The sequence below is a fragment of the Vigna umbellata genome, chromosome 11 (genome assembly GCF_029865625.1).
Source record: "Vigna umbellata cultivar VRB3 chromosome 11, Vumbellata_1.0, whole genome shotgun sequence".
Taxonomy (NCBI): domain Eukaryota; kingdom Viridiplantae; phylum Streptophyta; class Magnoliopsida; order Fabales; family Fabaceae; genus Vigna; species Vigna umbellata.
In genome coordinates this window covers 12377239-12449327 of record NC_142175.1, presented here as the reverse complement: position 1 = coordinate 12449327, position 72089 = coordinate 12377239, and the positions used below count along the sequence as shown (strand labels likewise).

The 72089-nt window shown below is 37.7% G+C and overlaps 2 protein-coding genes across 2 annotated transcripts in view; one reads left to right on the top strand and one right to left on the bottom strand.

The window, feature by feature from the left end:
* The window catches only part of LOC148190994 (cytochrome P450 83B1-like), a 1938-nt gene extending 1842 nt beyond the window's left edge, over window positions 1-96 (bottom strand). The window contains exon 1 of the mRNA XM_088102528.1: window positions 1-96. This exon is cut by the window's left edge and continues 881 nt beyond it. Within this exon, the coding sequence (XP_087958654.1) occupies window positions 1-13 (13 nt within the window). The 5' untranslated portion in view covers window positions 14-96.
* A 14637-nt stretch (window positions 97-14733) lies between these two features.
* On the top strand, window positions 14734-54605 carry LOC148190993 (uncharacterized). Its single transcript, XM_088101242.1, has 7 exons — window positions 14734-16032; window positions 16204-16349; window positions 16479-17303; window positions 52200-52666; window positions 52775-52881; window positions 53859-53936; window positions 54042-54605. The coding sequence occupies exons 1-7, from the start codon at window positions 14734-14736 to the stop codon at window positions 54603-54605; spliced, it is 3486 nt and encodes a 1161-aa protein (XP_087957368.1).
* The last annotated feature ends 17484 nt before the right edge of the window (window positions 54606-72089 follow it).

Genomic DNA, 72089 nt, shown 5'->3' with positions numbered 1-72089 from the left:
GTGGTGCAACCATTCTGCCAGAGACCAAAGAGGTGCAAGACAGACCAAAGTGCTGCAAGACCAAGAGTTGCAAGAAAACTGTGGCCTGGAACCAAACACTCCTTCCTCACCCTTATATCATACTACACCCCCCCTTGCCCACTACAAAATGACAAAGCAGCATTAAATGCTTTCGTAATATTTAAATTTGTTCTATAAAAATAATTTGCCATGCACAATCATGCATGCATGGACCAACCCTGTTGTATTATTTCCAACTACTAAAACTCAACATGAGGCATTCAATTTAAATTAATTTTTATTATCTTTCCCCTCTGTGGGCCCACCTCATCACACCAACAAAACATCTCTTCCATGTGAGGATCACCCTTCATAGGGTTACGTTAAATTCTATTTTTATCTTTTCTATAATATATGTTTTTATAATATTTATTCATCACTTTCTCACGTGTCAATAAAATTGGGGACCACTCTAACTACCAGAACAGAGCTTCACCTCGATGAGTTGCATTTCGAATGCAATAATGCATTAACCACAGAGGTGAAAAATAAAAATAAAAATGAGTGGTTCTCATTCTTGTAATACTCTATATCTGTCGTTTAGTTTATTATGATTCTTCATTTTGAACGTGTTTAACTAAATGAAATATAGAGGGCCACCTAAATGGAAAATCACAAAAAGAATGTAATTTTTTTTCAAAATTATATAACTTATTTTCTTTGATTGATTGGAGATGGTTTTCTTCTGTTCAAGTAATTCAATATATCATATATAAATTGAATTTAGAAGAATTTTCATTTTTAATATTAATTAAAAAGTTATTATTTTCTACAAAGTATCACCACCTTGCAGTGGAGTCTGGACGGGACCATAATTAATTAATGTTAACATATGAAAGTTTGAGCTTTTAATATCCCTTCTTAAATTTAATATCCCTAGCAAGGAAAAAAAGTTCTAAAAACAGTTGAAACTTGAGGTTTGAACCATGGCTGAAATTGTAATTAGCAACATGATATTAGTTACTAGTTCACAGTTGTACTTGTCTAACCAGCTCCAATTGAAGTTCCTCATTGGTTGTCAGATAATTATATCTTTTATCATTACTAAACACACTGAGTTTATCAACCGAATATTTCCGAGTGATCACGATCTTTTGATAATACGTAATTACCGAAAAATATTAACAATGCATTTTGATATTTGATTAGTGACGAAAATTTCTTTCCATAAAATGAATGGCTCTCCTTTTTATAATATTCAAATTCTGTCGTTAAGTTTATTATGATTTTTTATTTTGGGCATGTTTAACTATATGAAATATAGGGGAGCAGCTAAATGAAAAAAAAAAGTGTCAAAATAAATATACTTTCAAAATTATGTAATTTATTTTCTTCGATGGAGTACTTTTGCATTGGATAAATGAGATGAATGGACTTGAACAAGGTAGTTTATGTAAAAAAAAAATATCACACACAAATAATTAAACTCTTCAATTCTTCGTGGTTATTTTCATTAAACTTTGAGATCCTTTAAATATGTACAAATAGACCAAATACAAATAAAAACTAGAAACAAAATATAACTGACTCAAAATAAAAACAATTACTTAATTTATCTCTATCTTATATCATGAAAATAAAATAATACTTCACTTAAATAAATGAAAAATCAATACTACCTATCGCTATTTTATTTCTATTAAAGTCAAACTAAATATTACTATACCCAAACTAATAAAATAAGATTCAAACAAAATGTAAATCTCCTCTCTAACTCACAAATCTAACATAGCAAACACACCCGGCAGAAGAACAAGCCTCTTCACTACAGTAACCCTTTAAAACCCTTCTCAAAGTTCCAAGAACCACACGTTCTTCTTCCTCACGCACAGGGAAACAAAAATCCTTTGATTGCAAAACAAAGTATGATCAGCAAAGAATAGACCTTAATTGTGCAGTAAAAGATAAGCCAACAAACGTTCAAATTTGTCCTTCAAGAATATCAACTTCTTAGTATTTTGATTCTTGGAGCAATTCAGCACACATGCAAATACTTTCTAAACTCTCTAATATCAGCTATGAAAATTCTCAAATGATCAAAAGTTATAAAATCTTGCGCAATGTGTCATTATATAAATTTTCTCATATCAGACGCACTTTAATCGATTACGAAAATAATGTAATCGGTTACGCTTATAACAGAGTTGTATCAGAATTACATAAAAGACAATTTTAATTGATTAAGCAATTGATGTAATCGATTGCATGTTATCAGTACGTCAAAACATTTAAAAATATGACCGTAGAGACACTTTGAACTAATCATGAAAATAGTTTTCAATTAATAACAGATTTAACCGATTAAGTAAACAGTGTAATCGATTGAGTATTACACTTAGTCAATTTTGAAAACATTTTCACCTCAAGGCTCATCACAGCATATTTCAAAAAGGTGTATGCAAAGACACGAGTTTTAATTGATTATATTTTTAATGTAATCAGTTAAAACTTTGTTGTTTGCTACTGTTTTAAGCATAAGTATATGCAAACCAATCAGTGTAGCAACATATGTTCAAAAACATTTAAGAAACACTTTTGTTGTTTTGTCATGAAAACATATGTTGAGATTGTTGATAAGGGAAGCACTGGTTTAGCTAAACCTAAAATCTCAGAGCTTTTGGTTTTTGATGATGACAATATTATTAATAACCACACATGTTGTTATGTGTTGTTAATATGTTACATGTCCATAGCTTTCATGTTTATGATTATTTGAGAACATGTTTGTGTTGATTCTGTCATTGCTGCAATTCACTGAGTTTTACATGAGATCTTATCTCTGAATGCATGACATATATTTTAGAAAAGGAAAACGACATGCACTTTTGTGGAATTTATAATATGTGGCAAAATGATGACAAATTTATGAACACCGAAAAACGGCGCCACAAACTTGTTTAACAATCGGCAAGTGTGACCGAATCGTATCAAGTAATAAAACAAGGTAAGACCAAGTATCGTTTTCCCAAAGGACTCACGGCCTAATTTAGCTATGTGATTTGTTGATTATTTAAGACTTGTAAACAATTGATTGTAGGTTTCAATGCAAGAGACAATAATTAAATATGTATGCATGAATTTGATCAATGGAGAAAAACAGAATACAAACACTTCAATGAATTAGATGGATGAGTATGTTGTTGGGGTTATCAATTTCATCTTATCCACTCTCATATACTTTTAGGAATTCATCATTCTTATCATCAATGCTAATGCCACTCTCTAAATCACCTTGCAAGAAGGCCTATTCTTAATTATGAGTTCATACAATTCCTAGCATTCCTAGTAATTAGTTCTTAAAGCGCAGGAGCTTAAAGGCAACCAATATGCTATTGGGAGAAATTCCCCGGATCTAGACTTCCCCGTACGTTCCTGTATCGACAAAATGAATAATCATGGCAATGAATGAGTTAAACAAAGCAAGCAATAAGCAAAGAGGAAAAACCCTAGCTAAAGATGAAAGAAAGCATATATCTTAATATAAGACTTTAAAACACAAATTCCATATATGAGAGTTTCACAAGACTACATTGATTCCCCAACAACAATACAAGGTTTAGTTCACCATATTCATGGTGAAACTAGATAAACAATAATGAAAGAATGAAAGATAGAACCCTAGAAAGAGGAGGAGGTAGCTTGAGCATCCAAGATCTTCCTTCAAGGGGTGGAAAAGAGAGTGTTTGCTTCGTCTCTGCCAAAGATACAAACCCTAGGTCGTCCTAAAGCTTATATACTATTCTAAAATTACAGAAAATTAGGCCCAAGCCCAAAATAGTGCCGCTCAGCGGTAAGTGCGTGAGTTGTTTTTCTCCCTTCAGCGGCCTTTTCACCCGTTAGCGGAGCCAACGTGTTTGCCTGAGTGCCGCTCAGCGGTAAACTGCCGCTGAGCGACAGTTGTGGCTTCTCCTTTTGCACTTTTTGATGTCTTTTCTGATTCCATCTCTATCCTTCTTCACTTCTTTCACTAAATTCACCTTAAAAGCTGCACAAAACACTGAAATCAAGCATAAACCTGTCCAGCTCTCTTATTTCTTAAAATATAACCAAAAGCATGATTTCAAGCTAGTTTCTAAGTGTTAAAGGTTGCTTTTAGTATGAATTTTAAGCATGAAAATAACAGTTTTTCAACTGTTATCACAACCCCAAACTTAGAACTTTGCTTGTCCTCAAGCAAACAAGATGTAACTCAATCTTCTACCAATCCTTATAATGGTTCACTCATTCAAAAATCTTCTTTTCAAGATAAGTAAAGACTTCAATTAAACTCATGACAAAGATTTCGATCAAGACGTGCACATGCTTTGGTGTTCACAAAGTTACTTAATATCCAACAAATGCTATTTTTCATGAATGATCAATCAACTAAACATGGATGTTCATGTGCTCAATGAATATTTCCTCACTAGGTAAAGTGTTTCACTCAAACACAAGTGTATAAGAGGTAATAACTCATTCACTCTACTATCACAATATCACATGAATTGTCTTTGCCTTTCATTTAACCACAATCAAATAAATTCACAAGAATGCATCATCACAAGGACTTTTTCAATGGCTTATAATGTGGTTGGGCTAACAAGAAAATTGGTTTTTCTGGATCACAAAACCCTTGAGTTAAGAGAATCATATCAACACAATCATTCTTATTTATTCCCAACTTTCTTTTGCATTGAGCTTTGTTTTTTTCTTTTCTTTCTCTTTTTCTTTTTCTTTTCAATTTCCCTTTCTATTTTCCAACAACCCCAAACTTTAACATTTGTCAATACCACAAAATATTTTCTACTTAACTCAAGGTAAAGCTTTTCAACAAGGGTTTTCAAATCATGTTCAAGGCTAAGGGTTCAAAGGATAGAACACATAGTGTTATCTTTTAGTGGCTAATCATGAAATTGGCTAATATAAGGGTTACCAACAAATGACCTTGATCATATGATGCAAACAAGCAAGTAATTCAATCATAGAAAACCTGAGCAAAGTCATTCATGCTTCCACAGTAATAGTATTCAACAATAACAACTCTGGAGCTCAAAACCTCACATATAAGCTCATTCACATTCCACATATAACATCCTGCTTAGAATCATAATCAAAATCACAATATCTTGCATTTGTTCACAATGCTTGTGAACCACCTGTATAAGCATATAATGTGCACATCTCAACATCAATCAATATTAAAGCATCATCAAGCATTACTTATCAAACAACAATCATAAGTAAACCATCACAACAGACAAAATTTCCAATTGAGTACATCAAACCCTATTCTAAAAACAAAAGTGAATGATAAAACAGATCCTGCTCTAGTGCTTTGAAAAACTCATCCCCATCAATGATGCTCTCTCCCAACCCCAAACTTAGATGGAAAACTAGTGAGAAAGTGAGTAGAAGGGAGATTTTCTAAAGAGGAACGAAGGGAAAAAAGTAGAGAACCTTTGGAAACGTGTTTAGGAGTGTGTGTGCAGAGAATAATCTTAAAATAGAGGCCAAAACGTGACTTAGGGTATAAAAATACCCTGATGGGCTCGGGTTCCGCTCTCAGCGGCACTTTCGTGAAGTGCTCTTCTTCTTCCTAGCTTAACCTAGGTGCCTCCTACTCATGCCCCTCGCTTGCTCCCTGTAATTAAGTTCTCAGATCACTTAAACATTCAATCCCTATCATGCAACTAAAGCAGAATCAAAACAAACAATACAGATAAAATCAATCAACTGGGTTGCCTCCCAGTAGCGCTTGTTTAACGTCACGAGCCTGACCCAAAATCCTCCAGCACCCTTCAGTAGATGTAAATCTTTCTTACCAACACCCATCAGTAGGTGTATACAAACATAGTATCCTTCAGTAGATACTCTTCTGCCTAACATCCATCAGTAGATGTAAACCCTGAAACAAACTTATAACAAAAACAAAAATACCCAAAAGTTCAAAATTACATCACCAAACCAAAAATTAAAAGTTCTTAAATCACTGGGTTGCCTCCTAGCAAGCGCTCTTTTAACGTCACTAGCTTGACCCAATAAAGCTCAAGTTCCTTCTTCTTTTTCTTCTTCTTTCTACTGAACTTCTTCAGAAATTTGATCAAACCAGGAACCTGTTGCAATGTCTGAATCATAGGAACTTTAATCTCCAATTTCTTGAAGATTTCCATAAAGCGCTCAAATTTCTTCTTCCTATGATACTTCTTTGGATGAGGAAGAGGTTTTTCATATGATTCTTTCTTTATTTCTCTTGTCCTCTTTTTCTTTTCTCTCACTTTCTTTTTGCTCTTTTTCTTTTCTCTTATTCTCTTTTTTTCTTTTCTTTTTCTACTCACTTTCTCAATTTTCACACAAATTTTCTCTTCTTCTTTATCTTCTCTCTCTTTTCTCTCTTCTTTTTCCAACTCAACTTTTTCAACATTTACACTCACTAGCACTTTACACTCTTTCCTGGGGATAACCTCAATATTAGCCCCAAAATTCTTGTCAGGCCTTTCTTCCAACTGCTTAGTAATCTGACCCATTTGAATCTCCGACTTCTTAATAGCAGTTTCAGTGCTCTTTTGAGAAGATTCAATTTTCTATATGAATTGCTGAAGAGTTTCTTCCATCCTTATTGATCTTTCATTAAGTATAGAAATTTGTTGCCATAAGGTTGGTTGTTGCTGTTGCTTGTTAAATTGCCCAATTTGTCCAGCTTGCCCACTTTGTCCTTGACCAATGCTTGGGTGTGGTGTCCACCCTTGATTGAAGTTCCCCTGACAGTATGGAAATTGATTGGCCATGAAGTTAACATCCTCTAAAGCTTCCACTGGAAAGGCGCATTGACCATTTATATGGTCACCACCACATAATTCACACATCTGTGGTTGAACCTGTGCAACAGTCTTTAACTCTTTTGGCAGTTGTGCAAGTATCTTTGTGAGATTCTCCAATTGTTGAGTTAGTATCTTGTTCTGAGCTAGCAAGGCATCATTGGATTGCAACTGTACAACTCCTTTTTGTTGAATAGGAGCTCCTCTTTCACTGTTCAGCTCCTTGTCATTAGTAGCCATGTTTTCAATTATTTCAGTTGCTTCCTCTAGAGTCTTCCATTTAATATTGCCTCCAGCTGAGGCATCTAGCATCAGCTTGGTTTGTGAACCAAGACCTCCAAGGAAGATTAGGACTACATCTACTTCATCAAATCCATGTGTGGGAGTCTTTCTTAATAGGCTTTTGTACCTGTCCCATGCATGACCTAGTGATTCCTCCATGCCTTGCCTGAAAGAAGAGATCTCTTGCTTTCCTTTGTTTACCTTGGATTGTGGGAAGTATTTGTTCAAGAACTTTGTCACCACAGCTTCCCACTCTGTAAAGCTCCCTTCTAGAAAAGAGTTCAACCAAAGCTTAGCGTTGCCTCCTAATGAGAATGGAAACATGATAAGTTTGATTGCTTCGTCAAGCACCCCATTTATCTTCACTGTATTGCAAATTTCATTAAAGGTTGTGAGGTGCTCATATGGGCTTTCATGAGACAACCCATTAAATTGATTACTCTTAACCAGCTAGATCAACGCCGGTTTCACCTCCATGTTGGCTGCATAGACCCTCGGTCTTGCTATGCTGTTAAAATGTTGAGGGCCAACCACATTGGTGTAATCTGCAAGAGTCCGTCTAACATTATTATTCTCCATCTCCTCAATGCTATGGTGAGAACCTCGTGGTGAAGGTTGTAAAAGATCTTTCGGAGGAGGGAAAAGTTCTCTAGATGTACGGATTCCTCTCCTCCATCTTTCTCGTCTAAGCCATCAAGAAGAGGTTCCGAGGTTTTCTTGCTTCTAGTTTGAATTGCTTCCTGCATACACAAGAAAACAAGTCCCTAGAAAAATTTGTTAGCACAAAAAGATAGAGAACATATAAAATAAGAGATAAGAAGATAAAAGATAGAAAGATAGAAGATAAAAATAAAAACAGAAAAAATAAAAACAGAAAACAGAAAAAATAAAAACAGAAAATAAAATAAAATAAAATAAAATAACATAAAATAAAATAAAATAAAAACAGAAAAAATAAGAAACAGAAATTCAAATTTCAAAATTCAAAATTTAAAAACAAGTAAAAGATAATCAATAATCATACAAATAAACTAGTTAAACCATGAGTCCCCCGCAACGGCGCCAAAAACTTGATGACAAATTTATGAACACCGAAAAACGACGCCACAAACTTGTTTAACAATCGGCAAGTGTGACCGAATCGTATCAAGTAATAAAACAAGGTAAGACCAAGTATCGTTTTCCCAAAGGACTCACGGCCTAGTTTAGCTATGTGATTTGTTGATTATTTAAGACTTTTAAACAATTGATTGTAGGTTTCAATGCAAGAGACAATAATTAAATATGTATGCATGAATTTGATCAATGGAGAAAAACAGAATACAAACACTTCAATGAATTAGATGGATGAGTATGTTGCTGGGGTTATCAATTTCATCTTATCCACTCTCATATACTTTTAGGAATTCATCATTCTTATCATCAATGCTAATGCCACTCTCTAAATCACCTTGCAAAAAGGCCTATCCTTAATTACGAGTTCATACAATTCCTAGCATTCCTAGTAATTAGTTTTTAAAGTGCAGGAGCTTAAAGGCAACCAATATGCTATTGGGAGAAATTCCCCGGATCTAGACTTCCCCGTATGTTCCCGTATCGACAAAATCAATAATCATGGCAATGAATGAGTTAAACAAAGCAAGCAATAAGCAAAGAGGAAAAACCCTAGCTAAAGATGAAAGAAAGCATATATCTTAATATAAGACTTTAAAACACAAATTCCATCTATGAGAGTTTCACAAGACTACATTGATTCCCCAACAACAATACAAGGTTTAGTTCACCATATTCATGGTGAAACTAGATGAACAATAATGAAAGAATGAAAGATAGAACCCTAGAAAGAGGAGGAGGTAGCTTGAGCATCCAAGATCTTCCTTCAAGGGGTGGAAAAGAGAGTGTTTGTGATGGAGACCAATTCCCAGCTGGAAACGTGTAGGAAAAGGTTCCAGACCAGAGAAAACCAGTAATGAAAATTGGTGCAGCCGATGGATGAAATGATGCAGTGTTTGATGTGTTTTAATGGAGGAAAGGTGTATGGGTGAAGCCTCACAGCTCAGAGGGCCTTCCTACAGAGGAAGGAAGCTTGAGGAAAGGAGAAGAAGTAGCAATTCAAAGGTGACTTAAGAGCACAAAAGCTGGAAAACAATTTCTGCAGCATATCATTAAGCTCAAAAGTGAATCAATACAAGGAAAAGGCCCTCTTATTTATAGGTGAAGAGGAGCCTAATTTCTAATTCTAATTCCCTCCTAAATTCAAATGGTTCAGATTTATTTTGATCAAGCAAGGTCCATGCCTCTTTCCAGCTCATCAAGCAAGGTGATGGAAGGCCATCTAAGACATACATTGGACCTCTTACTAGAGCCATGGCTAAGAGAGTTCAAGAGGAAGAAGGATCACTTAATATTTTGCTTCTATGGAAGGTGAATTATCTTAAACCTTCTTCTCTTAATTAAGCATGTTTACTTTGTTTTGTAGGATTAAATAAATTGGAGGGAGCAGCTGCCAACATGGCATTTGGCACGTGAAAGGAAGAATGGTTGGATAAGCTTGCTGCCAAAGTCATATGCACCCAGCCAAAACCCCAAAATAGGCCAACGTTGGATGAGGAGATGCTTCAAACACGTGAGGAGCTAACCTGGAGCAAGGCATGGGATTTGCTGGAAGTTTTTAGTGTTGCTGTTAGGCTTCCCATTTGAAATTAGGCGGGAGTTCATTTCAGAAAAGAGACCCATCTTCACTTATAAATAGGATGGTTTCTTCCTTGTATGGTACTTTAGAGCTATGCCCAAATGCTGAGAAATATATTCCAGTCTTGCATTCTGCTCTTGAGTCAAAATTGCTTGCAATTTCTTCATTTTCTCTCAAGCTTCCTTCCATTATATGAAGGCTTTCTGAGCTGAGAGGCTTCACTCATTTTACCTTGCTTCATTCAAACACCTCCATCAACATTTACTCCATCAAGTCCGTTGCACACCAACACACCTACACACCTCTGATCTGGGACCTTCAGGCCACTGGATTCCTCTGGAATTTGGCTCCATCAAGTGGTATCAGAGCTTAGGTTCTCCACGCACCAAGGAGCTAAGCATTTCTTCTCATTCTGCAATTTAATTCTGCTGAATTCCATCTCTGTTTCTGTTTTCTGTTTCTGTTTTCTGTTTCTGTTTCTGTTTTCTATTTCTGTTTCAGTTTTAATTCTGCTTCTGTAATTCTATTCCAGCCTTTAATTCTGTGTTCTTACAGTGTATTATGTCCATTTTTCATTTTAAACGGTGAATCATTTCTTGTTTGAGTCAATTCCAGCTTTGAACTTTAAATTCTGTTTTGTCTAAAGTCTTGTGCAAACTACTGTTGCTGTTTTAACATTGTCACTGTTTTGAAATTGTTTCTATTGAGTTCTGTGCTTACCAGTGATATACAAGTTGTTTGTTACCATTAGAGGCAGTGATGAGTTGATCTAGCCTTGGTAATATAGGCTGAAGCATCCAATAAGCCAAACTGGTTGTAAAATTCTGTTAAAATCTGATGCAGAATTTTGTTTGCTGTTCTAAATCATCAAATCTGTTTTCAGCTGGTTTTGATTGATTCTAAAGCTTGATACAACATTGTTTAGTGTTGTTGAATGATGCTAAGAGTGTAGCCAACCATAACAAGCAATGAAATGCAATTTGCATAGCTTGGTTGTGCATAGACACTAGTCATTTGTTATTTCAGATTTAAATTTGGTTTATCACCGTGCCAATTTTCATTGCATAGTTTAATCTGAGTTTGTCATGCTAAGCATCTTTAATTCCAGCTTAGATCTGTGTATTCACATTTCCTAGAGTCTTTTCCTTGCTGATCCAAACTTTGATTCCATAAAACTGAATTTGGTTGGTTATTTTGGTGCCATTTACTGCATAAGTGGTACAGCAGTAGGGATTTTCGAAAATCTGCTGTTTCTTTGCTGGTTTATAGCTTAAACAAGTCTCAATTGATGGTTCAAAGTTGCTAGTACTGTTCATTTGGTCAAAACATGACTTATATGCAAATTTGCATTTGAAACCATCAATTTTTGAGTGAAAATGGAAGTGAAACAATGATTTCGAATTATAGGCAGTTTCTAAGTTGTTTTAAGGTCTGAACATGTTCAAATTCATCATTAAAAATTGTTGAAACTGTCCAAACAAAGATTGAAACACTTCCATATAGTTTTGGATCTCAAACCACCAAAATTCAGTTAATTTTTCTGGTGCAGTTCTGTTTTTCCAGCTGCTGTTTGGTAATTTTGATGCAAAAAAAATTCATTATTGGATTGTGAAAAAGCTGGTTCCATGATTAAAAATGAAATAGATGACTCAAAGAAGTAATATCAAGTGAGAAAAAGCTGTTGGAACTGTGCAATCCAGATTACAGGCCCTGAAAAATCAAATTTCAAAAATCTGAAAGTCATTGGGGCATTTTATCAAACAATTTTGAAAATTATCAAACAGTTTGCAATTGGAATCATTTCTGAACTGTGTTTGTGTTTTTTTTTTGCTTTCTTAATCTGTTCTAGCACCTTTGGTAGGTTCCTTTTGTGTACTTGCTGTTTTTCCATACCTAGTTCATTTGTTTACCACATTTTTGGCTTCCAAAATTGTCAATCATTGCTGGAAATTGGTGTGGAAAACTGGTGCAGAATGGTAAATCTAGCTTGGTTTGTTTGAGTGGATTTAAGGTACTGTGACAGCTGTTGTGAAGCATCCAGTTGCAGAAACCTTTACTTATAATGGTAGCATACTAGGAAGTGAGGGGAAAGCTGAAATGAAAAGCAATTAGGAGCTCTTGAGTAGATGCAACTCTGTTGTCCAGCAACTGCAGAATACATTACAGCAGCATAATTTGCCACCAGAATTGGAACAACTTGCATACTATTTTTGAGATACACTTGGCAGCAGCTGAAGATTGAAGTCCACACTATTTTTACACATTTAATTGAGCTTGTTTGAGTACTCATATCACGGAATCTTGTAGTTTTTTTTTATATTTCTGTTGTTGTGCCAAGTGACTTGGGAAAATGCTTTTGAAGCAATTCCAAGCTCACAATGCCTTTGAACATCTATTCTCATGTGTGGCCAATAAAATTTACTTTTCAAAATGTTCAGAGTTTTATCAACTCCATGATGGCCCATGAGTCCTCCTCCATGACTCTCTTTGATAAGAAGTTTTCTAATGGATCCTTGGGGTATACAAAGTTTTCCTTTATTAAAAAGATACCCCTCAGAAAGATAGAATCCATCAAAAGGCTTCTTAAGACATGATGAATAAGTGGATGCAAATGTTTCATCATTTTCATATAACTCTTTTATGTCATCAAATCCTAATATTTGAGATCCTAGGGTTACTAATAATGCATGTCTTCTAGATAAAGCATCCGCAACAACATTAGTACTCCCCTTTTTGTGTTTGATGACATAGGGAAATTGCTCCAGATATTCCACCCACTTTGCATGTCTTTTGTTTAGCTTTGCTTGCCCTTTAATGTACTTGAGAGATTCATGGTCAGTGTGTATGATGAATTCTCTAGTTACCAGGTAATGCTCCCAAGTTTTCAAAGCTCTAATGAGGGCATACAACTCTTTGTCATAGGTAGGATAGTTTAAGGTAGGCCTGATGAGTCGTTATTTCTTGAATTATATTTAGTTTATTGCACTTAAATAAACCAGGGAATTGTGTTTAATTGTTTGTTATTTCCCAGTTTTCCGAATTCCGCTTAATTTGGTCGGAAATTTGTAATTGTGCTAATTTGGATTTTTTGAGCTGATTAAGTGCAATTTTGAAATGCAGGAAAATTTCAGAAATACATTTTGGGACATCAGGAAGAATGCCAAATAAATTCAAGACTCTCCAGACAGACATTTTTGAATTGATTAAAATGTAATTCAGTAGTTTAGAATTTTTTGTATCAACTTTTATATTTTGGGTCAATTTTTGGTAAATTAGATTAGACCCAAAAATTAGAAATTAATGACTTGGACCTAGGGTTTTTGTATGTGTGGACCCTACCCTAAAAAGGGACACACGGCCCTTAGAAAAGTAGCCGCCACTTACACTTTGTTTTAGCCACTGTTCTTTTTAGTTTTCTCCTCTCTCGGTCTTGGACGTTGGGAGCGTGAATGAAGAATGGGCACACTGTTACTGTGGATTTTGGATACAATTGATGAACACATTTTCTTTCTTTTCTTTTAGTATGTTAAGGTAATTTCATTCAGCTGTTAGAAAAGCAAGCATTGATTTAATTTAGGAGGTGCACACACGGGCTTTCATTGGCTTTTGAAAAACGCTGGCATCCAATTTATTTCTTGTAAGAAAAGAAGCGTGTGGTGTCACGGCTGGAATGGTATGCACGGAAGTGGAGCAGAGGCAGCTGCCAGCGGTGCACCAGGAGAATGTTTTCTTTTATTTGTGAAATGAGAAGCAGCTCACGGAAGGTGCTGCGTGGAGAGAACGCTGTCACATCTTGGGGAGCAGCTGCACGCATATTTGGAGTTGAGAAGGAAGCACGGAGATTGGAGAAGTGCTGCAAGCGGTGATAGTGTTGATTGATGGTGCACACGTTACGGGAAGTGAGGAGTAGCACGGCTGGAAAAGCTAGGACACACGTTGATGAATTGCTTTTGGAAGATTCCATTTCACTTTGAAGAATGGAGGCACATGGATATTGAAAGAGTGTGGTGTCACGGCTGCACTCAACTTCTTTGCTGGAACGGAGATTGATTTCTCTTTAATTAGGATGCATACATTCCAATATTTTTTTTATTAAAGCTTTAATTTTTTTTTCTTGCTGGAACGGAGAAGAAAAGAGAGGTGTCACGGTCTTGTTGGCTTTTAGGAAGCACAACACGCATGGCTTCACACAGGACCGGCTGCCACCTAAGTGAAATTCATTTTCTTTTTGGCTTGACAAAAGGGTTGCACGGTGAAGAAGGGGATGCACTCGGAAGTGGCGTGTTGTCACAGTTTAATGGAGTAACGGGTTTAGTTTTCTTTACTTCTTCAAACATTTAATGTTAAATTTCTTTAAGCATTCATTTTCAATTCCCGCCATTCTCAGTTTGCATTTAATTGTTTGGCTAAAGGTTGCACTTTTAATTTGGTTAAAGTACTTTTCAATTTAATGTTCTCTATTTTTCTTGGTTGTGATATTTTAGTATTGATGTTAGTTTAACTGTTTTAATCTTGTGTTTACAATCATGTTTTAAAGTTGAGTTGAATTGCATTCAAAAACATTTTCACAAACCCCCCCCACTGAGTGTTTGATCTGAGACTGAGCCCAAATTGGTCCTTGAGAGACGACCTAGGAGTCACTTCCTAGTCTATACTGCATTCTTTTATGCACAAATTTTGTGGGAGGTGCGACCCTCTCATCAAAATGGCGCCGTTGCCGGGGACCAACGGTTCAGTCTTAGGTGTTTTGTTGTGTTAGTGTCTTTTGTGTTGATAATGTGTTGTTGGTGTGTTGTGTTTTGTCTTGAATGTTTGAGTGTGTGTGATTTGTTTGTTTAGGTTGTTTCGTGTGTTCAAAATTTTTGTGATATCGTTTCATGATTTTAGGGTGTTCTGACTTAGTGCATGACTAGGGGAAATCCTGGGCCTATACCACCCTTTGATCCTGAGATTGATAGAACTTTTCATAGGTTAGCTAGGCATTCTAGGAATTTATCTTTAGAGTCTGTTTTTGAGTCTGTTCCATTGGATACTGTGCATCCCACTGCTGAGTATTTTGTGCATACTGCATCTACTGCATCTGTTGCATCTGCACGTGACTCTGATTCTGATTCTGTTGTTTTTCACACTGAGAACAATATGGCACAACCTCCACCTCGCGAGAGGACTTTTAGGGAGATGGCTGCACCTGATTTCGATATCGAAAGCTTGTGCATCCAATATCCTGATGAGGACGTTCCATGTGTTCTCAAGACTGGACTGATCCATTTGTTGCCCAAGTTTCATGGTCTTACAGGTGAGAGTCCTCACAAGCATTTGAAGGAATTCCACATTGTCTGTTCTAGTATGAAACCACATGATGTTCCTGAAGAGCACATCTTCTTAAAGGCATTCCCTCATTCATTGGAAAATGTTGCTAAGGATTGGTTGTATGGTTTGGCGCCTAGATCTGTCACTAGCTGGGATGATCTGAAGAGGCTGTTCTTAGATAAATTTTTTCCAGCAGCCCGGACCACAGCTATCAGAAAAGACATAACTGGGATTAGGCAGCTTGGTGGAGAGAACTTATATGAGTATTGGGAGAGATTCAAGACACTTTGTGCTAGTTGTCCCCACCATCAGATACCTGAGCATCTCCTTGTCCAGTATTTCTATGAGGGTTTGAACAACATGGACCGTGGTATGATTGATGCTGCCAGTGGTGGAGCTCTTGGAGACACCACACCTGCTGAGGCCAGGCAATTGATTGAGAAGATGGCCTCCAACTCCCAGCAGTTTAGCACCAGGAATGATGCCATTGTGGTGAGGGGCGTACATGATGTTGTTGCCCAGTCTTTATCAGCTGTTGAAAGCAAGTTGGAAGGAAAGATTGACTCTCTTACGAAGTTGGTGACACAGTTGACTACCAACCAGAAATCTGCAGCTCCATCTGCATCTGTTGCACGACTATGTGCTATTTGTCCTTCCAGTGACCACTATACAGATGCTTGTCCTTCTTTGCAACACTCTGCTGCCTCTGATGCGCCTCAGGCTTATGCTACAAACATCTACAACAACAGGCAGCAACAACAGCAAAATCATGACTTATCCAGCAACAGGTACAACCCAGGGTGGAGGAATCACCCCAATCTGAGATGGAACAATGTGCCACAGCATCAACAGCAGACACCACCTTTCCAAAATGCTGGAGCACCTAACAGATATGTGCCTCCACCTATGCAACAACACCAGAGGCAACAACAACAGCAGCAACAAGAGGCACCTGCCCAACCACCTGCCCAACCTTCCACTTCGTCTGAACCTTCATTGGAAGAGTTAGTGAGACAGATGACTATGCAAAACCTGCAGTTTCAGCAGGAGACTAGAGCTTCCATACAGAGTCTCACTAACCAGATGGGTCAGATGGCTACTCAGATAAACCAGGCGCAGTCTCAGAATTCGGATAAGTTACCATCCCAGACTGTGCAGAACCCAAGGAATGTGAGTGCCATAACCCTTAGATCAGGGAAGCAGATTTTTGTGCCTTCAGAGCCCGCTTCTACACCTACACCCATGCCTGTTACTTGTCCTAGAAAGAACGACCATGACGGTCCGAGCAAGGCATTTGAGGTGGGTGAATCTTCTTCTCCAGCCGATGGTTCTTCTTCAAGTGGATCTTCTCCCTCTTCCACCACCACCGCTGCCGCACCTTCTCCATTGGTTGACCGACCTATCCCTCTACCATTCCCTTCACGGGCACTTCCTAGCAAAAAGATGGAAGATGTGGATAAGGAAATTCTGGAGACCTTTAGGAAGGTAGAGGTGAACATACCTCTACTTGATGCCATCAAGCAGATACCGAAGTATGCCAAATTCTTGAAGGAGCTGTGCACACACAAGAGGAAGATGAAGGGAAATGAGAGGATAAGCATGGGAAGGAATGTATCTGCGCTCATTGGTAAGTCGGTCCCGCACATCCCTGAAAAGTGCAAGGACCCAGGTATATTTTGCATTCCTTGTGTGATTGGAAACAATAAATTTGAAAATGCCATGCTTGATTTGGGTGCTTCTGTTAATGTCATGCCTTTATCTATATATGCATCTTTGTCTCTGGGTCCTTTGCAAACCACGGGTGTGGTCATTCAGTTGGCCAATAGGAGTGTTACCCACCCAGCAGGTTTCATAGAGGATGTCTTGGTTAGGGTTGGTGAATTGATTTTTCCTGCTGACTTTTATGTTTTGGAAATGGAGGAGGGATTCTCTCATGGATCCGCTCCCATTATCTTAGGCAGGCCATTCTTGAAAACTGCCCGAACTAAGATTGATGTGTATGCTGGAACTTTGTCTATGGAATTTGCTGATATTGTTGTTCATTTTAATATCCTTGATGCAATGAAATTTCCAGCTGAGGACCATTCTCTGTTTAGGATTGATGCATTGGATGACATTATTGATAGATATGTTGTTGATGATTTTGATTCTTTGCATAAGAAAGAGCATTCTTTTCTATCTTCTCTACATACATGCATTGAATCTGAATTTGAGAATGAGGTTGATTTTGAAGAGAATTTTGATATCCATGATGTTGATGATGTTTTTGATATGGATCATGTTGATAATGTAATTGTCATGGATATGGATTTGGAGCATGATGAGATAGGTGTTCCGCCTTTACCTGTGAATTCTTTGGAGTCAGAATGCACTAACCACTTTGTAGGAAGTACAAATGAATCTGACTTGCAGGCACCTACTCTTGAGTTGAAACAGCTCCCAGATAACCTCAAGTACGTGTACTTGGAGGATGATGAGAAGAAACCGGTGATCATTTCCACCTCCCTTGATTCTGTTCAAGAGGAGAAGTTGCTTGGTGTGTTGAGGAAGCACAAGAAGGCCATTGGTTGGAGTTTGGCTGACATACCTGGTATTAGCCCATCCACATGCATGCATAGAATTCTTTTGGAAGATGGGGCAAGGCCAGTGAGACAGCCACAAAGAAGGCAAAACCCCGTGATCATGGACGTCATCAAGAAAGAGGTGACCAAGCTTTTGCAAGCTGGGATCATCTACCCTATTTCAGACAGTCAGTGGGTTAGCCCCATCCATGTTGTGCCCAAGAAAACTGGCCTCACTGTGGTGAAGAATGAGAGGGATGAGCTTATCCCAGCTAGAGTGCAGAACAGTTGGAGAGTCTGCATTGACTATAGGAGGCTCAACCAAGCAACCAAGAAAGATCATTTCCCCCTGCCATTCATTGATCAGATGCTGGAGCGCCTGGCAGGTAAATCTCATTATTGTTTTCTTGATGGTTTTTCTGGTTACTTTCAAATAAATATTGCTCCTGAGGATCAAGAAAAAACCACATTCACTTGTCCCTTTGGCACTTTTGCCTATAGGAGGATGCCCTTTGGTCTATGCAATGCCCCTGGTACCTTCCAGCGGTGCATGCTTAGCATTTTTAGCGACTTTCTTGAGAATTGCATAGAGGTGTTTATGGATGATTTTACTGTGTACGGATCCTCCTTTGATGCCTGTTTAGACAGTCTGGAAAAAGTTTTGAAAAGATGCATAGAAACAAACCTTGTTCTCAATTTTGAGAAATGTCACTTCATGGTTGGACATGGTTTGGTTCTAGGGCATATCATTTCTGAAAAGGGAATAGAGGTAGACCCTGCTAAGATATCTGTGATTTCGCAGTTGCCTTACCCCTCTTGCGTGCGAGAGGTGCGATCTTTTCTTGGACATGCAGGTTTCTACAGGCGTTTCATCAAAGATTTCAGCAAGAAGGCGCTTCCTTTGTCCAGACTGCTGCAGAAAGATATTGACTTCTCTTTTGATGACAGATGCAAGCAGGCGTTTGATTGCCTGAAGGAAGCTTTGACCACCGCCCCTATCATTCAGGCACCAGATTGGACAGCCCCATTTGAGCTCATGTGCGATGCGTCTAATTATGCATTAGGAGCTGTCTTGACACAGAAAATTGACAAGCTGCCGAGAGTGATCTACTATGCTTCACGCACTTTGGATGTTGCCCAGGCAAATTATACCACCACTGAAAAAGAGTTGTTGGCAATTGTTTTTGCCCTTGATAAGTTTAGGTCATATTTGCTTGGATCACCTGTTATTGTGTATACTGACCATGCAGCTCTAAAGTTTCTGTTGAAAAAGGCGGAGTCAAAGCCTAGATTGATCAGGTGGATGCTACTGCTCCAAGAGTTTGACTTGCAAATTGAAGACCGGAGTGGAGCACGAAATTTGGTTGCAGACCACCTAAGCCGGATTGAAAAAGCTGATGAGGAAGCTGATGTGTTGCCCATACAGGATACCTTTCCTGACGAGAGTTTGTTGATGATTTCTTACTCTCACCCCACTCCTTGGTTTGCACACATTGTAAATTATTTGGTTGCTTCTGTTTTTCCTCCCTTAGCATCACGTGCTCAGATTGCTAAAATTAAGAGTGATGCTAAGTATTATGTTTGGGATGACCCATATCTGTGGAAGTTGTGCAGTGACCAGGTTACTAGGAGATGCATTCCGGACCATGAGATTGACTCAGTCCTGCAGTTTTGTCATGCCTCCTCACCTGGTGGTCATCTGGGGATACAGAGAACAGCTCGCAGGGTGCTGGACTGTGGTTTTTATTGGCCATCCATCTTCAAAGATGCAGAGAAGATCTGCAGCACTTGTGAACCTTGTCAGAGAGCAGGAGGATCAATTTCACAGAGACAAGAGATGCCTCAACAACCTATGTTGTTCTGTGAGGTGTTTGATGTATGGGGTATAGATTTCATGGGTCCTTTTCCTGTTTCTTTTGGTTTCTCTTATATTCTCCTTGCTGTGGATTATGTTTCAAAATGGGTGGAAGCTAGAGCCACCAGGACTAATGATGCTCGGGTTGTTGTAGATTTTGTTAGATCTCACCTCTTTTGCAGGTTTGGAGTGCCTAGAGCAATTGTTAGTGATCAGGGAACCCATTTTTGCAACAGATCCATGCAAGCTTTGCTCAAGAAATATGGGGTGACGCACAGAGTTTCTACACCTTACCACCCCCAAACAAATGGGCAGGCTGAGATCTCCAACAGGGAGATTAAGAGGATTTTGGAGAAGATTGTCCAGCCCAACAGGAAAGATTGGAGCAATAGGTTGGACGATGCTCTTTGGGCTCACAGGACAGCTTACAAAGCACCGATAGGGATGTCTCCCTACCGGGTTGTCTTCGGAAAAGCATGTCACCTACCGGTCGAGATTGAGCATCGGGCATATTGGGCTGTGAAGATTTGCAACTTCTCCATGGACCAAGCTGGAGAGGAAAGAAAGTTGCAACTGAATGAATTGGATGAGATCCGATTGGAGGCATATGAAAACTCGAAGTTCTACAAGGAAAGGACAAAGAAGTTTCATGATAGTTCTATTGGTAGAAAGGACTTCGAGGTTGGCCAACAGGTTTTGTTGTATAACTCTAGACTGGGCCTCATGGGTGGTAAGTTGAGATCAAAATGGACTGGACCTTTTGTTGTGACTAATGTTTATCCTTATGGTGCAGTAGAGATCCAAGATCCATCTACAGCTAAAAGCTTCAAGGTGAACGGGCATAGACTGAAGCCTTTCCTCAGCAACCCTTCTTTAGTGGATGTAGTGGTGGAGGAGACGTCTTTTCTCCTTCCCATCTGTCCTCCCATCTGACTCAGGGAGTTTCTTTTCTCCTTCCCTCCTCACTTTTATTGCACTTTGTCGATATCTGATGATTGTTCTGATCGTTTGATCTACTGATTGTGACACACTGAGGACATTGTGTCGTTTAAGTGTGGTCTATTAGGGGAGGTTGTTTCTTTGTTCATGTTTCGGTTTTTATGTAGTTTGTTGTGTCTTGTGTACAGTTTTGCACGTTTTTCGTAAATTCTGGATTGGGGTTAGGTTGACAGTTTTCCTTCACTTCATTGATACTTTGAGATGTTGGATTCCTTGCTTTTCTTTGCTTGGAAGATGATTATGATGTTTGAGAGGTTGAATTGATTGTGATAGAATTACCCTGTGTGAGATTTGAGCCACTTTATGTTCTTTCTTATGTGTGATATATCTCTTGATTGCTTGCGCATATGCCTTGGCTTGACTCTTGTTGATAATTCTTGATTGATATGCATGTTTGGAAGTGATAAAGGCAGTTTTGTTTTTGAGCCTCTCTAGCCAAATAAGCTTACCTTGTTCTAATCCTTTGAAAACCCTTTTTGAGCCTATACTTTCCCCCATTTCTTTGTTTTGAATGCTCATACACTAGCCCTAAGTGAAAAACCATGATTACCTTAACCTTAGGGAATTTTGGAGCTTTGGAAGTGTTTTGGGAACAAGTGTGGTCTCCTTGGGGATTCTGATGAGTTGGCTAGTTAGTTCCTCTTCTTGTTTTGTTTTTGTAAATATGTGGTGTATCTTGTCTCTTGAAATTGTGTGCTGAATAGAGAAAAGAACAGAGACAGGATGAAAAAAAAAAAAAGAGAAGAGCAGAAAAATAGTGAAAAAAAAAAAAAAAAAAAATTGTGAATAATTGTGAATAATGGAGTCAAGAAGAGGATGGAATTAGAGGTTGTGGGTGTGTTTGAATGTGTTTACACTTGTTCCCCATTGCTCCTCTGTTCCTTATGGTTTGTAGCTTTATATCTAGATATATCCTCCCTTGTCCTTGGCCCCATTACAACCATGAAAAGACCTTTTGATTTGAACATGCATATGTGTTTGAGTGTTGATATTAGAGGCTTGCCAAGTCTGTTGTTGTTTGCTTTCTTGAGTGCATTGAGTGACATTGATTTACCTTAAACACTTGAGAGAAACACTGATTGTGTGCATCTGTGAGGCTCTGTTGCTGTTGATTCATCTCTTGAACTGATTGACTGCTTTCCTTGTACTGAATTGTTTGGATGATTCTTTGAGTATCTGCTTTTGTTGACTCTGTGTTCGATTCTGCCTATACCTCTTACCGTCCAGAATTTTGTGAGAATTGTGCAACTGTGTTTCTGTTTTGGAGCCTTTGTTGTCTGTCTTTCGAGTCTGTGTCAGCTCCCTGATGTTTGAGTAGTTCCCTGGTTTTCGTTTTAGTTTTGCCCAAGAGTGCAAAAGACTAAGTGTGGTCTATTTTGATGAGTCGTTATTTCTTGAATTATATTTAGTTTATTGCACTTAAATAAACCAGGGAATTGTGTTTAATTGTTTGTTATTTCCCAGTTTTCCGAATTCCGCTTAATTTGGTCGGAAATTTGTAATTGTGCTAATTTGGATTTTCTGAGCTGATTAAGTGCAATTTTGAAATGCAGGAAAATTTCAGAAATACATTTTGGGACATCAGGAAGAATGCCAAATAAATTCAAGACTCTCCAGACAGACATTTTTGAATTGATTAAAATGTAATTCAGTAGTTTAGAATTTTTTGTATCAACTTTTATATTTTGGGTCAATTTTTGGTAAATTAGATTAGACCCAAAAATTAGAAATTAATGACTTGGACCTAGGGTTTTTGTATGTGTGGACCCTACCCTAAAAAGGGACACACGGCCCTTAGAAAAGTAGCCGCCACTTACACTTTGTTTTAGCCACTGTTCTTTTTAGTTTTCTCCTCTCTCGGTCTTGGACGTTGGGAGCGTGAATGAAGAATGGGCACACTGTTACTGTGGATTTTGGATACAATTGATGAACACATTTTCTTTCTTTTCTTTTAGTATGTTAAGGTAATTTCATTCAGCTGTTAGAAAAGCAAGCATTGATTTAATTTAGGAGGTGCACACACGGGCTTTCATTGGCTTTTGAAAAACGCTGGCATCCAATTTATTTCTTGTAAGAAAAGAAGCGTGTGGTGTCACGGCTGGAATGGTATGCACGGAAGTGGAGCAGAGGCAGCTGCCAGCGGTGCACCAGGAGAATGTTTTCTTTTATTTGTGAAATGAGAAGCAGCTCACGGAAGGTGCTGCGTGGAGAGAACGCTGTCACATCTTGGGGAGCAGCTGCACGCATATTTGGAGTTGAGAAGGAAGCACGGAGATTGGAGAAGTGCTGCAAGCGGTGATAATGTTGATTGATGGTGCACACGTTACGGGAAGTGAGGAGTAGCACGGCTGGAAAAGCTAGGACACACGTTGATGAATTGCTTTTGGAAGATTCCATTTCACTTTGAAGAATGGAGGCACATGGATATTGAAAGAGTGTGGTGTCACGGCTGCACTCAACTTCTTTGCTGGAACGGAGATTGATTTCTCTTTAATTAGGATGCATACATTCCAATATTTTTTTTATTAAAGCTTTAATTTTTTTTTCTTGCTGGAACGGAGAAGAAAAGAGAGGTGTCACGGTCTTGTTGGCTTTTAGGAAGCACAACACGCATGGCTTCACACAGGACCGGCTGCCACCTAAGTGAAATTCATTTTCTTTTTGGCTTGACAAAAGGGTTGCACGGTGAAGAAGGGGATGCACTCGGAAGTGGCGTGTTGTCACAGTTTAATGGAGTAACGGGTTTAGTTTTCTTTACTTCTTCAAACATTTAATGTTAAATTTCTTTAAGCATTCATTTTCAATTCCCGCCATTCTCAGTTTGCATTTAATTGTTTGGCTAAAGGTTGCACTTTTAATTTGGTTAAAGTACTTTTCAATTTAATGTTCTCTATTTTTCTTGGTTGTGATATTTTAGTATTGATGTTAGTTTAACTGTTTTAATCTTGTGTTTACAATCATGTTTTAAAGTTGAGTTGAATTGCATTCAAAAACATTTTCACAAACCCCCCCCCCACTGAGTGTTTGATCTGAGACTGAGCCCAAATTGGTCCTTGAGAGACGACCTAGGAGTCACTTCCTAGTCTATACTGCATTCTTTTATGCACAAATTTTGTGGGAGGTGCGACCCTCTCATCAAGGCCCCCTAAGTTTTTCACTAAAGTAAGCTACGGGATGTCCTCCTTGTATTAAAACAGCTCCTATTCCTACCCCAGATGCATCACATTCTAGTTCAAAGGCTTTGGAAAAATCAGGCAAAACTAGAATAGGTGCATGTGTTAACTTGTGTTTCAAAGTCTCAAAAGACAACTCTTGCTTATCACCCTAAATAAAAGGCATATCTTTCTTGACTAGCTCATTTAAAGGAGCAGCTATGGTGGAGAAGTCTTTCACAAATCTTCTATAAAAACTTGCTAACCCATGAAAACTTCTCACCTCTCCTACATTTTTAGGGGTTGGCCATTCTTGTATAGCCTTGATCTTCTCTGGATCAACATGTACACCTTCTTTTCCCACTTTGAATCCAAGGAAAATCACACTTTCTTGACAAAAAGTACATTTGTCAAAGTTGGCAAAGAGATGATGTTCTCTAAGAAGAAGCAAGACTTTTCTGACATGGTTAAGATGTTCTTGAAGGCCTTGACTATAGACTAGGATATCATCAAAGTAGACCACTACAAATCTGCCTATGCATTCCCTAAGCACATGATTCATTAATCTCATGAATGTACTTGGAGCATTGGTCAAGCCAAAGGGCATGACTAACCATTCATACAAACCAAACTTGGTCTTGAAAGCAGTTTTCCATTCATCTCCTTCATGAATTCTTATCTGATGGTATCCACTTTTAAGATCAATTTTGGTGAAGAGATTTGCTCCATGTAATTCATCCAACATGTCATCTAGCCTAGGAATGGGATGCCTATACTTGACAGTTATGTTGTTGATGGCCCTACAATCTGTACACATTCTCCAAGACCCATCCTTTTTAGGGACCAACAACACAGGCACAGCACAGGGACTTAAACTCTTTTGGATCCACCCTTTGTTCAACAAGTCATTAACTTGTTTCTCTATTTCTTTTGTTTCCATAGGGTTGGTTCTATAGGCTGGCCTATTGGGTAGACTTGCCCCAGGCACCAAATCTATTTGATGTTCTATTCCCCTCAAAGGTGGTAATCCACTTGGTACCTCTTTGGGAAATATATCATCAAATTCCTTTAAAAGTTTTTGCAACCCCTTTGGTCGAGAACCAAGTTCATGAATGATTAAAACAAATGCCTCTTTGCAATAAAGAAGGAAATGAGGTTGTCCAAGAAAAAGATTTTTGGAAATATTCAAGGTTTGAGGTTGGACAACTTCATGGGCTGAGGCATGGGTTACCAAATTCTTTCTTTCTTTCTTATTTTCTTTTTTCTTTTCTCCATCCAACTTCTTCTTAAGAATGATCTGATCCTCTCTTACTTGTGAAGGTGTAAGAGGACACAAAATAATTTTCTTTCCTTTGTGTTGAATGGTGATTTTGTTGGTGACTCCATCATGTAAAGCTTGTTTATCATATTGCCAAGGTCTTCCAAGTAATATGTGCCCAGCTTCCATTGGTACTATATCACAAACAATTTGATCTTCATATTTGCCAATGGAAATAGGTACACTTACTTGTTCTTTAACTACTATTCCATCATCCTCTTTGATCCATTGAAGTTTGTAAGGTTTAGGATGAGGAGTAGTGGTTAAGCCAAGCTTTTCTACCATTCTAGAACTACAACAGTTGCAACAAGAGCCACTATCCACTATCATTGAACATGTCTTTTCTAAAACTTTGCATCTTGTGTGGAATAGGTTCTCTCTTTGTGACTGTTCTAATTCTACATGTTTACTTTCCAGGAGTCTCCTTACCATAAGTAAGTCACCATCACAAGGTAAAGCTTCTTCTTCTTCAGAAATGGATGTTTCAGACTCACTATATGAAGAACCCTCACTTTCACTCTCATGCTCAAGGATGTAAGTTGACTTTCTATTGCGGCACTCAGATGCATAGTGCCCTTTTTCCCCACATCTAAAGCACTTAGTCTCCTTACTCTTATGATCTCTTGAAGGTTCTTTGACTTTTTCTTTTCCTCTCTCTCTCTCTTTGTCTTCATATCTTGGCTTGGTTTGACTACCCTCCTTCTTATACTCTTTCTTATGGTAAGAACTATGAGGGTAATCTTTCTTGGTGGAGCTTTTCCTCTTTAGTTGTTGCTCAACCCTCACACAAAGTTGGACTAACTCATTGAGATCATTGTAGGGTATAAGTTCAACCCTATCTCTTATGTCATAGTTAAGTCCACTTTGAAACCTAGCTATTGTTATCCTAGGTTCTTCTCTTATCCCAGCCCTCAACATGAGTAATTCCATTTTTTGTCTATATTCCTCAACACTCATGTTCCTTTGTTGGAGTTTATGGAGTTTATCCATTATCTCCCTATCATAGTAGGCTGGTACATGCCTCCTCTTCAAGGCAGTTCTTAACTCATTCCAATATCTAATGGGAGGTAAGTGTCTTAGCCTATAATCTTTGACCAAGGCTGTCCACCAAATTAAGGCATAGCCTTGGAAGCTTAGAGAAGCCATGGTGACTCTCTTTTCATCATCTATTTGGTGGCACTCAAACAATTGCTCAACTTTCATTTCCCACTCTAAATATTCTTCCACATCATCCTTTCCATGAAAAGAAGGTAGATCAATTTTGGGCTCTCTTGGATGGTGTTCTCTCACTCTATGATGTCTTCTAGGAGGCATTTGGTAGTGGTCATCATTGTGATGACTACTATTTTGCTCAAGCTCACTAGAAGATGATGATTCTTCTCTTCTCCTATGGGAAGATCTCTCTTTTCTTTTGTCTTGATTATTCAAAAGTTGACTAATCATGTCTTTGAGCTCACTAATCTCTCTATCCCTTTGTTCAAATTTTTGTTGAAATTCTTCCCTTAAAGAACTCTCACTATTGGGTTTGATGCTACCTTGCACACTTGATTGACTCATTCTTGTCAAATGAAAAAGGTTTTTACAAGGTTTTCAAAATATTTGACAAAGAATGAATGAAAAGATTTTCACAATTTTTTTTCTTTGTTTTTGGTGAAAAATTTCTTAAAGAGATTCTAAAGGTGAAAGATGTATCTAAGTAGCTCCCAGGAAGAAGAGGTGAGTCACTAATGGACAAGCTTAAAAACCAAGTTCTTCCTTAGCCAGAGTTTCCTTAGAGTTATCTTTTACCTAAGTTTCTAATTAGAAATTCTTCAAATTCTTTTCAAATGTTATGGACCTATAACCAAAGAAAGGTTGACTAAATGCTATGCAATCCTATATATACCACAGAGACTTAAAAAAACAAAAAGATTAAGCAAGAAATTAAAGAAAGCAATAAAAATGCAAGAATGTAAATGCTAGACGGCCCTAAGTGAAAGTGCAAGTGACACTTGGAGCCCCTTGACACACTTCCACACTAAGAAAACGAAATTGCACTATTACAATGTTTAAATGTGATCTTGGAATTGCTTTAAGAGCATTTTCCCAAGTCACTTAGTCAAGAAATGAAAATCAACTTTAAACAACAAAGGTTTCGTGATATGTGGTGTAAACAAACTTAAAAGAAGGCCTAAAACTAATGTAAGCTTCACTCTCTTGCTGCTGCAGATTGCTACTCCAAAACAGGTTGCACTTCAAGCTTTTCTGGTGTATTTTTAGCTGCTGGAACAGCAGAGTTGCAACTGCTCACAAGCTCCCTTTTTGTTCCCACTTCAGCCCCCTTTTCACTTCCTAATATGGTGCCTCAGTAGGGAAAGGTTTCTGCTTCTGGATGCCTCACAATAGTTACCACAGCACCTCAAGATTCCAGTCAAACACACCAAACAGAATTAGCAAACTGCACCAGAATTTCAAACCAGATTTTGTTTTGAATGTTTGACAATTTGGAAGCCAAGAATGGGAAATCAAATGGAAACAGGGATGGAATAACAGAAAGCACTCAAAAGGAACCTAATAATGGTACTAGAACAGATTAAGAAAGCAACAAAAACAGAAATAGCAGATCACAAACTCATCCAGACCAAACTGTTTGATATTTTACCAAAGTGTTTGTTAAAATGCCCCAATGAAAACCAGATTTGGTGTTTTGGGGTTTTTAACTGCCAAAAACTGGATTGCACGATTCAACAGGCTTTTTAACACTTGCTCTGACTTATTTTGATCATTTAATTTCAATTTAGAGTAATGAACCAGCTTTTACTACAATCCAGAAATGATTTTGAACAAGAATGACCAAAACAGTTGCTGGAAAATGATTTCTGCACCAGAAAAAAATGGCTTGAAATGGTGGTTTTAAACCCAAAATTGATTGGAAGTGATTCAGCAGTTCAATTGATGCATCAAACAACTTTGTATCATCATTTTAAAGATGTTTAAACATTGAAACAGCTAGAAAACAGATTGCAATGTGAATTCACTGGTGCACTTCCATTTTAAAGGCAATTTTAAGGTTTAAAAAGCAAATCTGCATATAGGCTAAAAAATGACCAAATGAACAGTGCAAACAACTTTGGAATGACAATTTAAACTTGCTCAAATGTTGTAAATGCACAGAAATAGCAAGACTCAACAATTCACCCTTCCTATAGCCTATTTATGCAGCAAATTCCCACCAAAACAGCACCAGATTTAAGAACCTTGTGGATATAAGGTTGGACAGCACACACAATGACTCTAGAGAATGTTATTATACTGAACTAAGCTAGGATTAAAGTGCTTAGTATGAATGAACTCAAACTGGACAGCAAAGAATGGTAGCACGGTGAAAAGCTAGAACAGAAAAACAAAACAAACTGGACAGCAAAGGCTACTGGTTTTTAAGGCAACCAAGCTATGCTAGATGCATTTCCTTGCTTTTAATGGTCTGACCCACCTTTAGCCACTTCCAATAACAGCAAACAAATTTTTACCAAGCAACAGAATCAAATAAAATCAGTTGAAACAGATTTCAAATTTTAAAACCAGATTTGAATTTCTTGAGCAGATTTGAAAACCAGAATTAGTTTCTAGTGCTTTTGCTTCCATCACCAAGGCTAGAACATGTTCTCATTGCCTTATTTGGTTGATTTAAAGCTTTTCCAGCACTCTAAACTCAAATAAACCAAAATGAAACCCAGCAGAACAGAAAACCAAAGTGAAACAGAATTAAAACTGCAAATATGGACTGCACAAGACTAAAACATAACTGGAATTGAAAATTAAAGCTGGAAGAGACATAAACAAGAATGATTCACCGTTTAAAATGAGTAACAAACATGTATGACCACTGGAAACACAAATAATGCACAGGAAACACGAAATTAATAACTGGAAAAAGCACAAAACAGAAACAAAAGTACTTAAAACAGAACTGGAAAGCTGGAACAGAGATCACAACAGAATGTAGAAATGGAGTGCAAAGATGGAGGAATAGCTTAGCTCTTGGTGCGTGGATGACCTAAGCTCATGATACCACTTGATGGAGACCAATTCCCAGCTGGAAACGTGTAGGAAAAGGTTCCAGACCAGAGAAAACCAGTAATGAAAATTGGTGCAGCGGATGGATGAAATGATGCAGTGTTTGATGTGTTTTAATGGAGGAAAGGTGTATGGGTGAAGCCTCACAGCTCAGAGGGCCTTCCTACAGAGGAAGGAAGCTTGAGGAAAGGAGAAGAAGTAGCAATTCAAAGGTGACTTAAGAGCACAAAAGCTGGAAAACAATTTCTGCAGCATATCATTAAGCTCAAAAGTGAATCAATACAAGGAAAAGGCCCTCTTATTTATAGGTGAAGAGGAGCCTAATTTCTAATTCTAATTCCCTCCTAAATTCAAATGGTTCAGATTTATTTTGATCAAGCAAGGTCCATGCCTCTTTCCAGCTCATCAAGCAAGGTGTGTGCTTCCTTCCACATCAGCCCATTTCACGTGGAAAATGTTGGTGCATGCCGTAAGCACCTCTTTTTGGCTCTTTTGCTTGATCTATTGATTTATCTTCTTGGATGGCTCAATCATAGTCTCCAAGATTTATTAATTCCTACAAAACAAAGTATAAATGCTTTAGTTAAGAGAAGAAGGATTTTTATAAGTAACCTTCCATAGAAGCAAAATAGTATGTGGTCCTTCTTCCTCTTGAATCCTCTTTGCCATGGCTCTAGTAAGAGGTCCAATGTGCATCTTAGATGGTCTTCCATCAGTTTGTTTCGTCTCTGCCAAAGATACAAACCCTAGGTCGTCTAAAGCTTATATACTATTCTAAAATTACAGAAAAAAGGGGTGGAAAAGTGCGTGAGTTGTTTTTCTCCCCTCAGCGGCCTTTTCACCCCTCAGCGGAGTCAACGTGTTTGCCTGAGTGCCGCTCAACGGTAAACTGCCGCTGAGCGGCAGTTGCGGCTTCTCCTTTTGCACTTTTTGATGTCTTTTCTGATTCCATCTCTCTCCTTCTTCACTTCTTTCACTAAATTCACCTTAAAACCTGCACAAAACACTGAAATCAAGCATAAACCTGTCCAGCTCTCTTATTTCTAAAAATATAACCAAAAGCATGATTTCAAGCTAGTTTCTAAGTGTTAAAGGTTGCTTTTAGTATCAATTTTAAGCATGAAAATAACTGTTTTTCAACTGTTATCACAAAACAACAGTTTTAAGTCAACTTCATCATGAAGTAAGTCGATTAAAACTCGTGGCTTTGCACAAACTTTTTCAAAGTGTGCTGTGAGAATTTTTGAAGAGAAAGTTTTTCAAAACTTTGTTTAACTATGTTGTATAGTCGATTACATGCAACCTGCATTCGACTAAGTCTGTTAGAGTTTTGAAATTTTGTTAATGCTTGAATTAAATGTTACAACGACTATATTTTTAAATATGATGACCAAGAATTTATTGTGATTCGACTGTATTAATTGTCCATTCAATTAACTGCATTTATTGTTGCTAATTGCTTTGACTGAAGTGTTGTATTCGACTGCATTAGTAGCTAAGTCGACTTGAGAGCGTCAGAATTGTGAAAAACTATAAATAGACGCGAATTTGAATTTTGTAAGGGAATTTTGTGAACTCTAACATTTTCATATTCATTACAGATTAGTGCTATCTTACAGAACGTGGAAAAGCTCCAGGAATCAAAGAAGAAGACCGTGATGATCATCTCTTGTGATTTCTTAAAGAGCAAGATTGTTGTGCTTTGAAAGAGCTGATATAATCTGCACAGAGAGGTGTTTACTTAAAGATCAGAGTTGACAATCTACTGAAGATTGGGTTGATTCCCTATTGTGGTTACAGGAAGAAGAGCGTGTTGCATTCTTGACTTTGAGGGTTGAAGACGGTAGGAGAGGGGACATCTTGTTGTTGGTCTTTGTGTGTTTTATACCTATATTTTGATTAGAGGGTTAGAGAAGTGTTTTATATTTTTGACGTGGAGGTTTCTATAACAGCCTTGCTGTAAAAACCTTGATCATTATAGTGCATTTGCTTCCTGTGGTGGAAGGACACTGGATGTAGGCTTGGCCGAACCAGTATAAAAACCCAGTGTTTGATTTTTCTATCCCTACCCTGTTACATTCAATCGACTTTATTTTTCACGCATTCGACTATATTCCGCTCCACTAGAAAGTCTTTTTCCTTGCTTTTCAAGAAAGCTTTTAAAGGCATCTACTTTGCGAAAAAGATTTAAAGAAAACATTGTTTTTGTATTTCACCAATTCACCCCCCTCTTGGTGTTGAAAACTAAGTCATTCTATTTTCAACAATTGGCACCAGAGCTGATTTTCAAAAGATATTTGAAAAATAAGTCGATTACTTTTTCTTTAAGTCGACTTTTCCTGGAAAATGGCTTTTAGTTCACAAACCTTTGGTGAAGGTGCATCAACAAATAGACCAAGATATTGAAAAGTCTGAATAGAAGCTGACAACCCAAGGTTACTGCAATTTCTGAATCAAGAGACTTGACCAGCATGAACATGGCCACATTGTTTTGAAAACTAAGAGAACATGAGTTGGAGCTTGGAACGCTAAAGGAGGAAGAAGAAATTGAAGAGAAGAAAAAAGCCACAAGCAAGAAAGCTACAAAGATTCATGAACCTGAAACTGAATCAGATGCAGATATATGATGGACAAATTTATGAACACCAAAATATGATGTCACAAACTTGTTTTTCAATCGGCAAGTATGACCGAATCGTTCAAGTAATAAACTTGGTAAGACCAAGTATCGTTCTTCCCAAAGGACTCACGGCCCAGTTTAGTTGTGTGGTTTATTGATTAGCTAAGACTTAAAGACGAAATATTTGGATTTTATATTCAAAAGACGAAAATTAAATATGTATGCATGAAGTTTTTTATCAATGGCGAAAGCAAAAGATAAACACTTTCAATGAAATATATGTATGAATATGTTGTTGGGGGTCAATTTCATCTTATCCACTCTCATATATTTTAGGAATTCAACATTCAAATCATCATTGTTAATGCCACCCTCTAAAGTACCTTTCAAGAAGGCTTCTCCCTAATCACGAGTTCATACAATTCCTAGCATTCCTAATGATTAGTTCATAAGTGCAGGAGCTTAACGGCAACCAATATGATATTGGGAGAAATTCCACGGATCTAGACTTCCCCGTACGCGCCCGTATCGACAAAACCAATAATCATGCATCGAATGAGTTAAACAATGCAAGCATTACGCCAAGAGGAAAAACCCTAACTAATGATGAAAGAAAGCATAGATCTTAAATAAAAGATGTAAAAACAAATTCCATATATGAGAGCTTCAAAAGATTACATTGATTCCCCAACAAACATACAGAGTTTAGTTCACCATATTCATGGTGAACCTAGATGAATAACAATGAAAGAATGAAAGATAAAACCCTAAAAAGGTGAAGAGGAAGCCTCAGCATCCAAGATCCTCCTTCAAAGGGGTGGAAGAGAGAGTGTTTCCTTCGTTCCAGCCAAAGATACCTAACCCTAGGAAACCCTAAAGCTTATATATTATTCGTAAATTACAGAAAATTAGGTCCAAGCCCATAAAAGTGCCGCTTAGCAGTAAAGTGCCGCTTAGCAGTAAAGTACCGCTCAGCGGTAAGTGCGTGAGTCGTTTCTTCCCCTCAGCGGCCATTTTGCCCCTCAGCGGACCTCCCGTGACTTCCTGAGTGCCGCTCAGCGGTAAACTGCCGCTGAGCGATGACTTCGGCTTCTTCTTTTGCACTTTTTGATGTCTTTTCTGATTTCATCTCTCTCCTTCTTCACTTCTTTCACCAAATTCACCTTAAAACCTGCACAAAAACACTGAAATCAAGCATAAACCTGTCCAGCTCTCTTATTTCTGAAAATATGAAGAAAAGCATGATTTCAAGCTAGTTTCTAAGTATAAAGGTTGCTTTTAGTATCAGTTTTAAGCATGAAAATAACAGTTTTTCAACTGTTATCACAACCCCAAACTTAGAACTTAGCTTGTCCTCAAGCAAACAAGATGTAACTCCATCTTCAACCAATTCATATGATGGTTCACTTCATTCAAAAATCTTCTTTTCAATGATAAGTAAAAACTTCAATCAAACTTATGACGAAGATTTCAATCAAGATGTGCACATGCTTTAGTGTTCACAAAGTCATTTAAATTCCAACAAATGCTAATTTTCATGAATGATCAATCAATTAAGCATGAATGTTCATGTGCTAATGGAATATTTCCTCACTAGGTAAAGTGTTTCACTCACACACAAGTGTATAAGAGGTAATCACTCATTCACTCTACTATCACAATGTCACATGAATCAATTTTGCCTTTCATTTTACCATAATCAAAAACATTCACAAGCATGCATCATCACAAGGACTTTTCAATGGCTTATAATGTGGCTGGGCTAACAAGAAAATTGGTTTTTCTAGATCACAAAATCCTTGAGTTAAGAGAATCATAACAACACAATCATCTTATTCATTCCCAACTTTCTTTTGCCTTTGCATTGAGCTTTGCTTCTTTTTCTTTTCTTTTCTTTTTCTTTGCACATTCTTACTTTTTAGCTCTTAGCTCAATGCTTTTCCTTTTTCATGTTTTCCCAACAACCCCAAACTTGAACATTTAACAATATCACACAAGATCTTCTACTTAACTCAAGGTAAAGATTTTCAATCAAGGGTTTTCAGTGTATGTTCAAGGCTAAGGGTTCAAAGGATAGAACACAAAGTGTTCTCTTTTAGTGGGCTAACTTTACGAATCTGGCCAATAAAAAGGGTTCCAACAAATGGCCTTGATCATATGATGCAATACAAGCAATTGATTCAATCATGGAAAACCTGGGCAAAATCATTCATGCTTTCAAAGTAATAGCATTCAACCATAACAACTCTGGAGCTCAAAACCTCACATATAAGCTCATTCACATTTGACATACACATCCTGCTTAATTTCACAATCACAATCATAATATCATGCATTTGTTCACAAAGTTTGTGAATCACCTGTATAAGCATTTTAATGTACACATCATCTCAACATCAATCAATCAATAAGCATCATTCAGCATTACTTATCACACAATCACAGTTAATAGTAAACCATCATAACAAACCAGGTGTTCAATAGAGTACATCAAACCCTAATCTAAAAACAAAAACAAATAAGTTCAGAAAACTTAAACCACAAAAGCATAATCATATGATAGCATTTATCAGTAAATGCTATCTCAGCTCCTCATCAGTCTAAGCTATCCTCTGTATCTTCCTCTTCCTCCTCATCTTCATCATCTTCAAATGCATCATCATCATCAGCTTCATCTTCTTCCATCTCTCTAGCTGAAGCTTCAGCTGCTCCAGCTCCTCCTCCATGCACTGGTTCCTCTGGCCAAGCTACCACATTATGGAATTCATCCATAGTCCACCTGTGGGCTGGAGGTGTATCATACATCCCCACAATCATCTCAGCAGTGGCCACCTGCCCTCTGTGAATGGACTGCAACTGAGCACCTATAAGAGACATATACATGTCCCTCATCTGGAATGGTTCTGCTTCATGTGTCTCAGTAGATGTCTGGCTCTGTGCTGGCCCTCTCTCTCTACGAGCACGACGTGGTGGAACTGGCTTAGCTGCTTCCTCACCTCCACAGTACTTCCTGTAATAAGCCTCATCAATAGCTTTTCTTGGCCTCTCAAATGGTGGAGCACAAGTGTCCACCCCAGCTATCTTGCAAGGGTGAGTGATCAAAGAGGGATGTCCTAGTGGTGCTTTGTTGTTTGAGGTATTGGCGCACACACTAATCTCATCAGCTATCACCTGCCCAATATTAACATTCAAGTTTCTGATAGCACAGTAGATGAATAATGCCCTGCTGAGAGTAATATCTGACACATGTGAACATGGCTGAATGTTGGCATGAGAAAACGCCATCCAATACTTTGCAAGAGGAGTCAAATTCGTCCTCCTAATGTTAACCACTGAGCCAGATCGATTCCTTTGGAAGTGTCCTCCAGGTATACACAGTACTCTCTCCACATCCTCATAATCAGCACCTTCCTCCATGCAAAGAGCAAACTGGCACTGCTCACCAGCCCATACAGTGTCCAGGAAGTTATTAATAGAATCAGGATCATACCTGATAGCATGGCCTCTGACATAGCCCAAATAATTCTCAGCTGGATAATCACCAATCTTCTTAGCATTGGTGTAAAATTCCTTTACCACAACTATGTTGGCAGGTGCAGGATAGGTGGCTAGCTTTCCCCAGTCATTCCCTAACACTTGCTCTCCAAATTGAGGAGCAAAGTTAGGTATCATTCCAACCTTTCTCTCCATCAGAAGTCTCCTGTCCTGAACCACCCTAAAGTGCTTCTCATGTTTTTTAGAGAGGAACCTGCTAGAGTGGGGTTGCTCTGGTTCCTTTTCCTTTCTCTTTGTTGCCATGGTTTTCAATCTCTTTCCTGAAGAGGATGCTATTCCTACATTCAAACACAAATACAAAACCACAGAACATGATGTTAATCATTAGTAAAACATAGAACACAACTCCTTTCGAAGCTAAACCACCGCTGAGGGCCAGAATTTCCCCTCAGTGCCACCAGTGCCACATTGATGAGAGGGTCGCACCTCCCAACAAAAGTAGTGCATAAAAGAATGCAGTATAGACTAGGAAGTGACTCCTAGGTCGTCTCTCAAGGACCAATTTTGGTTCAGTCTCAGATCAAACACGTACTGGGGGGTTTTGTGAAAGTTTTGTGAAAGCACGTGAACTTAAATTAAATTGAAAACTAAACGAAATCGAACATAATTGAAGGCATTTAAAGTAAATGGAAACAGTGAACTGACTAAAATGCAGCAAATAATGAGCACGTAATGGGCTATTCAAATGCAATACTTTAACTAAAACATCGAATGCCGAATGCAACTTGGAATTAAATAAAATATGCAATCTTAATCTAATTAATGAAAGGCACCGTGCACAACTCCATTTCTTCACTGAAATAATAAATTTAAAAGCGCGTGAATAATAAAAATAAAATGAAGTAGTAAGCTTCACAGCACATCTAATATTTAAATGCACTGATTAATCTAAAAAGTGAAACAATGAAATGCACATCGAAATAACACTAAAAGCAACACGTGAACAGTAAACCAAACTTTGAAGCTTTCTCTCGCTGGACATAACAGCCATCACGCCTCCCCTGCATTCCAGCTCCTTCACCATTTCCTCCACCAAATCAAATCACCGTGCACGCTTTCAATCACCTTCTGAATAAAAATAAAACCGAGAGCCACGTGCACAGTAAAATGCTAGAATGAAAATTTTAATAAAAACAAAATGCTTGAACAGAAATTATTGAAAATGGCAATCGGTATTCAACAACATCAAATTAAAGTGAAGCTTCTTCATTCCACCGTAACAACATTCGCACGTTTAATTTTCTTCTTTCAAAATGAAAATGTTCCCAACCAAAAACGGAACTAAGCAAGTGTGGCTAGAGCTCTTTCTCTCACTCTCCCTCTAGCCGTAGCCCTCCATAGCTAAAAGTATGTCCCCCCCCCCCAATGTTCAAAGGTGAAAATGCAGAAAAGAAAAGGGTGGCGGCTGACGCTGCAGCCCTCTCATTTTTTTCATTTAATATAGCATGCCCTATTCACTTTGGACACGTCAGCTGCTGGATGCACCCTCATTTTATGCTTGCTGTCACCAGGCTGTGGATGCTGCTGATGGATGATGAGTTCTCTTCAATTTCTGGACCGTGTGCGTGGAAGCATGGACGCTGCTGTGCTTTCATTTTTCTTCACGCACCACCTAAGAAAGCTGCCATGGACGCTCACGTTTCTGGATCAGTGCTGGATGCACCCCCAAAACTGCTTCTCAGGCCTTGGGCCGTGGTGGGCCTCACTGGACAGTGCACCCCTACATTGTTGGACGCGTGTGGAGTGTGCTGGACGTGCATTGTCTTCCACTCTGCTGGACGTTCGTTCTGGAAGTGTCTGGACGTGCTGGACGTGCGCTGGAGTGCTGCTCTGCTGGACGTGCGTTGTCTCCCAAACCAGGCCGTGCGTGCCATCTGCTGGACGCTCGTGCTGGATGTGTGCGGACGTGCGCTTCATCTTTGTGGACGCTCGTGCTGGATGTGTGCGGACGCTCGTGCTGGATGTGTGCGGACGCTCGTCCTGGATGTGTGCGGACGCTCGTCCTGGATGTGTGCGGACGCTCGTCCTCCGCGAGAAGCCAAATCAGGACGTGCGTGCCATCTGCTGGACGCTCGTGCTCCTGTTGGGTGCAGGCCGTGGGCCTCTTTTTCTTCAAGCACCACTTCTTAGCTTCTCCAACCAAGCCCATCTCCAGGTGCACTCCCATAATTTAAATCCACACCTCCTCAGATTTAGCCTCTAAATGTCCCAAATATTATCCAACAATTTCCCTATAATTAATAATGCAAATAATTAGCTCAAATAATTCAAATTAATTAAAATAAGATTTTTTGGTCAAATTAAGCACAATTATCAAAAACGGGAAAATACCGGACAATTAAGCACAATTCCCCGATTAAATTCGGTACAATAAACTAAGTGAAGTGAATAAAATATTGACTCATCACACATTCCAACACGCAAAAATTCAGAAAAACCAAATCTGGCAGAGTGCCGCTCAGCGGCAGTTTGCCCCTCAGCGTTAACTCTGCAGATTTTCTAAAATCTTGTTTTAAAGCTGTCCTAACTCCACCCAAATGCAATTTTCAGTTTTCCAGTTCATAATCATGCAGTTTAATCGGTTCAAACATCAAATATATCATCAAATCATGCATAGAAATCAAAATCCCTAAATATTCATGCTTTGACAATCACATTCAAAATCAAAAACCCTAGAATGAACAAAATGCATTTTACTTACTTGGGTGGAGATACTAGATGCAATGAGAATGTTTCCAATCTAAGATACTCTCTTCCAACCCCAAACTTGAATGGAACACTAGTGAAAAAGTGAGTGGAAGAGAAATTTTCTTAAGAGGTGATAACAGTTGAAAAACTGTTATTTTCATGCTTAAAGTTGATACTAAAAGCAACCTTTAGACTTAGAAACTAGCTTGAAATCATGCCTTTTGTGTATATTTTCAGAAATAAGAGAGCTGGACAGGTTTATGCTTGATTTAAGTGTTTTTGTGCAGGTTTTGAGGTGAATTTTGGTGAAAGAAGTGAAGAATAAGAGAGAGGACATTAGAAAAGACAAGAAAGAGTGCAAAAAGGAGAAGTCGAAGGCACCGCTCAGCGGCAAACTACCGCTGAGCGGCACTCAAGAGGTGGCGTTGGAACCGCTGAGGGGCAAATGGCCGCTGAGGGGAAGAAAGAAGACGCGTAACCACCGCTGAGCGGTAAATGGCGCTGAGCGGCACTTTTTGGGCTTGGGCTTTTGTAATCTTTTGTAACTCTAGATTAGTATATAAGGGCTTGCACGTCCTTTAGTTAGGGATCTTTGGCAGAAACGAGGCAAACACTCTCTCTTTCACCCCTTTGAAGGAGGATCTTGGATGCTCAGGCTACCTCTTCACCTTTATTGGGTTTATTCTTTCATACTTTCATTGTTATTCATCTAGGTTCACCATGAATATGGTGAACTAAACCTTGTATGTTTGTTGGGGAATCAATGTAATCTCTTGAAGCTCTCATATATGGATTTGTTGAATACATCTTTGAATTAAGACATATGCTTTCTTTTCATCATTAGTTAGGGTTTTTCCTCTTTGCTCAATGCTTGCATTGTTTAACTCATTCTAATGCATGATTATTGGTTTTGTTGATACGGACACGTACGGGGAAATCTAGATCCGGGGAATTTCTCCCAATATTTTACTGACAACATTATATTGGTTGCCTTAAGCTCCTGCACTCATGAACTAATCATTAGGAATGCTAGGAATTGTATGAACTATTTGATTAGGGAGAAGCCATCTAGAATGGTACATTAGAGAGTGGCATTAACAATGATGATTTGAAAGAGGAATTCCTAAAATATATGAGAGTGGATGAGATGAAATTGACCCCCAACAACATATTCATTCATTTAATCCATTGAAAGTGTTTATCTTATGTCTTTGCCATTGATCAATTCATGCATACATGTTTATTTTCGTCTTGCATATTAAAATTTCAATCATTGTTTTCTTAAGTCTTAGCTAATCAAGAAATCACATAACTAAACTAGGCCGTGAGTCCTTTGGGAAGAACGATACTTGGTCTTACCAAGTTTTATTACTTGAACGATTCGGTCATACTTGCCGATTGTGAAACAAGTTTGTGACATCATATTTTGGTGCTTACAAATTTGTCCATCAAGTTTTTGGCGCCGCTGCCGGGGATTCGTGGTTTAACTGGTTAATTTGTGTGATTATTGATTACCTTTGACTTTAATTTTGAATTTCTGTTTTTATTTTTTTCTGTTTTTATTAGATTTTATTTTTTTAGATTTGATTTTTATCTTTTAGGTTAGATTTTATTTTTATCTTTTTAGATTAGATTTTATTTTAATTTCGAATTTTTATTTTATTTTTCTGTTTTCTGTTTTTCTGTTTTCTGTTTTTTATTTTTCGGTTTTTATTAGATTTTTTTTTTTTTTTAGGTTAGATTTTATTAGATTTTATTTTTATCTTTTAGGTTAGATTTTATTTTTATCTTTTTAGATTAGATTTTATTTTTTTTTATCTTTTAGATTAGATTTTATTTTTTTTAGATTAGGTTTTATTATATTTTATTTGATTCTATCTTCTAAATCTTTTATCTTCTTATATCTTTTCAATCTTTATTTTCTTCTATATCTTTTTGTGCTAACAAATCTTTTCTAGGGTTTTGTTTTCTTGTGCATGCAGAAGGCAATTCGAACTAGAAGTAAGAAAACAACAGAACCACTACTTGAAGGACTAGACGAGAGTAGAAGGAGGAGAAGAATCAGAACGTCCAGAGAACTTTTCCCTTCTCCTGAAACTCTCCTACAATCATCACCACAAGGTTCTGTTCACAACACAGGGAGTATGGAGAATAATAATAATGCTAGAAGAACTCTTGCAGATTACACTAATCTTGCTGGACCTCAGCACTTCAATAGCATAGCTCGGCCTAGAGTCAATGCAGCCAACATGGAGGTCAAACCAGCATTAATTCAATTGGTAAAGAGTAATCAATTTAATGGGTTATCACATGAAAGCCCATATGAGCACCTTACAACATTTAATGAGATTTGTAACACGGTCAAGATCAATGGGGTGCCAGACGAAGCTATCAAACTTAGCTTGTTTCCTTTCTCATTGGGGGGCAATGCTAAGCTTTGGTTGAACTCTTTTCCAGAAGAAAGTTTCACGGAGTGGGAAGCAGTGGTTACAAAGTTTCTAAGCAAATACTTCCCACAATCTAAAGTGACTAAAGGAAAGCAAGAGATATCTTCATTCAAGCAGGGCATGGAGGAATCACTGGGACATGCATGGGACAGGTATAAAAGCTTGTTACGTAAAACTCCCACGCATGGCTTTGAAGATCAAGAAGTAGTCCTAACTTTCCTTGGAGGGCTTGGTTCACAAACCAAGATGATGTTGGATGCCTCAGCTGGAGGCAATATCAAATGGAAGACTCCAGAGGAAGCAACTGAAATTATTGAAAATATGGCTACAAGTGATAATGAGCTTCACAATGAAAGAGGCGCCCCTATGCAACAGAAAGGGGTTCTTCAATTACAAACCCATGATGCTCTGCTAGCACAGAATAAGATTCTAACTCAACAGCTGGAAACTCTGACCAAAACTCTTGCTTCACTACCTAAAGAGTTAAAATCTGCTGCACAGGTACAAACCCAGTTGTGCGAACTATGTGGAGGTGATCACATCAATGGCCAGTGTGCTTTTCCAGTGGAGGCCTTGGAGGATGTTAACTTCATGGCTAATCAGTTTCCATACCGTCAAGGGAATTATAATCAGGGTTGGAAACCACATCCAAGCATTGGCCAAGGACAAGCTGGGCAGGCTAATCAGTTTAATAAGCAGCAGCAGCAACCAACCTTGTGGCAACAATTATCTATGCTTAATGACAGATCAACAAAGTTGGAAGAAACTCTTCAGCAATTCATCCAGAAAACTGAATCGTCTCAAAAGAGCACTGAAGCTGCTATAAAGAATCTGGAGATTCAGATGGGTCAGATCACCAAGCAATTGGAAGAAAGACCCAACAGAAACTTTGGGGCTAATACTGAGGTTAACCCCAGAGAAGAGTGCAAAGTGGTCAAGAGTGTAAATGAAGAGATCATTGAGTTGGAAGAAGATGAAACAGAAGAGAGAAGAGAAGAAGAAAGAAAGGACACTTTTCCTTTTCTAACAAATCCGGAGAAACCAATGGATTTCACAGATTTATTCAAAATGGTTGATAATGAAGCTCCTTGGGAACAAATTCTACAGAAAATAGCAGTTTACACCAAATCAGATGAAGGAACCTCTACAAAAAGAAGACGTAGAGAGGATGAGGAAGAAAAGTGTATAACTGTTAAGAAAGAATCATTCCCACCAAAAGCAGCAGATCCAGGCAGTTTTTCTATTCCTTGCATTATAGGGAAGAAAAAGGTAAAGAAAGCTCTCCTTGATTTAGGCTCAAGTGTTAACTTGATGCCTTATTCTCTATTGGAGCAAATTGGCCATGTTGAAATAAAACCTGTAAAGGTTAATCTTGTAATGGCTGATGGATCTTCAAAGGAGCCATGTGGGATTGCAGAAGACATTGTAGTTTGTGTTGGCAAACTTCAGTTCTTGGCAGACTTTGTGGTGATGAAGATGGAAACTGAGAAAATACCTTTCATACTTGGAAGGCCGTTTATGAAAACGGCTAGGGCTATCATTGATGTGAATGAAGGTATAGTGGTTCTCCAAGACAGAGAGGAGAGAGTGGTGGTGGATGTGTTCAAAGATGAGATACAAGCAAAGGAGGAAGAAGCCAGTTATAAAGCTGCATTTCGAGATGCACCCATAACTAGAGGTAAAAATAAAAATCTTAAGGTTTCTGATAACCATTGTTTGTATTTTCAGGCACCCAAGGTAGAAGAGATTGGAAAAGGAGAAGAAGTTCCTAGAGACTGGAAAAAATTAAGACTCCAACTTGGCACACCTGTAAGACTCAAGAACAAGTTGTGGGTTATTAAAGGCTTTAAAGAGAAGGAGATGATAGAGATAGAGTCTCCATATTCTAGAGAGTCCAAAACAGTCCAAAGGAAGCAGTTGAAAGGTTGGTGGAAGGACTACATCAATTATAAAGAAGATGGAATGTGAGCTTTAACAGGGTCAAGCTAATGACGTTAAAGAAGCGCTTGCTGGGAGGCAACCCAGTGGATTTACAAACTTTTGATTTGGTTTTGTAATTTATAATTTGTGAATATTATTCTGTAATTATTTTTGTTGGATTTAGCATCAACTGAAGGATACTAAGTTTGTAACACCTACTGATGGGTGTTGGTGAGAAGATTTTGCACCTACTGATGGGTGCTGGTAAGTTTGAAACACCTACTGATGGGTGTTGGAGGATTTTGGGTCAGGCTCGTGACGTTAAACAAGCGCTACTTGGGAGGCAACCCAGTTGATTGATTGTTTTCTGTTTGTCTATTTTAGTTAGGGTTTGCATAAGCATTTTTAACATTGAATTGCAGGGAACCTATGAGGGGTATGCTAGGAAGGCACGTAGGTCAAGAAAAGAAGGAGAAGGGCACATCACGAAAGTGCCGCTGAGCGGCATTTACCGCTGAGCGGTACTAACGCAGATGGGCTTAAGTTCCCCTTAGCGGAACCCGAGCCCATTGGGGTAATTTTAAACCCTAAGCTGCGCGTTTTTACACTCTTTCAAGTTCTTCTCTGCATAAACACTTCCACACCTCTTCTCCTAGGTTTTCCACATCTTTCTACTCTTCCCTCTTTAGAAAATCTCTCTTTCACTCACTTTTTCACTAGTGTGCCATCAAAGTTTGGGGTTGGAAGAGAGTATTCTAGTTTGGAAGCATTCTCATATCATTTAGCATCTCCACCCAAGTAAGTAAAATGCATTTTGTTCATTCTAGGGTTCTTGAATTTGAATGTGATTGTCAAAGCATGAATATTTAGGGGTTTTAGTTTCTATGCATAATTTGATGATATATTTGATGTTTGAACCGATTAAACTGCTTGATTATGAACTGGAAAACTGAAAATTTCATTTGGGTGGAGTTAGGACAGTTTTAAAAAGAGATTTGCAAAAATCTGCAGATCACCGCTGAGCGGCACTCTGCCAGATTGGTTTTTTCTGGTTTGTTGCGTGTTTGGATGTGGCACTGGTGGCGCTGAGGGGAAATTCTGGCCCTCAGCGGTGGTTTAGCTTCAAAAGGAGTTTTGTTTTGTGTTTACTAATGATTAACATCATGTTCTGTGGTTTTGGATTTATGTTTGAATGCAGGAATGGCATCCTCTTCAGGAAAGAGATTGAAAACCATGGCAACCAAGAGAAAGGAAAAGGAACCAGAGCAGCCCCATAATGGCAGGTTCCTCTCTAGGAAACATGAGAAGCACTTTAGGGTGGTTCAGGACAGGAGACTTCTAATGGAGAGAAAGGTTGGAATGATACCTAACTTTGCTCCTCAATTTGGAGAGCAAGTGTTAGGGAATGATTGGGGGAAGCTAGCCACTTATCCATCACCTGCCAACATAGCTGTGGTGAAAGAATTTTACACCAATGCAAAGAAGATTGGTGATTATCCAGCTGAGAATTATTTGGGCTATGTTAGAGGCCATGGTATCAGGTATGATCCTGACTCCATCAATAACTTTCTGGATACTGTGTGAGCTGGTGAGCAATGCCAGTTTGCTCTTAGCATGGAGGAAGGTGCTGACTTTGAGGATGTTGAGAGAGTATTGTGCATACCTGGAGGACACTTCCAAAGGAATAGATCTGGCTCAGTGGTTAATATTAGGAGGACAGATTTGACTCCTCTTGCAAAGTATTGGATGGCATTTTCTCATGCCAACATTCAGCCATGTTCACATGTGTCAGATATTACTCTCAGCAGGGCACTCTTCATCTACTGTGCTATCAGAAACTTGAATGTTAATATTGGGCAGGTGATAGCTGATGAGATTAGTGTGTGTGCTAACACCTCAAACAACAAAGCACCACTGGGACATCCTTCTTTGATCACTCACCTTTGCAAGCTAGCTGGGGTGGATACTTCTGTTCCACCATTTGAGAGGCCAAGAAAAGCTATAGATGAGGCCTATTACAGACAGTACTGTGGAGGTGAGGAGGCAGCCCAGCCAGTTCCACCACGCCAGGCTCGTAGAGAGAGAAGGCCAGCACAGGGCAGGACTTCTGCTGATACTCATGAGGCAGAACCATTCCAGATGAGGGACATGTATATGTCTCTTATAGGTGCTCAGTTGCAGTCCATCCACAGAGGGCAGGTGGCCACGGCTGAGATGATAGTGGGGATGTATGATACCCCTCCAGCACACAGGTGGACTATGGATGAATTCCATAATGTGGTAGCTTGGCCAGAAGAATCAGTATATGGAGGAGCTGGAGCAGCTGAAGCTTCAGCCAGAGATATGGAGGAAGATGAAGCAGAGGAGGAGGATGCATTTGATGAAGATGATGATGAAGAGGAAGAGGAAGATACAGAGAGCTCGGACTGATGAGGAGCTGAGATAGCATTTACTGATGAATGCTATCATATGATTATGCTTTTATGGTTTAAGTTTTCTGAACTTTTTTTGTTTTTGTTTTTAGATTAGGGTTTGATGTACTCTATTGAACACCTGGTTTGTTATGATGGTTTGCTATTAACTGTGAATGTGTGATAAGTAATGCTTGATGATGCTTATTGATTGATTGATGTTGAGATGATGTGCACATTAAAATGCTTATACAGGTGATTCACAAGCTTTATGAACAAATGCATAATATCATGATTGTGATTGTGAAATTAAGCAGGATGTGCATGTCAAATGTGAATGAGCTTATATGTGAGGTTTTGAGCTCCAGAGTTGTTATTGTTGAATGTTATTACTTTGAAAGCATGAATGACTTTGCCCAGGTTTTCTATGATTGAATCAATTGCTTGTTTTGCATCATATGATCAAAGGCCGTGTTTTTGAAACCCTTTTTATTGGCCAAATTCATAAAGTTAGCCTTCTAAAAGAGAACACGTTGTGTTCTATCCTTTGAACCCTTAGCCTTAAATATACATTGAACACCCTTGATTGAAAATCTTTACCTTGAGTTAAGTAGAAGATCTTGTGTGGTATTGTTAAATGTTCAAGTTTGGGGTTATTGGGGAAACATGAAAAAGGAAAAAGCATTGAGCTAACAGCTAAAAAGTAAGAATATGCAAAGAAAAGAAAAGAAAAAGAAGCAAAGCTCAATGCAAATGCAAAAGCAAAGGCAAAAGAAAGTTGGGAATGAATAAGAAGATTGTGTTGTTATGATTCTCTTAACTCAAGGATTTTGTGATCCAGAAAAACCAATTTTCTTGTTAGCCCAGCCACATTATAAGACATTGAAAAGTCCTTGTGATGATGCATGCTTGTGAATGTATTTGATTGTGGTTAAATGAAAGGCAAAGTTGATTCATGTGACATTGTGATAGTGGAGTGAATGAGTGAAACACTTTACCTCTTATACACTTGTGTGTTGAGTGAAACACTTTACCTAGTGAGGAAATATTCCATAAGCACATAAACATCCATGCTTAATTGATTGATCATTCATGAAAAATAGCATTTGTTGGAATTTAAATGACTTTGTGAACACTAAAGCATGTGCACATCTTGAATTAACTCTTGGTCATAAGTTTGAGTGAAGTTATTACTTATCTTGAAAAGAGGATTTTGAATGAGTGAACCATCATATGAATTGGTTGGAGATGGAGTTACATTTTATTTGCTTGAGGACAAGCAAAGTTCTAAGTTTGGGGTTGTGATAACAGTTGAAAAACTGTTATTTTCATGCTTAAAGTTGATACTAAAAGCAACCTTTAGACTTAGAAACTAGCTTGAAATCATGCCTTTTGTGTATATTTTCAGAAATAAGAGAGCTGGACAGGTTTATGCTTGATTTAAGTGTTTTTGTGCAGGTTTTGAGGTGAATTTGGTGAAAGAAGTGAAGAATAAGAGAGAGGACATTAGAAAAGACAAGAAAGAGTGCAAAAAGGAGAAGTCGAAGGCACCGCTCAGCGGCAAACTACCGCTGAGCGGCACTCAAGAGGTGGCGTTGGAACCGCTGAGGGGCAAATGGCCGCTGAGGGGAAGAAAGAAGACGCGTAACCACCGCTGAGCGGTAAATGGCGCTGAGCGGCACTTTTTGGGCTTGGGCTTTTGTAATCTTTTGTAACTCTAGATTAGTATATAAGGGCTTGCACGTCCTTTAGTTAGGGATCTTTGGCAGAAACGAGGCAAACACTCTCTCTTTCACCCCTTTGAAGGAGGATCTTGGATGCTCAGGCTACCTCTTCACCTTTATTGGGTTTATTCTTTCATACTTTCATTGTTATTCATCTAGGTTCACCATGAATATGGTGAACTAAACCTTGTATGTTTGTTGGGGAATCAATGTAATCTCTTGAAGCTCTCATATATGGATTTGTTGAATACATCTTTGAATTAAGACATATGCTTTCTTTTCATCATTAGTTAGGGTTTTTCCTCTTTGCTCAATGCTTGCATTGTTTAACTCATTCTAATGCATGATTATTGGTTTTGTTGATACGGACACGTACGGGGAAATCTAGATCCGGGGAATTTCTCCCAATATTTTACTGACAACATTATATTGGTTGCCTTAAGCTCCTGCACTCATGAACTAATCATTAGGAATGCTAGGAATTGTATGAACTATTTGATTAGGGAGAAGCCATCTAGAATGGTACATTAGAGAGTGGCATTAACAATGATGATTTGAAAGAGGAATTCCTAAAATATATGAGAGTGGATGAGATGAAATTGACCCCCAACAACATATTCATTCATTTAATCCATTGAAAGTGTTTATCTTATGTCTTTGCCATTGATCAATTCATGCATACATGTTTATTTTCGTCTTGCATATTAAAATTTCAATCATTGTTTTCTTAAGTCTTAGCTAATCAAGAAATCACATAACTAAACTAGGCCGTGAGTCCTTTGGGAAGAACGATACTTGGTCTTACCAAGTTTTATTACTTGAACGATTCGGTCATACTTGCCGATTGTGAAACAAGTTTGTGACATCATATTTTGGTGCTTACAAATTTGTCCATCAAGAGGAAAGAGTGAAAAGATGTGGAAAACCTTGGAGAAGGTATGTGGAAGTGTTTGTGCAGAGAAAAGCCTGAAAGTATGAGAACTTGCGCAGCTTAGGGTTTAAAAATACCCTAATGGGCTCGGGTCCCGCTAAGGGGAACTAAAGCCCATTCTGCGAGAGTACCGCTCAGCGGCACTTTCGTGATGTGTTCTTCTCCTTCTTTTCTTAACCTACGTGCCTCCCATACATGCCCCTCACTGGTTCCCTGCAAGTCCATGTTTAAAATGCTTATGCAAACCCTAACTAAAACAAACAAACAGAAATATTCAATCAACTGGGTTGCCTCCCAGGTAGCGCTTGTTTAACGTCACGAGCCTGACCCAAAATCCACCAACACCCATCAGTAGGTGCAAAATTTTCTTACCAACACCCATCAGTAGGTGTTACAAACATAGTATCCTTCAGTAGATACTTAACCACCTAGCATCCTTCAGTAGATGCTATCTCCAACAAAATAATTACAAAAATAATGTTCACAAATTAAAAATTACAAAACCAAATCAAAAGTCTTTAAATCCACTAGGTTGCCTCCCAGCAAGCGCTCTTTTAACGTCATTAGGTTGACCCAATAAAATTCAAGTTCCATCTTCTTTATAGTTGATGTTGTCATTCCACCAACTCCTCAGCTGTTTCCTCTGAACTGTCTTGGTCCTTCTAGAATATGGAGACTCTATCTCTATCATCTCCTTCTCTTTAAAGCCTTTCACAACCCACAACTTGTTCTTGATTCTTACAGGTGAGCCAAGTTGGAGTCTTCTTTTCTCCCAATCACTAGGAATTTCTCCTCCTCTTCCAATATTTTCTTCCTTGGGTACCTGAAACAACAAACAATGGTTACCTGAAACCTTGAGATTTTCATCTTTACGGCTAGTCATGGGTGCATCTTGAAATGCAGCTTTATAACTAGCTTCTTCCTCCCTTGCTTGCGTCTCATCTTTGAAGACGTCTACCACCACTCTCTCCTCTCTGTCCTGGAGCACCACTATACCTTCATTTACATCAATAATAGCTCTGGCCGTTTTCATAAACGGTCTTCCAAGTATGATAGGTATCTTCTCTGTCTCCATCTTCATCACCACAAAGTCTGCCAAGAACTGAAGTTTGCCAACACAAACTATAATGTCCTCTACAATCCCACATGGCTCCTTTGAAGATCCATCGGCCATTACTATTTTAACCTTTGTAGGTTTCACTTTAACATTGCCGATTTGCTCCAGTAAAGAATAAGGTATCAAGTTAACACTTGAACCTAAATCAAGGAGAGCTTTCTTTACCTTTTTCTTCCCTATGGTACAAGGGATAGAAAACCTGCCTGGATCTGATGCTTTAGGAGGGAATGACTCTTTTTTAACAGTTATACACTCTTTTGCCTCATCATCTCTACGCCTCTTCTTTGTAGAGATTTTTTCATCAGATTTTGTGTAAACTGCGATTTCTTGTAGAATCTGTTCCCAAGGTGCTTCATTATCCACCATTCTGAATAATTCTGTAAAATCCAGTTGTTTCCCTTGATGGATTGGAAAAGGAAACGTACTTTTGCTCTCTATTTCTCTTCTCTCTTCTGTATCTAACTCAACTATATCATCATCAACACTCTTTACCACCTTGCACTCTTCTCTAGGGTTAACCTCAGTATTAGCCCCAAAATTTCTATTTGGTCTTTCTTCCAATTGCTTGGTAATCTGACCCATTTGAATCTCCAAGTTCTTTATAGCAGCTTCAGTGCTCTTTTGAGAAGATTCAGTTTTCTGTATGAATTGCTAAAGAGTTTCTTCCAACCTTGTTGATCTTTCATTAAGCATAGATAACTGTTGCCAAAAGGTTGGTTGCTGCTGCTGCTTATTATATTGACTAGCTTGCCCAGTTTGTCCTTGACCAATGCTTGGGTGTGGTTTCCACCCTTGATTGTAATTCCCTTGACGATATGGAAATTGATTGGCCATGAAATTAACGTCCTCTACAGCTTCAACTGGAAAGGCACATTGACCATTGATATGGTCACCTCCACATAATTTGCACAGCTGAGTTTGTACCTGTTAGCAGTTTTCAACTCTTTGGGTAATTGTGCAAGAGTTTTAGTCAGAGTTTCCAACTGTTGAGTTAGAATTTTATTTTGAGCTAGCAAGGCATCATGTGTCTGTAATTGGAGAACCCCTTTTTGTTGCATAGGAGCTCCTCTCTCACTGTGCAGCTCATTATCACTAGTAGCCATGTTTTCTATAATTTCTGTGGCTTCCTCTGGAGTTTTCCATTTAATATTGCCTCCTGCTGAGGCGTCCAGCATCATCTTGGTTTGTGAACCAAGCCCTCTAAGGAAAGTTAAGACTACTTCCTGTTCTTCAAAGCCATGCGTGGGTGTTTTTCTTAGCAGACTTTTGTATCTATCCCATGCATGCCCCAGTGATTCTTCCATGCCCTGCTTAAATGAAGATATCTCTTGCTTGCCTTTTGTCACCTTTGATTGTGGAAAGTACTTGTTTAAAAACTTTGTCACCACTGCTTCCCAATCTGTGAAACTTCCTTCTAGGAAAGAATTCAACCAAAGTTTAGCATTGCCTCCCAATGAGAAAGGAAACAAGCTAAGTTTGATCGCTTCATCTGGCACCCCATTAATTTTGACTGTGTTGCAAATCTCATTGAAGGTAGTGAGGTGCTCATATGGGCTTTCATGAGATAACCCATTGAATTGGTTGCTTTTAACCAGTTGGATAAGTGCTGGTTTGACCTCCATATTAGCTGCATTGACTCTAGGTCTAGCTATACTGTTAAAGTGCTGAGGTCCAGCTATATTGGTGTAGTTAGCAAGAGTTCTTCTAACATTGTTGTTCTCCATATTTTGTGTGCTATGAACAGAACCTTGTGGTGATGGTTGTAACAGAGTTTCCGGAGGAGGGAAAAGTTCTCTAGATGTTCGGATTCTTCTCCTCCGTCTACTCTCGTCTAGACCTTCAAGCAGAGGTTCTGTTGTTTTCTTGCTCCTAGTTCGAATTGCCTCCTGCATACACAAGAACACAAAACCCTAGAATATTTGGTTAGCACAAAAAGATATAGGAGAAGATAAAAACAGAAAACAGAAAAGAAAATAAAATAAAATAAAATAACATAAAAACCGAAAAAATAAAAACAGAAAATAAAAACAGAAATTCAAAATTAAAGTCAAAGATAATCAATAATCACACAAATTAACCAGTTAAACCACGAGTCCCCGACAACGGCGCCAAAAACTTGATGGACAAATTTATGAACACCAAAATATGATGTCACAAACTTGTTTTTCAATCGGCAAGTATGACCGAATCGTTCAAGTAATAAACTTGGTAAGACCAAGTATCGTTCTTCCCAAAGGACTCACGGCCCAGTTTAGTTGTGTGGTTTATTGATTAGCTAAGACTTAAAGACGAAATATTTGGATTTTATATGCAAAAGACGAAAATTAAATATGTATGCATGAAGTTTTTGATCAATGGCGAAAGCAAAAGATAAACACTTTCAATGAAATATATGTATGAATATGTTGTTGGGGGTCAATTTCTTCTTATCCACTCTCATATATTTTAGGAATTCAACATTCAAATCATCATTGTTAATGCCACCCACTAAAGTACCTTTCAAGAAGGCTTCTCCCTAATCACGAGTTCATACAATTCATAGCATTCCTAATGATTAGTTCATAAGTGCAGGAGCTTAACGGCAACCAATATGATATTGGGAGAAATTCCCCGGATCTAGACTTCCCCGTACGCGCTTGTATCGACAAAACCAATAATCATGCATCGAATGAGTTAAACAATGCAAGCATTACGCAAAGAGGAAAAACCCTAACTAATGATGAAAGAAAGCATAGATCTTAAATAAAAGATGTAAAAACAAATTCCATATATGAGAGCTTCAAAAGATTACATTGATTCCCCAACAAACATACAGAGTTTAGTTCACCATATTCATGGTGAACCTAGATGAATAACAATGAAAGAATGAAAGATAAAACCCTAAAAAGGTGAAGAGGAAGCCTCAGCATCCAAGATCCTCCTTCAAAGGGGTGGAAGAGAGAGTGTTTCCTTCGTTCCAGCCAAAGATACCTAACCCTAGGAAACCCTAAAGCTTATATATTATTCGTAAATTACAGAAAATTAGGTCCAAGCCCATAAAACTGCCGCTCAGCGGTAAAGTACTGCTCAGCGGTAAAGTACCGCTCAGCGGTAAGTGCGTGAGTCGTTTCTTCCCCTCAGCGGCCATTTTGCCCCTCAGCGGACCTCCCGTGACTTCCTGAGTGCCGCTCAGCGGTAAACTGCCGCTGAGCGGTGACTTCGGCTTCTTCTTTTGCACTTTTTGATGTCTTTTCTGATTTCATCTCTCTCCTTCTTCACTTCTTTCACCAAATTCACCTTAAAACCTGTACAAAAACACTGAAATCAAGCATAAACCTGTCCAGCTCTCTTATTTATGAAAATATGAAGAAAAGCATGATTTCAAGCTAGTTTCTAAGTATAAAGGTTGCTTTTAGTATCAATTTTAAGCATGAAAATAACAGTTTTTCAACTGTTATCAATATACCAGAAAAAGAAATGATGAATATGATGGTAAGAAAATTTAGCAAATTCATGAAAAATAAAAATTCTACAACTAACAATGCAGGTTTTTGAAGAGGAGGAAAGAAGAGTTCAAGAAGCAACGTTGTTCAATGCTATGAATGTGGAAAGGATGGTCATATCAAGCCTGACTGTCTAGACTTGAAGAACAAGCAAAAAGAATTCTCCAAGTATCCTTAGGACAAGAACATGAAGTAAAGGAAAGCTTATATTGCTTGGGAAAACAGGGATGAAGACTCTTCAAGTGATGATGACAATAATGCTAAAGAGGAGTCAAATCTATGCTTCATGGCAGGCTCTTCACAATCAGACGATGATAGTGATCGTGAATTCGAAAATGAACCAATAGAATTCAAGTACTACATGCTACTGGATGCATTTCAGGAAATTCATGCAGAGGCCATGCGACTTCAGTACAAAGTGAATCGATTATCATCTGAGAGAAGAGATTATGAATACAGAATTGATAATCTTGTGCAGGATAATGAAAAGCTTGAAAAAGATCTTGAAGAAGCTTTGAAATCTACAAAGACAATAAAGATCGAAGTACAAGTTGTTGAGAGAAAGTGTGATAAATGTCCTCTACATTTTGAGAAAATTGAGTACTTAACTAGCACATTAGAAAAATTCACTCAAGGAAAAGAAAATCTTGATGTTGTGTTGAGATCATCTGGAAGAGTTATCTACAGACAAGGTATTGGTTATAAGGCTAAAAGTAATAGGATAAACTAAAAGAAATTTATTGATCTGGGTAAACCTACTACTAATGCATGCTTTTACTGCAATACACTTGGTCACACAGTAAGAAACTGCTATTTTAGAAATGTTGGTGTTCCAAAGGGAAAATACAAATGGGCTTCCAAGGAACAACTTTCTGCAACTGACAAGCAAGGACCCAAATTCAAATGGGTACCAGCATCGAAAAATTTAAATTGTTTTGCAGGATAGTAGAGGCTGCTATAGCAGTGCACAACTCAAGGATGAGCTAACTTGATAATATCAAAGTTCTTGAGTATCTAGAAGTGGTAATGGATATTATCTCTCTGCATCATGCATGATATTTGTTTGAATGATTGTTTGATGAATGTATGATTGTTGATTGATTGATTGAGATTTTTTTATGTGAAAATCAATTTTTACGAATTTTAATCGATTGTATTAAGTGTTGAGTGGAATATTATGCGTGCATGTGTTTCTGTGTTGTTGGCAACACTCTGTCAAAACATTAAGTGGACTTCGTCTTTAATAAAACCGATTATAAGTCTCTGTTTTGAACTATTTTATGATTTGAAAACTTGAATTTGGTGAATTCGGTTTTTTGGCACTAAAATGAATTTTGTGTTCCCTCCAAATTTAATTTTGTTTTGATTAAAACCCTAAAACACAGAAGTGTGTCATTAATCAAGCTGTTTTGAACTATTCTGCAATGAATATCTCTCTAAACAAAAATGGTGTCCAGTTCATCTCAAAGGAAAAGAGTAAAGACATTGGGCACTAAATACTTGAGGAGACCATCACATCTGGAAGGATGGATTAGTGATGATGATGCTTAATCCAAGTTTGTTTATTGCTGGAAAATGAGAAAATTAACTATGCACAAATTCCTGAAACTTAACTTCTTCAGGAATGAAGGTTTCCAATTTCAAGGTTGGTTAAAACGCCAAGGGCTAAAGAAATTTGTTGAGATGGCCGATCCTTGGTATCCAGAATTAGTAAAGGTGTTCTATTTCAATATAAAGATAAGTGAAGGGACGATGTGCTCAAGGGTTAAAGGTGTAGACATCAAACTTACAGATGAAGTATGAAGTAAAATAATAGGTTTCAAAATAGAAGGAGAAAGGTGTCATCTAGGTATGGATGGCTTTCATAAATTCTCGGTATATCAGGACAGTTTGAGAAACCCTGAAGATGTCCGTGATTATTCCCATTACAAGGCTGGAGGAATGAAGAAGGATGATCGACTAGTTGTGTTTGTCCTGTCTTGGATATTAATGCCTAGATGAAGTAACCATGCCAATGCAACAACTGAAGACTTGTACTTGCTTAAGGCTTTCAATGAAAATATTCAGGTAAACTGGCCTGCAGCAATTTCAGATATCATGTTAAAAGTAACCAGGCTGGAATTTGCAATGCTGCCTTATTGTGTATTCATCTCCAAGATCCTCGTTCATTTTGGAGTTGACTGTGTTGATGAATCAAGTGAAACATACAATAGAAACAGCTTGATTAACAAGTCTGCTCTACATAAAATGGGTATGCAGCATACTCCAGAGGGCTGGGTGTTCAAGGTTGAGGCCACTAAAGAAGACGAAGAAGCAGAAGGATCATCTTCAATTCCATACCAGGCTAAGTCAGAGTTTGAAAGGACAATACTGAGAGAAATGAAGTCTCTCAAGATTATGTGTCAGAAAACCAAAGATGATATTGCCGAAATAAAAGAACATCTAAATTTTGAAAATCTGAATGAAGAGATTGCAGCTGAAGAAGAATCAGGTGGGGAAGGTAGTACACCTAAAGTAAGCTCTGAAGAAGAATTGCAGGAAGAGGAAAGTGATGGAAGCCTACCTAGGATTGGAACTCGCAAGTTGCAGCTCCAAACAACAAGTAAACTAGGTGCAGCAGAATGGAAGTAGATGAAAGGTGTTTTGGTGTGTTTTTAATGGAAGGAGTGTGTGTAGAGAAGAAGTGATTCAAGAGCAAATAGGGCTGGAATTAAAATTCTGCAACATTTCACTATAGCTCAAAAGTGAGAATTACAAAGGGGAGCCCTCTTATTTATAGGTGAAGAAGGACCTCAATTCTGAGCTAATTTCCCTCCAAAATTCAAAATAAAAGACAAGCTTGGAGGCCAAGTCAGTTGGGTCACGGGAAGCATGCTGGGTCACATGGACAATGCTGCCAAAAGGTGCTTCAGGCTGGTTTCGCTGGCGTTGGAGCCCCCTTGTCTGAGGGTGCTAGAGCGGCCCTGGTGCTGATTCTTTGAAGAATGCTTTTCCGAAATTTTATTGGTTGGCCATGGTTCTTGCCTTTATTGTATCCTACAAACAAAACAACCATATAGTATTAAAAGAGGATCCTTCTAAGACATAGAGAAAGAAAATCAAGAAAGAGCCTTTAAAAGTTCTTCTTCAATTTCCCTTTCCTAGCCTTAGCATGAGTTAGTACTCCTTTGGATGGCTTGCCTAATTAGGTTTCCATCATACCCTCCCTCTTGAAGAACGATTTGTCCTCAAATTGGAAAGGTAAAGAAGAACAACTTTTGTTTAGTACTTCCCTCCTGGATCAAAGATATTAGTATAACAAATAGCAAAGATGAATATTAAAAAGATGTATCCAAAGAAAAGAATACAAAATGAAGGCCTTTTATCTTTGAAAAAGATTTTCTTAGAAGTATCCTTGGCCTTTATTTTAGTTTTTCTTTCACTTTATTTTGAACATTCTCCTTCATTATATAATGAAACAAAGTGATGTTTTTGAGAAGAAGTTTCAAGGTATTTACCTATGGATGAAGAATTTAAAAGCATGCATACCTTCTTCTCCTTTCTCTTTTCTGCTTTAGAAGGTTTTTTATCCAACCTTTCTTCTTCTTTTCTTTCTTTTTCAATTTTTATTTTTATTTTTATTTCATCCTCTTTCACTTGTTGAGGTGTAAGAGGAATCAAAGTTATTTTACTTCCTTTATGGAGAAAAGTTATGTTATTGGTGTAGCCATCATGAGTGGAGTTATGATCATATTGCCATGGCCTACCTAGTAGAACATGCCCAACTATTAACCCTCGGCAAGTGTAACCGAATCGTATCAAGAAAATAATAAATGGTAAGACCAAACATCGTTTCCCAAAGGACTCACGGCCTAAACAGTTATGTGATTTGTTGATTAAATTAGACTAGTGAACAAATTTTTGTAGATTTAAATGTAAATACTAAAAGGTAAATATGAATGCAAGTATTGATCAATTGAACAAAATGAAGCAAAACGTGATTGGGATATATGGAATGATAATGTTGTTGGGGATTTTCAATTCATCCTATCCACTCTCATGTATTCAAGAATTCATATTCTTCATTAATGTTAATGCCACTTTCTAATTTACCTTAAACCCAATGTCTTAGTGAAGAAAGCCTACTCCTAATTACTAGTTTACAATGTCTTGTCTCCCTAGCAATTATTCATGCATTACATTCGCACAGAAGCTTAAAGGCAAGCAATCCTCCTATCCCTATGTCTAGGCAATATTACTATTGGGAGAATTTCTTCATGTCTAGATTTATCTATATGTGTCCATACAAATAAAATATTATAATATAGTATATTGAAGAAATAAAATGAAAAAAAAATATTGATGATCAAATATGATAATTACTCATATATAAGATGTTAGAACTAAATTTATACTTTTGTTGAAAAATATATTTTGATTTCAAAGGTTCTCATGACCCATTTATATACTAAGAGCCACAAACTTAATTTTTGAAGGATTAGTGAATTGACTAGCATCTTGAAACTATGCATCTACCATTCTTCTTTCACTCTTGTTTACCAAGAGCTATAACTATATTATATTTGGGTCGTTTCTCGATCCATAGAACATGGTAAGATAAATTTATATCTCACGAATTTGACCTCTAGCAAAAAAAAAAAATCATATATGAACCTCTCTTAACTCTCACAACTAGTTGTTTTGTAGGAAAGTAGCTGCAACTGAAGCAGTATAGAACTCAAGGATGAACTACAAAGTAGGATTCAGAAGCTCTTGAGATTCAAAAAGTTGTAACTGTTGCAATCCTTGTAATGCATCATGCATCAAAATTGTTTCTATGATTGATCGATAAATGCATGTTTGTTATATGCTTGTTTGAGTGAATGTTTTATATGAAAATCAAGTTGCTCGATTTTTAATCGATTCTACTAAGTGTTAAGTCGAATATGTTTTGAGTATGTGTTTCTCTATTTCTGAAAATACTTTGTTAAACATGAGTTGACTTTAGCCTTAATGAAACCGATTAATGATCTCTGTTTTGGGCTTTCTTATTTTGAAAACTTAAATGGGCCTCATTGTATGTGATGGTTGTTCGTGCCCTTATAAGAGTTAATCTACTTTGAAAATGTCTCAAAATTGTGACGCTCAAAACCCTTATCTGAAACGGAATAAGGATTTTGTAGTTACAGTTTAGAGCTTTGTGTGTCTCTGTTTTGCTTTAATTGTTATTTTTTTTAATTGGCTTTATATGCCACTTTTTTTTGTTCTATTTGATTGTAATTCATTTTTAAATATTAATGAAATCAAATTTAGGGTTGGTTTTCAATCTATATTTGAATGACTTACTGTGTATATCAAGTTAATCATATCTAAATCTATTTTACTATGATTGTATGCAAATGAAATGTTGCTTAGTGTTACATTCATACATTTGCATACTCATATATTATCTATGATAGTTCTTGTACTATATTGATTCTAAAATGCTTGATCTAGAAAGACCATGAAAGGTTTTGGAGGAACATTAATTGTTGACAGAGATGATATGGAAAATCAAATTACAAGAACAAGAAGTAGATTACGACTGAGACCTAATCGGTTGAATATCAACATGGGTTAAATGTTTATTCTTCATATATCTCTTTGCTTAACTTATATAATTATTTTGAGATGATATGGCATTAAACTGTTTTGGCTAACTGAAAATGTATTTGTTTTGATTTGATATAACTGTTACATATCTACTTTGATACATTACTTGGAATATGCTTTTACATGCTCTGATATATAATCTCATTACTGCATTGTGCATCTGTGTTTTGAGATTGAAACATGCATAATGACAAGGGGAGCATTGCATATCATTGATTTATTTCACATAGGGGGAGAAAATCCTAAATCATATGAATAACGTTGTTAGGGGGAGCATCATAATATGTTTTTGATACATCTAATGCATCTCTATGTGATTGATTATCTGTGTATCAATTACTGTATGCTTACCCTTTTGGCTAATGCCTAAAGGGGGAGAATTATGATGATTGGTAATTGATTGGTAATCGGGGTATTGATTTGTGCAACATGGTTGATTATTAATCATGGTTGTGCATCATAAAAAAATGGGGAGATTGTTGAGATTGTTGATAGAGGGAGCAAAGGTTCAGCTTAACCCGCAATCTCAGTGATATCTGTGTTTTTGATGATGACAATACATAATTAATAATACATGTGTATTTTGTATTACATGTTCTATATTTACATGTTCTATATTTACATGTTATATGCTTTTGATCAATGTGTTAAATCTCTTTAAGCATATATGAGAGCGTGATTGTGATGTTCATTGCATATCACTGTGTTACATATGTGTTTTTATATGTGAATGCATGACATATGATGTTGAAAAGGAAAACCACAAGCACTTATGTTGAAATTTAAATGTGTGACAAAATCACAGTTTTAAGTCAATTTCATTATGGCATGAATCAATTAAAACTCGTGTCTTTACACAAACTATTTTCAAGTGTGCTATGAGATTTTTTCAAAGAGAAAGTTTGTCAAAACTATGCTTAACATTGTTACTTAGTCAATCGCATGCGTGCTGTATTCGATTAAGTCTGTTATTGTTTTGAAATTCTGTTAATGCTTGAAATAACTGTCTAACGGTCTTATTTTTAATTGTATTGACCAAACATTAAATGATAGTCGACTTCATTAATTGCGCATTCAATTAATTGACGTGTTGCTGCTAACTGTTATAACAAAATTGTTATATTCGATTACTTTAGTAGCTTAGTCGATTAAATTGTGTCTGAGATGTGTTATTCTATAAATTGACGCGAATTTGATTTCTATAAGAACTTTTGGAAAATCTAATAGTGTGATATCTTTTACAGAATGTTGTGATCTTACAGGAAGAGAGAAAAAGCTCCAAGAAACAAGAGTGACTGTGGTGATCAACTAATTGTGGTTTCTTGAAGAGCAAGACTGTTGTGTTTTTTAAAGGCTGATCAACTTGCACATTTGGGTGTCATTGAGCGATTAGATTCTGTAATCTTTTGAAGATTGGTTTGAGGTTCCCTGTTGTGATTACAAGAAGAAGAGGGTGTGACGTTCTTGACTTTGAGAGTGTCTCAAAGGGTTTAGATGGCAAGAGGGGGACTCTTGCTGCTGGTCTAGGTTGTGTATTGCCTATATTTTGATTAGAGGGTTAGAGACGTGTTTTAAATTTTTGACATGAGGTCTTCTGTAGAAACCTTGTTGTAAAAACCTTGATCATTATAGTGCATTTGCTTTCTGTGGTTGAAAGGACATTGGATGTAGGCTTGGCCGAACCAGTATAAAAACACAGTGTTTGAATTTTCTGAACCTTACTCTTTTATTCAGTCAATTGCATTGTTTACATATTTAATTAAGTTTCCTCTACATTGCTATTTGATTATCTTGCAATTCAAGAAAAGTAAAAGCATCAGTTTTTGTGAAAAGATTTTTAAGGATTGTGTTTTTACAACTTAACCAATTCACCCCCCTCTTGGTGTGAGAAATTGAGCCATTCTATTTTAACAAAAAGAAAAGGAGAAAGAAGAGAGTAAGAGAAAAGAAAAGAAGAAAGATGAGGGAAGAGAAAAAGAAAATATTTGAAAAACCCATTCCTTACCCAAAGAATTATTCTAGGAAGGAGAAAGAAAAACAGTTTGAGCGTTTTATGGAAATTTTCAAGAAATTGAAGAATAACATACCCTTTTTTGAAGCCCTTCAACAAATGCCTTCATATGCTAAATTTTTGAAGGACCTCCTTGATAACAGTTGAAAAACTGTTATTTTCATGCTTAAAATTGATACTAAAAGCAACCTTGAACACTCAGAAACTAGCTTGGAATCATGCTTTTGTTCATATTTTTGGAAATAAGAGAGTTGGACAGGTTTATGCTTGATTTCAGTGTTTTATGCAGGTTTTAAGGTGAATTTGGTGAAAGAAGTGAAGAAGGATATAGATGGAATCAGAAAAGAACTCAAAAAGTGCAAAAGAAGAGAAGCCACAAGTACTGCTCAACGGCAATTTATCGTTGAGCGGCACTCAGGAAGACCCGTTGGCTCCGCTGAGGGGTGAAAGTACAGCTGAGGGAAAAATTGAATACGCGCTGGTACCGCTGAGCGGCAGTTTACCGCTGAGCGGTGGTCTTTTGGGCTTAGGCCCACTTTTCTGTAATATTATGAATAGTATATAAGCTTTAGGACTTCCTAGGGTTTGTATCTTTGGCTGGAGACGAAGCATACACTCACTTTTCAACCCCTTGGACGAAGATCCTGGATGCTCAGGCTAGCTACTCATCTTTCTAGGGTTCTATCTTTCACTCTTTTATTATTATTCATCTAGTTTCACCATGAATATGGTGAACTAAACCTTGTATTGTTGTTGGGGAATCAATGTAATCTTGTGAAACTCTCATATATGTAATTTGTGTTTAAACATCTTATTTGAGATACATGCTTTCTTTCATCATTAGTTAGGGTTTTTCGTCTTTGCTCAAAGCATGCATTGTTTAACTCATTCGATGTCATGATTATTGACTTTGTCGATATGGGAACGTACGGGGAAATCTAGATCCGGGGAAAATCTCCCAATAGCATATTGCCTAGACATAGGAATATGAAGGTTGGTTGGCTTTAAGCTTCTGTGCTTCAGAATTAATTATTAGGGATGCTAGGAATTGTATGAACTCGTAATTAAGGATAGGCCTTCTTGCAAGGTGATTTAGAGAGTGGCATTAACATTGACGAAAAGAATGATGAATTCCTAAAAGTATATGAGAGTGGATAAGATGAATTTGATAACCCCAACAACATACTCATCCAGCTAATTCGTTCAAGTGTTTGTGTTCCTCTTTTCCATTGATCAAACTCATGCATACATGTTTAATTATTGTTCTTTGCATTTGAAACCTATAATCAATTGTTCACAAGTCTTAAATAATCAACAAATGTATAACTAACTAGGCCGTGAGTCCTTTGGGAGAACGATACTTGGTCTTACCGAGTTTATTACTTGATACGATTCGGTCATACTTGCCGAGGGTTGAACAAGTTTTTGGCACCGTTTTTCGGTGTTCATAAATTTGTCATCAAGTTTTTGGCGCCGTTGCTGGGGCTCGTGGTTTAACTAGTTTATTTGTGTGATTATTGATTATCTTTGACTTGAATTTTGAATTTTGAAATTTGAATTTCTGTTTTTATTTTCAGTTTTTATTTTTCGGTTTTTATTTTTTCTGTTTTCTGTTTTTATTTTTTTCTATTTTTATTTTATCTTCTTATCTCTGATTTTATATCTTCTTCTCTATGTTTTTGTGCTAACAAATTTTTCTAGGGAATTGTTTTCTTGTGTATGCAGGAAGCAATTCGAATTAGAAGTAAGAAAACTTCATAACCTCTTCTTGAAGGCTTAGACGAGAGTAGACGGAGGAGAAGAATCCGTACATCTAGAGAACTTTTCCCTCCTCCAAAAGATCTCGTACAACCATCACCACAAGGTTCTTACCATAGCACTGAGGAGATGGAGAATAATAATGCCAGAAGAACTCTTGCAGATTACACTAATATAGCTGGACCTCAGCATTTCAATAGCATAGCAAGACCGAGAGTCAATGCAGCTAATATGGAGGTGAAATCGGCATTAATACAACTTGTTAAGAGTAACCAATTTAATGGGTTGTCTCACGAAAGCCTATATGAGCATCTCACAACTTTTAATGAGATTTGCAATATAGTGAAGATAAATGGGGTGCCTGACGAAGCAATCAAACTTAGTCTGTTTCCATTCTCATTAGGAGGCAACGCTAAGCTTTGGTTGAACTCTTTTCCAGAAGGGAGCTTTACAGAGTGGGAAGCAGTGGTGACAAAGTTCTTCAACAAATACTTCCCACAATCCAAGGTAAATAAAGGAAAGCAAGAGATTTCATCTTTCAGGCAAGGCATGGAGGAATCACTAGGTCATGCATGAGACAAATATAAAAGCTTATTAAGAAAGACTCCCACGCATGGATTTGACGAAGTGGAAGTAGTCCTAATCTTCCTTGGAGGTCTTGGTTCACAAACCAAGATGATGCTTGACGCCTCAGCTGGAGGAAATATCAAATGGAAAACTCCAGAGGAAGCTATTGAAATAATTGAAAACATGGCTACTAATGATAATGAACTTAACAATGAAAGAGGAGTTCCTAGTTAGAAGCAGTTCCTACAATCAAATGATGCCCTCCTTATTCAAAATAAAATTATTTCTCAACAGTTGGAAGAAGTAATTTCGAAAGTTTCTCAATTACCACAAGAAATACAAAATGTTTCAATGGTTCAATGGCAGCAGCAAAAATGGCAAATGCAATTTACTCCATCTGGGAAGACAACAAAACTTGACGAGACTTTCGAACAATTCTTGAAGACGAATGCATCCTATTGTAAGAATGTGGAAGTTGCATTTGAAAATATGAAGATCCATATTGAGCGAATAGTTGACAAGATGAAAAATGGTAATATCAGAAAGGAGTCTAAAACTATTGTGACCAGAAGTGGTAAGGTGTTAGAGGAGAAAAAAAGAGAAAGAGAGGAGAAAGAAAATGAAAGTGAAAAAGAAACATATGAGTGGAAAGAAAGATTTGAGAGAGAGAAAAAGAAAGAAGAAGAAGATGAAAAGAAAGAAAAAAGAGAGAGAAGAGAGAGATGAGAGACAAAAAGAAAGAGAGTTTGAAAAACCACTTCCTTATCCAAAGAACTATTCAAGGAAGGAGAAAGAAAAAACAGTTGGAAAGATTCATGGAGATGTTTAAGAAGCTGGAGATTACTATACCATTCTCTGAAGCATTGCAACAGATGCCATCATATGCAAAATTTTTGAAGGAAATTCTTACAAAGAAAAACAAATACATTGAGAAGGAAACTATCAAGGTACAAGGTAACTGCAGTGCAATCATACAGAAATTACCTCCTAAGCTTAAAGATCCGGGAAGCTTCACTATTCCATGCACTATAGGAGACTTGGAAGGGAATAATGATGTACCTCTCATTCTTGGGAGACATTTTATGAAGACTGCTAGAGTTTTAATTGATGTGGAGAATGGTAAGCTTAAATTGAGAGTTCATGATGAAGAAGTCACTTTTGACGTATTCAAAGCCATGACATATCTGAATGATGATAAAGCATGTTTTCAATTTGACGAACTTGATGAAGTTTGTATGATGCAAGAAAGGATGGTGCGATATGTTTCTCCATTAGAGAAAACTCTTATTGATGCTCGTGAAGATCTAGATGAAGGAGAAGAGAAATTAATTGAAGAATGTCTGATGGACTTGGAAACATTGAAAAAAATTCCAGTGGAGGATACAAAGTTTGAAATAATTGATAAGGAAGAAGAAGTCAAAGCAAAGAAACTAGAATTAAAAAGACTACCAGCACATCTGAAGTATGTTTTTCTAGAAGAAGATGAAAAAAAGCCAGTTATCATCAGTAACTCTTTGTCTCTACAAGAAGAAGAACAGTTGATAGAAATTCTGAAAGCTAACAAAGAAGCGATTGGGTGGTCAATCTCAGATCTTAAAGGTATTAGCCCAACTTATTGTATGCATAAGATCTTTATGGAAGAGGATTATAGACCGAGTGCTCAACCAATCCTGTAATGAAGGAGGTGGTTAGAAAAGAAGTGTTGAAACTTTTAGAAGCTGGTATCATTTATCCAATCTCTGACAGTGAATGGGTGAGTCCAGTACAGGTGGTTCCAAAGAAAGGCGGAATGATAGTAATTCATAATGATAAGAATGAACTTATTCCCACTCGGACAGTTACTGGATGGCGAATGTGCATTGATTACAGGAAGCTAAATAAAGCCACTAGAAAGGATCATTTTCCTCTTCCTTTCATGGACCATATGTTAGAGAGATTAGCAGGTCAAGCTTTCTATTGCTTTCTAGATGGATATTTTGGATACAATCAAATTGTGGTAGATCCAAAAGACCCCAAGAAGACAGCCTTTACTTGTACTTTTGGTATCTTTGCTTATAGAAAGATGCCATTTGGATTATGTAATGCTCCAGCTACATTTCGAAGGTGTATGCAGGCGATTTTTGCAGATCTCCTAGAAAAGTGCATTGAAGTCTTCATGGATGATTTTTCAGTCTTTGGAAATTCTTTCCAAAGGTGTTTGGCTAATTTGGATATTGTTCTTAAAAGATGTGTTCAGACAAATCTTGTTCTTAATTGGGAGAAATTTCATTTTATGGTAACCGAAGGAATTGTGCTGGGACATAAAATTTCTGCTAAAGGGATTGAGGTAGATAAAGCCAAAGTAGAAGTCATTGAGAAACTGCCTCCACCAACAAATGTAAAGGGGATCAGGAGTTTTCTAGGTCATGCTGGATTTTATTGAAGATTCATTAAAGATTTCTCAAAAATTGCTAAACCATTGAGTAATCTTCTTATGAAGGATGCTCCTTTTGTGATGAATGAAGAATGTTTGAAAGCTTTCGACATATTGAAGAGCAAATTAGTGTTAGCTCTAGTAATTGTAGCTCCAGATTGGAATAAAAATTTTGAGCTAATGTGTGATGCAAGTGATTATGCAATAGGAGTTGTTCTTGGCTAGCGAACAGAGCGGATTTTTCATCCAATTTATTATGCCGGCAAAGTTCTGAATGATGCTCAGTTGAATTATGCTACTATAGAGAAAGAATTTCTAGCTATAGTGTATGCTCTAGAGAAATTTAGACCTTATCTTATTGGGTCTAAGGTGATTATTTATACAGATCATGCAGCTATCAAATATTTGTTGACAAAGCCAGATTCTAAGCCACGTCTGTGACAAATGAAGAAGCAGAAGGAATTCTCTGGCATTGTCATGATTCACCTTATGGGGAACATTTTAATGGAGAAAGAACAGTAGCAAAAGTTCTTCAATCAGGGTTTTATTGGTCAACTTTATTTAACGATGCTCATAATCATGCTAGAAATTGTGATAAGTGTCAAAGAGCAGGGATGATTACTAAACGTCATGAGATGCCATTACAAGGCATTTTAGAGGTTGAAGTTTTTGATTGTTGGGGTATTGACTTTGCGGGACCCTTTCCTACATCTTTCAACAATGAATATATTTTGGTAGCAGTGGATTATGTGAGTAAATGGGTGGAAGCATTAGCTTGTCCTAAAAATGATGCTAGCACAGTAATTAAATTTTTGAAGAAGTAGATATTTTCACGTTTTGGAACTCCAAGATTGTTAATTAGTGATGGGAGATCTCATTTTTGCAATTATTAGCTAGAAAAAGTACTCAAACATTATGGAGTGAAACATAAGGTAGCTGCACCTTATCATCCAAAAACTAATGGACAAGCTGAGGTATCTAACAGAGAGATAAAAAGGCTCCTGGAGAAAACAGTGACTTCATCAAGAAAGGATTGGTCACTAAAGCGGGATGATGCTCTTTGGGCTTATAGGACGGCAATGAAGACGTCCATGGGACTATCACCGTTTCAATTAGTCTATGGGAAAGCATGTCATTTGCCAGTAGAGTTGGAGCATAAAGCGTTGTGGGCCTTAAAATTCTTGAATTTTGATCCGTATGAAACTCAAGGCACACACAGAAGGCAGATTCTGGAGCTTGAAGAAATGCGGTTACATGCATATGATTCATCCAAGGCTTACAAAGATAAGATTAAATTTTATCATGACAGGAAGTTGGTAAATAAAGTCTTTAATCCAGGACAACAGGTACTATTATTCAACTCAAGATTGAAGATATTCCCTGGGAAGTTGAAGACAAAATGGTCAGGTCCATTTGTAGTAAAAGGAGTGCATCCACATGGAGGAATTGAAATATTTAATCCAGCTGCTGCTGATCCACAGAAAAGCTGGGTGGTGAATGGTCAATGTCTCAAGCCTTATTTAGGGGGAGAAGTGCAGCACTTGTCCACAATGATGCAGTTGGGTGATCCTTGAAATTTTGGGTCAGGCTCGTGACGTTAAACAAGCGCTTACTGGGAGGCAACCCAGTGTTCTGAACTTATTTACTGTTTTTAGAATAAGGTTTGATGTACTCAATCGGAAACTTTGTCTGTTATGATGGTTTGCTTATGATTGTTGTTTGATAAGTAATGCTTGATGATGTTTTGACATTGATTGATGTTGAGATGTGCATATTACATGCTTATACAGGTGGTTCACAAGCTTTATGAACAAATGCATGATGTTGTGATTGTGATTGTGATACTAAGCAGGATGTGTATGTTAAATGTGAATGAGTTTATATGTGAGGTTTTGAGCTCCAGAGTTTTTGTGATTGAATGCTATTATTTTGAAAGCATGAATGATTTTGCCCAGGTTTTCTATGATTGAATCAATTGCTTGTTTGCATCATGTGATCAAGGCCATTTGTTGGTAACCCTTTTGTTAGCCAAATGCATGAATTTAGCCCACAAATCTCTAAATTCCCTTGATTTTGTAGGCTATTGGAATGATTTAAAAGAAGAGTTAAAGTACCAAATAGTTGGAATGTAGAAAAGTCAACCAGAGTACATAAAAGTCAACCAGAATGCAGAAAAGTCAACCAAAATGAAAAGTCAACCAGAGTGTAGAAAAGGGCGTTGAGCGCCAATTTCTTCTGTCTCACGCCTGAATGCCACCACTGAGTGTCAGTTTAGTGTCGCAACCACTGCTGGGCGCCCTTTTGGGGCGCTGATCGCCGACGACGTGGGCTTGGACCTGTTTTATGTTATTTTTGTGAACTATTTAAGGTTTTGGACGACGTAGGGTTCACATCTTTTGACAGAAAGAGGCGAAAACACACTTCTTTCATCCCTCGGAGGCGGATTTTGGATGCGGAAGCTCCGATCTTCAACTTTTAGGGTTTTATCTTTCATTCTTTTCCATATTTTCATCTAGTTTCACCATGTCTATGGTGAACTAAACCTCCATTGTTGTTGGGGAAACGATGTAATCATTTGAAACTCTCATGTATTGAATTGATTTATATTATAAATGCTTTATTTCATTAATTGTTAGGGTTTTTCCTCTACACTCTATGCATGCTTTGTTTAACTCATTCAATTGCATGATTATTGATTTTGTCAATATGGACACATATGAGAAAATCTAGAACTGGAGAAATTCTCCCAAAAGCAATATTACCTAGACATAGGAATAGAAGGGTTGGTTGCCTTTAAGCTTATGTGCGAATGTAATGCATAATTAATTGCTGGGGATACAAGATATTATGATCTAGTAATTAAGAGTAGGCTTTCTTCACCGAGACATCGGATTTAAGGTAAATTAGAAAGTGGCATTAACATTAATGAAGAAGATGAATTCATAAATACATGAGAGTAGATAGGATAAGTCGGAAACCCCAACAACATAATCCTTCGATATTTTATATATCAATCACCTGTACATTCTTCAAGTCAATTGATCAACACTTGCATTCATATTTATTTTCTGCATTATAAACACTATGATTTTGTTTACAATTCTAAATTAATCATGAAATCGCATGAATGTCTAGGTCGTGAGTCTCTTGGGAAACGATACTTGGTCTTACCATTTATTATTACTTGATACGATTCGGTACACTTGCCGGAGTGTTAACAGAAGGGCATTGATTGATCTGGGAGCTAGCATCAACTTGAAACCTCTCTCTATGTTTAAAAATATTGAAGGTTTAGAACTCAAGCCTACTCGGATGACTCTCCAATTAGTAGATAGATCCTTGAAATACCCTTATGGGGTGGTTGAAGGTCCGCTGAGCGGCACTCAGCGCCAGTTTACCGTTGAGCGGCACTCAGGAAGTCACGGGAAGTCCGCTGAGGGGCAAAATGGCCGCTGAGGGGAAGAAACGACTCACGCACTTACCGCTGAGCGGTACTTTACCGCTGAGCGGCACTTTTATGGGCTTGGACCTAATTTTCTGTAATTTACGAATAATATATAAGCTTTAGGGTTTCCTAGGGTTAGGTATCTTTGGCAGAAACGAAGCAAACACTCTCTCTTCCACCCCTTTGAAGGAGGATCTTGGATGCTCAGGCTACCTCTTCACCTTTCTAGGGTTTTATCTTTCATTCTTTCATTACTGTTCATCTAGGTTCACCATGAATATGGTGAACTAAACCTTGTATGTTTGTTGGGGAATCAATGTAATCTTTTGAAGCTCTCATATATGGAATTTGTGCTTGCATCTTAATCTAAGATTTATGCTTTCTTTCATCATTAGTTAGGGTTTTTCCTCTTTGCTTAATGCTTGCTTTGTTTAACTCATTCAATGCATGATTATTGATTTTGTCGATACGGGAACGTACGGGGAAGTCTAGATCTGGGGAATTTCTCCCAATAGTATATTGGTTGCCTTAAGCTCCTGTGCTAAAAAAAACTAATTATTAGGAATGCTAGGAATTGTATGAACTCGTAATTAGGGAGAAAGCTTCTTGAAAGGTAATTTAGAGAGTGGCATTAACAATGATGACTTGAATGTTGAATTCCTAAAATATATGAGAGTGGATAAGATGAAATTGACCCCCAACAACATATTCATCAATATATTTCATTGAAAGTGCTTGTCTTTTGTTTTAGCCATTGCTCAACCTCATGCATACATGTTTATTTTCGTCTTTTGCATATTAAACTCCAATTATTTTGTTCTTAAGTCTTAGCTAATCAACAAATCACATAACTAAACTAGGCCGTGAGTCCTTTGGGAGAACGATACTTGGTCTTACCGAGTTTATTACTTGAAACGATTCGGTCATACTTGTCGACTGTTAAACAAGTTTGTGACATCATATTTTGGTGATCATAAATTTGTCCATCAAGTTTTTGGCGCCGTTGCCGGGGACTCGTGGTTTAACTGGTTAATTTGTGTGATTATTGATTATCTTTGACTTTAATTTTGAATTTCTGTTTTTATTTTCTGTTTTTTATTTTTCGGTTTTCATTTGATTTTATCTTATTTTATTTGATTAGATTAGATTTTATTTTATTTTATTTTATTTTATTTTCTGTTTTTATTTGTATTTTTCTGTTTTCTGTTTTTATCTTCTCCTATATCTTTTTGTGCTAACCAAATATTCTAGGGTTTTGTGTTCTTGTGTATGCAGGAGGCAATTCGAACTAGGAGGAAGAAAACAAAAGAACCTCTGCTTGAAAGTTTGGACGAGAGTAGACGGAGGAGAAGAATCCGAACATCTAGAGAACTTTTCCCTCCTTCGGAAACTCTGTTGCAACCATCACCACAAGGTTCTGACAATAGCACAGAAAACATGGAGAACAACAATGTTAGAAGAACTCTTGCTAATTACACCAATATAGCTGGACCTCAGCACTTTAACAGTATAGCTAGACCTAGAGTCAATGCAGCTAACATGGAGGTCAAACCAACACTAATCCAACTGGTAAAAAGCAACCAATTCAATGGGTTATCTCATGAAAGCCCATATGAGCACCTCACTACCTTCAATGAGATTTGCAACACAGTCAAAATTAATGGGGTGCCAGATGAAGCGATCAAACTTAGTTTGTTTCCTTTCTCATTGGGAGGCAATGCTAAACTTTGGTTGAATTCTTTCCCAGAAGGAAGTTTCACAGAGTGGGAAGCAGTGGTAACAAAGTTTTTAAACAAGTACTTTCCACAATCAAAGGTGACAAAAGGCAAGCAAGAGATATCTTCATTTAAGCAGGGCATGGAAGAATCACTGGGGCATGCATGGGACATATACAAAAGCTTGCTAAGAAAAACACCCACGCGCATGGCTTTGAAGATCAGGAAGTAGTCTTAACTTTCCTTGGAGGGCTTGGTTCACAAACCAAGATGATGCTGGACGCCTCAGCAGGAGGCAATATTAAATGGAAAACTCCAGAGGAAGCAACAGAGATTATAGAGAACATGGCTACTAGTGATAATGAGCTACACAGTGAGAGAGGAGCTCCTATGCAAAAAGAAGTCCTCCAATTACAGACACATGATGCCTTGCTAGCTCAAAAAAAAATTCTAACTCAACAGCTGGAGACTCTGACTAAAACTCTTGCACAAGTACCCAAAGAGTTGAAAACTGCTGCACAGGTACAAACCCAGTTGTGCGAATTGTGTGGAGGTGACCATATCAATGGTCAATGTGCCTTTCCAGTTGAAGCTGTAGAGGATGTTAATTTCATGGCCAATCAATTTCCATACCGTCAAGGGAATTACAATCAAGGGTGGAAACCACACCCAAGCATTGGTCAAGGACAAACTGGGCAAGCTAGCCAATATAATAAGCAGCAGCAGCAACCAACCTTATGGCAACAGTTATCTATGCTTAATGAAAGATCAACAAGGTTGGAAGAAACTCTTCAGCAATTCATACAGAAAACTGAATCTTCTCAAAAGAGCACTGAAGCCGCTATAAAGAACTTGGAGATTCAAATGGGTCAGATTACCAAGCAATTGGAAGAAAGGCCAAATAGAAATTTTGGGGCTAATACTGAGGTTAACCCCAGAGAAGAATGCAAGGTGGTAAAGAGTGTTGATGATGATAAAGTTGAGTTAGATACAGAAGAGAGAAGAGACATAGAGAGCAAAAGTACTTTTCCTTTTCCAATCCATCAAGGGAAACAACTGGACTTCACAGAATTATTCAGAATGGTAGATAATGAAGCACCTTGGGAACAGATTCTACAGCAAATCACAGTTTACACAAAATCTGATGAAGAAATCTCTACAAAGAAGAGACGTAGAGATGATGAGGCAAAAGAGTGTATAACTGTTAAAAAAGAGTCATTCCCTCCTAAAGCAACAGATCCAGGCAGTTTTTCTATCCCTTGTACCATAGGGAAGAAAAAGGTGAAGAAAGCTCTCCTTGATTTAGGTTCAAGTGTTAACTTGATACCTTATTCTTTACTGGAGCAAATCGGCAATGTTAAAGTGAAACCTGTAAAGGTTAAAATAGTAATGGCCGATGGATCTTCAAAGGAGCCATGTGGGATTGTAGAGGACATTATAGTTTGTGTTGGCAAACTTCAGTTCTTGGAAGACTTTGTGGTGATGAAGATGGAGACAGAGAAGATACCTATCATACTTGGAAGACCGTTTATGAAAACGGCCAAAGCTATCATTGATGTAAATGAAGGTATAGTAGTGCTCCAGGACAGAGAGGAGAGAGTGGTGGTAGACGTCTTCAAAGATGAGACGCAAGCAAAGGAGGAAGAAGCTAGTTATAAAGCTGCATTTCAAGATGCACCCATGACTAGCCGTAAAGATGAAAATCTCAAGGTTGCAGGTAACCATTGTTTGTTGTTTCAGGTACCCAAGGAAGAAAATATTGGAAGAGGAGGAGAAATTCCTAGTGACTGGGAGAAAAGAAGACTCCAACTTGGCACACCTGTAAGAATCAAGAACAAGTTGTGGGTTGTGAAGGGCTTTAAAGAGAAGGAGATGATAGAGATAGAGTCTCCATATTCTAGAAGGACCAAAACAGTTCACAGGAAACAGCTGAGGAGTTGGTGGAATGACAACATCAACTATAAAGAAGATGGAACTTAAACTTTATTGGGTCAAGCTAATGACGTTAAAAGAGTGCTTGTTGGGAGGTGATGGACAAATTTGTAAGCACCAAAATATGATGTCACAAACTTGTTTCACTATCGGCAAGTATGACCGAATCGTTTCAAGTAATAAACTTGGTAAGACCAAGTATCGTTCTCCCAAAGGACTCACGGCCTAGTTTAGTTATGTGATTTGTTGATTAGCTAAAACTTAAGAACACAATAATTGAAGTTTAATATGCAAAGACGAAAATTAAATATGTATGCATGAATTGATCAATGACAAAAACAAAAGATAAACACTTTCAAGGAAATATATGAATGAATATGTTGTTGGGGGTCAATTTCATCTCATCCACTCTCATATATTTTAGGAATTCAACATTCAAATCATCATTGTTAATGCCACTCTCTAATGTACCATTCTAGATGGCTTCTCCCTAATCAAATAGTTCATACAATTCCTAGCATTCCTAATGATTAGTTCATGAGTGCAGGAGCTTAAAGGCAACCAATATAATATTGTCAGTATAATATTGGGAGAAATTCCCCGGATCTAGATTTCCCCGTACGTGTCCGTATCAACAAAACCA

Bases quoted from the DNA above. Each gene is read 5' to 3' on its own strand.
- LOC148190993 (XM_088101242.1), top strand. From the start codon at position 14,734: ATGACTAGGGGAAATCCTGGGCCTATACCACCCTTTGATCCTGAGATT. The intron at 16,033-16,203 runs GTGCCTCCACCT...AGAGCTTCCATA, and splicing joins CTGGAGCACCTAACAGATAT to CAGAGTCTCACTAACCAGAT. The intron at 52,882-53,858 runs GTACCAGCATCG...TCGGTATATCAG, and splicing joins AAGGACCCAAATTCAAATGG to GACAGTTTGAGAAACCCTGA.